Consider the following 72,089-nt stretch of genomic DNA (forward strand, 5'->3'; position numbering starts at 1 on the left):
TTTAAGAGATTTGATTTCAATCATGTCTATGGTTAGCTAAACCTCTTAGCCCTACTTGTAGCCTATTTAGATATTTATTTTGCTTTGATTCTTGTTCTTATTGAACTTCATTGATTTCTAGTTTGATATTAAGGGAATATTTTCAGTTTTGTATGATTTATTGTGACTCAAATTACAATAGATGTTGTGATAGCTTTGGATATCTTCTTTTCCTATTTTGAGATAGTGAGATTGATAAATGTCGTTGTTCATCATCGTCTCCTGGGCATGGTAGGGTGATGGAATCTCTTCCAATCATCACAATTCTCTTCCATTGAGAATTACGTCAATGAAAAGTTCAAATTTGATTTAATTGTTTTATCTTCCAATTGGATAGGATAGAACTCCAATTCCAATTGTGTTCCTTGAATCAAGTAAGGTAACATCTTGATAGCTACAAGTGGATCATTGTCACCCTAGTTCCCACCTTTAATTAATAGTTTAAACATTATTCACAATTACTCTCTTTTATTCCAGAATTCAGATTTAGATCTTCTTCTAGTTCTAGTTCTTTGCAGCATACATACAAGTTTAGTCCCTGTGAATTCAACCTTGTTCTCACGAGTTATTACTACATTGCGACCCTACACTTGGGGTTGTGAACAGCATTTCAAATTTATCTGACTCTAAAAGAGTTCACAGAAGATATGCTTATGGAGTCAGAAGATCTGTATGACATTTGTTTAAATGTTCTAGATGCTTTAAAATGGCATAAGGAACGTATTACTGGGGCTTATAACCTGAAAGTAATGGGGTAAAGCTTTTGCTGAATGAGAACTAGTGTGGAAAGTAATTTTTTCAATTAGTGTGAGAGATGAAGAACTTTGCAAATGGAGGACTAATTGAGAGGACGTGTACACTATGCACAAAGTACTAAAAGGTGGAGCTTACATCCTGCATGATGCATTGGGAAAAATCGTGAAATCGGTGATCAATGGCTGATATTTGAATAAGTTTGTTCCCTACATATGGGAAACTTATAAGTTTGAGGAATAAAAAGAATATACAAGGGAGGTTTCGGTCAAGGAGTTCGGCCAAACCACACACATATGTAGAATTAAAACATTTAGACCCAGAAGTCAAAAGGTCGAATAAGACTTTGTGTTATCATGTCATTCAAATTTTTTATAATCACAACGTATAATTAATTAAAAAAATTCAAAATAGCTGATAGTGGAGCCATTGATACTAATAGACACAGTCATCTATAGTTTGCTTTGATTAGTAATCAATCTTCCCAAATAGTTGACTCCAAGGAACGTGAGTCGTGAAAGGCTGTGACGTTGGCGAGATTAACGACCAATGCTGCATCCCTTGAGGATATCTAGTGTCTGGTTGCTTGAAGTTGGGTCTCAATGGCAACGAGTTCTGCCTCCAACTCTATTATAGGACCTTCATACTTCAAGAGTTATTGTTCAAAGAGTTGTTCAGAGAGCTAGTGAACAGAGGACTGCCTAAGCTTCATGAACTTCTACATGGAGAGCTTACACAACATTAAGTTCAATAACCTGGGTTTGCTGGATTCTGAGAAGCTGCCTTCCAGTAACTTGATGCCTTTTTAGGTATCTATTTGAAGCACGACGGATATGTCGAGTTTCACGGTAATTGTGTATGATGATTTGCACTCTGTGGAGGGCTTTCCCATGCTCTCATGCATTTTAATGAGTTGATTTAAAGGATTAAAGCTCTTCGATGATAGGAGGAATGTCGTTCACTATGTCTGCTCTACGTAAATTTTGCATACTAAGATCAAAGATTTCTTCTAGAAGGTCTCCAGCCAAGGAAATCAGTTCAGAAGCCATCTGCGGAGGAGTTTGGAATGATGGAGTTTGAAATTTGAAGGAAGTTATTTATAAACCCATCGTTGTAAGCGGAAACCCCGCATTTAATACGATAAGTCCATATACAGTGAGCAAACGGCAGTGTTTGGTTATTCAAGGAGGAAACCTCTTCGAGTGCTCACAGAAAACGAAGAGATGCAATTAGTATGAACATTTAATGTAGGGTGATGATTAATTCGTAAAAGTTATGAAAAATTTTTGGCTCAGAGGCATAGCCAAGAACATAAAAAGACAAAACATTTAGGCATAAAAAGCTTGAAAGAACGACTTTATACATTTAGGAATGAAGAATGTACAAACAAGATAAACAGAGCAAAGAAAAGTTGAAGTAGTTAGTTTGGCTGGTCGCGAAGCTCCTCATATTGAGAAATGCATTTGGCCAAAGCGCCTTCCATTTCCAGCTTACGGTCCGTCCATCGAGGTAGCTTAGTCTCTTGTGCAAACCAGGTAAGCTCACATGTCCCTTAGAAGTGGTTGTCCTTAGTAAAAGGCAAGCTTTGTCTTAGACCATCTTGTAAATGTAGTTTCTGACTCCATGCAAGCTTTATAGAGTCAAGATTTCACTTTGCGGTATCGATCCTCAAGATCATCGAAAGGATCTTCTTTATTCTGGATCTTGAACCTTAATTTCCTCCTTAATTGTTGAAGTTTTTGAACATAGAATTTGGCGTTTAGATAGACAGACTTAACTATGAAAGTGAGTCTTTTAAGATGTCATGTTGGAACTCTATCCGTCTGAGGAAATTTTCGGTAGATTGAACATCTTCGATCCAATGATCTATCACATCATGGAAATTTTGGACACATCCAAACTCGACAAGAATTTCCTGAAGTCTCGTAATATAAATGTATATACTCGAGCATATTCCTCAGTGGCCAGTATTGGTTCCAGTTATGGTGGGCGGAGATCAATCTCCTCATCTTGTTTAGCCTAAAACAAAGATGACAGGTTGGAATAAAAGAGAACTACAATGAAAAGGCCAAAATTTGTAGAATTTAAAGCTACATAAATTGTTGTAGCTTTGTTTCGCAACCAATATCATTCAGTCATTTACCACGCGCTTCTCTCCCTCAAACCATAGGATCTGTTGCTTTGCCAACCCAATATCTTATGAAGAATCATTTATCTTAGCATAAGAAGATCAATATGTTACCACAAGAGATGACAGGTCTTCTTCCTTCTTCTTCTTAGCTTTCTTAGTTACAACCAATTTGTGGGAAAGAGCAACTAGCTACCTCTGTAACTCCTCGGCTTAGTCCTAGATCAAATCTATTTTGGAAGCTAGAGAATTTCTTTCTAAGGCCAGGGCATCAATTTGTGGACTTGGCCACCCATATTTTGAATCTAGGCAGTTATCCCAGAAATCAACTGTCGTTGAGGTTGCAGAGCTTCTTCTATTCGATCAACATCATCTTTAGTTCTTTTGTAGTTATAGACGGGTGAAGAGATTTGCTACAACGAGACGAGTTGAGATTCATCAAGAGTCTCGAGAGCCTCTAGACATTTAACATGGACAATTAGAGATTCCAATCGGCCATATGCAAGAAGATCATGTAGCTCAGATGCCAACAAGATCCCAACCTCCTTCTTCAAGAGATCAATTTCAGACAACTAGTCAAAAGACGTAAGAAGAGCTGGAGTAGAATCGATTGATTGTTCGCATGGCTCAAGAAGCTGAAGAAGTTGGCTTTGCAATGTTTTTACATTTGCTAAAGCCTGAAGAGTAAAATCTTAGAGCACCCCTCTAAAAGGTCATGCTGACTCTCCAACACGCGGTGAATCAACCGAAACTGGTGGCAAGTTTCCAGAAGACAGAATCTGAGGGTCTGACATATGAAAATCTATCGTAGCTGGAGTGAAAACCATTGTTGGTCCATCAAAAGAAGCAGTAGGTTTGGCAATTACATGCTCTTGTGTTAGTCTCTCAGCAGAATTGGTTAAATTGGCGGTCTCATAGATCAAAGGACCTAAAGCATTGGGGTTCACAATCGGATTATCAGCATCGACAACAGGATTAGTATGTTCTACATTATATCGAGATAGGATAAATCTATTAACTGAAAAAAAAAAAAAAAAAGATGCAACAAGGTTCAAATTGTGCAGATTCAGGGCAAACCCAATGTTGGCATCTGACAAGTGCATCATCTTCAATTTCTCCTTTTTCTTTTTCTTCTTCTTTTACTTCCCTATTAGCTTTAGGAGGACTATCTATCTCTACTACAGGTGTCAATGAGCCAATAGCTTCCTTTGACATCCTAACTAATCTACTTGTCATAGCCATTAGCATAGGTGAAGCTGGGATGGTAGTTGTTGCTTCTACACATCGCTTCTGAACATTGTACCGGATTGAATATCAAAGAAGGAGGTGGTGAAAAATGTCTACATAAGGATAAATGCAAAGAAATACAGTCAAAGTAGACATGCCATTACATACGCAGGGATTGACCTATCATTGTTAAATGGTTAGGCAACTAGTGACCAGCGACAGTCACTCTAGATCTAATAAGCTCGGATAATACAAGAGGAGCTCCCAGGAATGGTAGCAGATCTTTATAGAACTCAAATAAATTGATTTGGTCTTGTTCCCATAATCATACCAAGAGTTTCTCATGACACCTTAAAGCCTCTTGCATGCGCAATTTATATGCCTCAAATAATATCATAGGATTGTACTTCAAATGATAAAATCGTTCAAATCATTGAATGGCCGAAATTTAGCTAGGAATACATGCTTTGGTCAGTACACAAATAGTACACTTCTATTTCTTTTGATGCTCTTCACCTTGTTGAAGTTGAAATGAATATTCGTTGGTTGAAAGAATAAAGCCTCTTGTCGAAGGAGTTGTTCATTTGCGAGAGATAGTCGGATTGTCATGCTTATCTGGGACTGTAAGCAATTTGAACGATGAAAGAACTTGGTTGTAACATGTGAGGGCATGAGTTATTACACAAAGTGATGTAATGTGGTGACGCTTATAAGAAGGTTAATTGAGAGAAAGTGGCAACAAGGGAAACGGGATGGATTTGTTGAAACCAAATTGTCAAGCAAAAAGATTAGGAGAGTAAAACTCTACGCCATTCTTTGTATTTCTCACTCTGTTAGTTTTGGCACCATCGGCTAGTATTGGCTATACAATAGCTAGCCCAAATTTGATGACAGCTAGCGACCATATATGAATCGGTCACGTCAAAATATTTACCATAAACAATTTTGGGCCAATATGTTTTCCCTTAAAAGGACAGAACGTTTGGTCGTGACGATCAACAGGAAAAGTGTAGAAGAATTTGAAACTTTCATCAAAAGAAATGGGTTTCATGGATGTAGAAATCCAATGCATGCCATAAGAAGAGAATTGACACATTAGTTTGGTGATCTCTTCGCTGAGCTGTGAAAAATAGTCAAACAATCACAATTGAAGTAACCAAAAGGGGCCTCTAATCGAATGAGGACCTTTAGAAGAAATTTTGTGAAAACACATATGCATATATGGCAGTAAGAAAGGAGCCAGAGTTACTCTACGACCAAAAACTAAAGCTTCGACTAAACCAGTGTACTCTTTTGTTACAGAGTCTGTTGAGACACAGCAAAGGAAATGGCTTATCCTCATCAGAAGGAAACAATAGTGTTCCTAGTGAGAGACCTCACCTTTAGTTTTTACTTCTGCAATCATGAAGGGACCATATGACTTGCGAAGGTTTTTATGGCTAAAAGTGTTTTCTGGAGGATTTCTGGGATTATATCCTGGATAGAATTCAAAACCGATGGGAGGAAGATTGGTTAGTGTTCAAACATTCATAATGGCCAGACTTATGGGATTACAATTAAAATGGAAAGAGTTGGTCGTATGAATCTAAAAACACGTTGCAGCGATAAGAAGAGAATGATTGAGATCTATATTACAAACAAAAAGATAAATACATTCAATTATGTTAAGGTTGTCCCGAAAAACCTTTTATCCATCCTTGACATGCTTATTCCACTCTACCAATCTCTTATGATACATTGGCCATGACCTAGGGGTTTTATCAGGTTCCCAATAAGTCCAATCAAGATATTCCCGATTGGTGAGGAAGGTTTCGTCCCTATCAGCAGGGAAAGAAGAGTTAATAGTTTCAAAAATGGGAGTATGAGAAGGGGGGAAACAAACTATAAATAAAAGGCAAAATCAGAAGATTCATACTAAAAAAAATTACCTTTAAGCATGCAGATTTGTGGAGCGACTCCAAAAATGGAAGAAGAGGAGAATGCGGAACTGCTGGAACACCGGGAGGTTTTGATTTCTTTGGAGTCATAACAACTATTGCAGGAAGGAGTTGAGGTTCTTAAAGAATACAAGCATAAAAAAGGAAAAATGAGAAAAGTAAAATAAATCAGTCTATATAGGTATGGTCACATGCGTTGCATTAATTACCGTATGATGATACATGCAAATTTCAATATGAAAGCTGTCACAGGGATATGTCAATATCTTCGTCATTCGACGCATGACAATATTCTGCAAAAAGACAGAGAAGTCGTTTAGAGATTTGACAAATGAAGCACCCAACATGTGAACAACCATTAATATCATATCATGTTTCTCACAATCCTTTGTCGAATGATAAGAAACATGAAGGGGCAATGTTTATACCAAAAGCTAGCAGATCAAATCGACAGCACAGATTGTGCCATGTGGCATACACAGTATATCTAGCTGGCATGCCACATATAATATATATATAGGGAAAAAGTACTATGTGCTCGACCTCACGATAAGCTCCCGTGAGGTCGAGCTGTGTGGGCCCCATCGTGATGCGTGTCGACCATCAACACGGTGCATTTGATGGGTCCCCTCTAAATTATGGGATACCCAAAAATCAACTGTATACGGAACTCAGGTGGGCCATACCATCTAAAATCATGTGAAGACACCATTAAAACATATAAAAGCACTTAGTGGGGCCCACCTGAGTTTTTAATGCTGCTGAAACTTGGTCTAAACCCTCATCCAAGTGGGATACACATAATGGATAGGCTAGATTTGCAAACCACATCTTGGTGGGCCCAAAAAACTGATTATGAATGTTTTAATGGTGCACAGCCCCTCCCCACTTCTGTATGTGGTGTGGCCCACACAAGTCATGGATTGACTTGATTTTTGAGACCTAAGCCCACGATGGAATGGTGCATCTGACTGATGGATTAGATTTTCGAAATGCATCATGCTAGGGCCCACATAGCTCGATCTCATGGGACGGACTCGTGAGGTCGAGCGCATAGTACCTTTTCCCATATATATATATATATGTATATATATGATGCAGGGGAGGACGTGAGGTCGAGCACCGTCTTTCTCAAGAGGATAACTATTCTGAATCCACGTAACTTCTCTGGACTCCTCACAGAGACTTCTTGAATCCACAAGGAAAGAAAGCAGGAAATAGAAATAAATTTTAATAAATTCGAATTTGATTAATGAATACATAAAAATGAGTTCACAACTCTTTAAATAGGGGTACCAAGCAATGGGAAAGAAATCAGAATCAAACTACAACTAAAAATCCTAGAATTCGCGACTTACTATAAATAGTAAACTTACTATTTATAGAAGGTTTTCGACCAAAAATAGTAAGTATCCTATTTGGCTTCACCAAACAGTTCTCCTAATTATTCTAAGCTCTTTTCACGTTGGGCGCAACTCCTAAAGCCCGACGGATGAAGAGTTATAATCAAACTAAAACTTACTATTTATAGTAAAAACGAAATTAAAACAGGGAAACGACCGTCAATCTAGGGATTTTTTGCAATTATGGGCTGCGCAACACAGCGTAACAAGATTGGTTGGCTAAAGTAGCTCGTTCTACCCCAAAATCATATATTTTACGTCAGATAACTCATTCCGGATTGCGAGATACGCCCGATCTAAGGTCTGACGGCCCGGATCACTTCTGTCGTCAACTGGGCCTTTTCTGATCCATCTTGGCCATGAAACTTTCTGCGACCCACTCTACATCAGTCCCCTCCACTTCAAAAGAACTCGTCCTCGAGTTCTCATCCTGCGTTGGTTCATGATACTCGGTCAGGTCCGCGACGTTGAAAGCTCGTGAAATTGCCATGTCATCTGGAAGATTAACAACATAAGCGTTGTCATTGATCTTTTGGATGATTGGTACCGGTTCAATTTTTTTTATTCTTCAACTTTTTATACGTTCCAGTCGAGAATTGTTCTTTAAGCAGATGGACCATTACTTGGTCGCCCACCTCGAACACTTTTTGTTGCTGATGCTTGTCCGCTTGCTCCTTGTACTTTTCGTTCGAGGCATATAGTTTGGTTTATACCTTCGCATGAATGCCCATGATCTTGTTAGCCATATGTTCTGCTACAATGCTCATGCCTAGGAGCTTGGGTAGAGGGACCAAGTCTAGTGTGTAGCGAGGTACTCGTTCGTAAATAACCTAGAATGGAGATTTTCCTGTCGAGCGGTTCACCATGTTATTGAATGCAAACTCCACTTGAGACAAAATCAAATCCCACTGCCTCAGTTTTTCTCCTGAAATACATCGAAGGAGGTTTCCCAACGTGCGATTCACAACCTCAGTTTGACCGTCAGTCTGTGGGTGGTATGCACTGCTGAACTGAAATCGTGTATCAAATCGAGTCCACAAAGTCCGCCAAAACTGGCTTATGAACTTCGTGTCATGATCAGAAGTAATAGTCTTGGGAACCCCATGTAGCCGCACAATTTCTCTGAAGAATAGATTCGCCACGTGTGTTGCATCGAGAGTCTTCTTGCATGGAATAAAGTGCGACATCTTAGAGAAACGATCTACTACCACGAACACCGAATCCATGCTGCATTGTGTTTGTGGGAGACCAAGTACAAAGTCCATAGATAAATCCTTTCAAGGACCGTCAGGCATAAGTAACGGGATGTAGAGGCCCGTATTATGAGATTACCCCTTGGAAGTCTGACAAATATAACAACGTTGGACTGCCTTTCCTACATCACATACCAATTGCGGCCAGTAATACCGTTCTTCCACAAGAGCTCGCGTCTTGTCTCGCCCAAGGTGTCCACTGAGGCCACCTCCATGTAGCTCTTGGATTATCTGTTCCCTTAGCGAACTATTCGGGATGCACAGTCGATTTTTCCTGAAGAGGAACCCATCTTGCATATGTAAGTCGCCAGGGTGACCTTCTTGGCATCTAACCCATGCGTCTTTGAAGTCGTTGTCATCAGCAATTTGTCTTTGAGGCGCTCGAACTTGACAACCTCATTGCTCATAGTGACTAACAAAGTTGCACGGCGACTCAATGCATCAGCTACTTTGTTCTGTTGCCCTGACTTGTGTTTTAGTACGAACGTGAATTCCTGCAAAAACGAGATCCATCTAGCATGCACACGATTAATGTTAGCTTGACTATTAATGAATTTGAGAGCTTGATGGTCTGTGTAAAGTATGAATTCCCTTTAAATCAAATAATGTCACCAGTGTTGCAGTGCCTGGACCATTGCGTATAACTCGATCTCATATGTAAACCACTTCTTACGTGCATCGCTAAGTTTTTCACTGTAGAAGGCTACCAGCCTACCTTCTTGAGACAAAGCTCCCCCAATTCCGACATATGAGTGATTGCTTGCCTCCAAGTGTAGAGGTTCGTAAGTAGTATCCCGTGAATACAGGGTCGATCCCACAGGGAGATGAATTGTGAGAAGAAAAAAAATCAAATGCAAAACAAACTAAGTAATAAAAATTAATCTGATGATTTAATTTTGAGATTTTTGAATGGATGTAATTCAACTGAATAAAATAATACCCAAGCTTCAAAGTTCCACACATAGGTTAATGTTCCAAAATCATGATGACTTGGATAACACAACTAGGATCTAAGCACTATGGTCAGCCTAATCGGAAAATAAAACAGTTTAAATATTTTAATAAATGATATAAAAGATTAGAAAATAATGAATTTGTACCATTGACATATATTCTCAAGCACCAGTGATTTTAAGTATTCAATATCTATAGGATAATGAATATCAAAGAAATATAACAGGTTGAGAACATCTCCTATCTAGGAAATCTGATTGATCTAGGGTAAGCCTATCCATCAATGTGGATCTCATATGATGGAAACATATGGATCTCACAAGAGGATAAAAAATATAACGTAAATAATAGATAACATGCATACACCATTCTTCTCATCATTAAAACAATCAATCATCATAATCTTAAAGAAATATTAAACCCATGTGCTTTCCTTCTAGCTTGGGCTAGAGGGAACTTAGAAAAACATAATTAAATTGCAGAAATAAAAAGCAACAAGAAATAAAGAAAAAATTGTAAATAGAAAAGATCTTTATAAAAAACAACTTACAAAGCTTAAATAAAACTAAAAACTCTTTAAAAACCCTAAATTTTACTTTGGGATGCCTTGAATAATGTCTTGGAATGCCCTAGGAAGCCCTATTTATAAGTAACGAACTCCAATTTTCGTACAAAGTTGAAAAACCTTAGAAACCGCCTCAAATATACGTGTTTTTCTAAAATAGACTTCTCGCTACATAGTTCGTTTAAAACAGACTTCCTGCTGCGCAGTTTCTCAAAATAAACTTCACAGCTTCAGAATACACTTTTTCAGGACGATTTCAGGATTTTTCACTTCAAATCTTCGATTCTTTTCATTCCTCACTTAGTTTTCTTGGATCTTTGGCATGTGAATTCTTCAATCTTGGTCTTCTAAAATCCATCCCTTGCCTTGGTAATTCTTGAACATCAAATCCATACTTTTTAACACCCCTTTTCAATCCAAGCTCTTAAATTCACCTTGCAACACATACATGAGTAAAATAGAATATTAAGATGATTTATGTTCATAAAACCAAGATATAAATGGGGAAAATTATGCAATATTTGTGTCTCAACAATGAGGCATCACATTCGACTTCAAACAGTTTGTCGAAGTTGGGAAGTACAAGAACCGGGGTCGTGGATAATCTGCGCTTGATTTCAGCAAAGCTCCTGTCGGCTTCGTCAGTCCACTGAAACTGTCATTTCTTCATGCAATCTGTGATTGGTGACACAATGGTACTGAAATTTTTCACGAACTGACGATAGAATGTTGTCAGTCCATGAAAACTTCGCATTTCATGAATATTTGTGGGAACCGGCCATTCTTTGATTACCTTCACCTTTTCCTCATCCACTCGAATGCCCATGGATGTTACGACAAAACCCAGAAACAATAGGCTATCAGTCATGAAGCTGCACTTTTTTAAATTGAGATACAATTTATTTTTAGTGAGCACTTGAAGGACCTTCTTGAGGTGTTCCATATGGGTGGTTTCGTCTTGACTGTATATCAAAATATCATCAAAATAAACTACAACAAACCGCCCAATGAAAGGTTTCAGAACTTGGTTCATCAATCTCATAATGTGCTAGGTGCATTCGAAAGACCGAAGGGCATGACCATCCATTCGTATAATCCTTCCTTGGTCTTAAAGGTCGTTTTTCACTCATCACCCGGCCGTATTTGAATCTGATGATAGCCGCTCCTTAGGTCCAATTTAGAGAATATTTTTGCACCCTCTAGCATGTCCAGCATATCGTTAAACCGCGGTATAGGAAACCTGTATTTTATGGTGATTTTGTTGATGGCTCGGCTGTCAACACACATGCGCCAACTCCCATCTTTCTTTAGAGTTAATAGAGCTGGTACAACACATGGACTCATGCTTTCTCGAATAAGACCCTTACGGATCAACTCCTCTACTTGTCCCTGCAGAATCTCGCACTCATTCGGACTCATTCGATAATGGGGACGATTAGGTAAATTGGACCCAGGGACAAAGTTGATATGGTGTTGGATATTCCGCATGGGGGGTAACCCATCAGGAAGGTCATTGGGCCAGATTTCTTTGAATTCATGTAGCAGGGGCCTTTGTCTTTCAAGGATGTTAGTAGGCTCGAGTTCTTCCCCTTTTACAATTAATGCATAAGTCTGTCCTATTTCCTTAGATTCTTCGACGAAGTCCCGTATGGTTAAGAGAAAATGACCCTCCACTTTAGAAGTTTTAGGTGGTCCCTCTGGATCCATATGGGCCAACATGGTCTTCCGGCCGTCCTTAGCGAAGATATATATATTATCTCGCCCTTTATAAGTGGCGTCACGGTCAAATTTTCACGATCGACCGAGGAGTATGTGACATGCTTCCATGTCAACCACATCGCATACTACTTCATTCTTATAATATTTGCCAATTGAAAAGGATATGGTGCACCGTTCAGTTACCTTTGTTTCGCTGACTTTCTTGATCCAACCGATTGTATATGGATAGGGATGAAGCTCCGTTTTCAATTGTAATTTTTCCACCATGACCTTGGAGATGATGTTCTCACTGCTCCCACTGTCAATGATCACGTCACAAACCTTTCGATTCACTGTACACCTAGTGCGGAAAATGTTATGCCGCTGTGGATGCACTTCTTTTCTTGACGTATATAATAGTTGCCTCACGACGAGCGACTCGCTGTGATCTTGCTGAACCCAACCTGAATCATCTTCCTCGTCCTCGGTGGTATGTTCCTATTCTTCAATATCTGGATCTTCATAAGCGTTATCAACACCACCATCATTAATGACGAGGTTTGCCACTTTTCACTGGGGATAAGTATTTGATAGGTGGCCCGGTTGGCCACAACGATAGTAGTTATCGGGCCTTGGCCGAGCATAGGGGTTCAAGATTCTACTTGGACCAGCAGCAATGGATACGCCCCTTTGGGGTCTAGCTTGCCCGCTTCCCTGATCTCGGTTCTCAAACTTAGGAGGTTGAGTACGTGCTCCTACGGGCTCCTTCCCCTTGGGCTGTGCAGTTCCCTAGGACAGACCTGCCATAGGGATCCTTGCAGTAGGATAGGTCCGTGTGTTAGGACGTTCAAGTTGCACTTCTGCCCGAGTAGCCAACTTGATCGAATCATTCATTGTCCAGACGGACTACATCTAGACCTGATCCTGGATAGTCATACACAATCCACCGTTGAATCAGACGACTTACTGCGATTCAGTCTCGACCAAATCGTTACGCGCTGTCAGGCAGTAAAATTCTTCTGCGTATTCTCTCACCGACCGACTACCCTGTCGACAATTTTGATATTATTGGAATAATACCTGATCGTAATCGCTAGAGAGGAATCGGGCACATAATAGCTGCTTCTTCCGATGCCAGGTGCGGATTGGTGCTTTCGTCTACCTGGTTCGCGCGAGTTGCAATTGTTCCTACTAAGCTGAAGCTCCTCCTTTCAACTTGTAAGCCACAAGCTTAACCTTCTTTGCTTCAGGGATGTCCATATAGTCAAAAAATTACTCAACTTCAGAAAGCTAATCGAGGAAATCCTCAATGTGTAGTTGGCCATTGAAGCTAGGAATATCAACCCGCATCTTGAATTCTCGATCCGTTCGATCTACTCAATCGCCTCAATGTCTGGGGTGTTGGAAGATTATGTCATCGATTTCCTCCTCACTAGAGCCCCCTTCCTCAGGAATGACCCTTGGATGCATGCCGGTACTATCCTGCGATCAGGGCGATTACAAGTTTCAACAATTGGTGGTGGAGGATTACCACCAGGAACACAAAGTTGCCTTAGATTTTCCGCCAAGAGATTCGTTATGCGGTCGATGGAAGCCTGCAGCCCTTGCATAGCTTGCTGATTCTCTCGTTGCGCTACTTCGAAAGCTGTCGCTGTTAAAGGTAACCCTGGAGCACCGCCCATGGGATTGTTACCCGACCCGTCGTTAGAAGCCATCGATCCGAGGAGAAACCTCGCTCTGATACCAAACTGACGCAGGGGAGGATGTGAGGTTGAGCACCATCTTCTTCAAGAGGATAACTATTCCGAATCCACGGAACTTCTCTGGACTCCTTATAGAGACTTCTCGAATCCACGAGGAAAGAAAGCAGGAAATAGAAATAAATTCTAATAAATTCGAATTTGATTAATGAATGCATGAAAATGAGTTCACAACCCTTTAAATAAGGGTACCAAGCAATGGGAAAGAAATTAGAATCAAACTACAACTAAAACTCCTAGAATTCGCAACTTACTATAAATAGTAAACTTACTATCTATAGAAGGTCGTGATGTCTACTAGTGCACAAGGTTTTCGGCCAAAAATAGTAAGTGTCCTATTTGGCTTCACCAAACCGTTCTCCTAATTATTCTAAGCTCTTTTCACGTTGGGCGCAACTCCTAAAGCCCGACGGATGAAGAGTTATAATCAAACTAAAACTTACTATTTATAATAAAAACGAAATTAAAACAGGGAAACAACCGTCAATCCAGGGGTTTTTCACAATTTCGGGCTGCGCAACCTGGCATAGTAGGGTTGGTTGGATAAAGTAGCTCGTTCTATCCCAAAATCATATATTTTACGTTAGATAACTCATTCTGGATTGCGAGATATGCACGATCTAAGTTCCGACGGCCCGGATCACTTCTGTCATCGACTGGGCCTTTTCTGATCCATCTTGGCCATGAAACTGTCTGCGACCCGCTCTACATCAATATATATATATATATATATATATATATATATATATGTAACGTCCCGTCCAATCGGTGCATTGTCCTGAGGCGTCCACGTAGGATCTTCCGCAAGACCGAGCGGTTAAAACATTCAGGGCTGGGATGCCATGAACTAATTAACCTAGAATTGGCCGTTTGAATAAACCAGACAGGCCTGGCCAAGGCCAAGTGCGGGCCGTCAAGCTGGATAACCATGTACACTGAACAACAGCCCATATGGGCTATACCGCGACGCCGAAGGATCAGAAAAATCTAATAATTTAGGGAACCCTTGAGCTCACTGGGCTTGTGGTCCATCGCGGATCACGGACCCGGCAGACACCTAGAAGCGGGATCTGGCATTGACTAAATGCACCCCACCCATGCCAGGACCAAATCTGGCGCTTGCAAATGGAACCAAGATTCCAGGTTATCCGACCGTCGGATCTTTTCCATATTTACCAGGGAGGTCAAGTGGATTTTCCTACACCTGTCCACCAACTCTGGGACCCGATCGTGGGCCGATCACCGTCGATCACAAATCGGACCTGTGCAGTCAAACCCTTGGCCCGATCGTCCCCAAACTTTGCGTGGCTCTTCATCGGGCCATGAAGCACCCATCCCAAAAAACTTCATAGCCTGAGGACCACCAGAATTACTCAAATCACTAAAACGGACCCCACAGGGCCGTTTAAAGGTCAAAGCCTTTGACCCAAACCCCACTTTCGTCTATCCGTTTATTCCCAAATTTTACGCGGGCCCTAGACGGGCCATAAGGCACCTACCCACTGAATTTGGTGGCCAAAGGAGCATTAGGACCACTCCAATCCCGAAAATGTCCCTTAGTAGGCTAATATGGGAATTTAAGGGAACTTAAGGCTATAAGACCCAAGTCTAGGGAATAAACCCTATCCCTCATAGAGCTCTCTCCTATTTGCTACAACTACCAAGAGAGAAAGAGAGTAAGGGAGAGTAAAGAGGAGAAGAGAGAGAGAAGGAGGAGATCAAGGTGGACCCTAGATCAAGGTGGGCCCCAAGAAAGCCAACCCTTCCAACTCTTTGCCACTCTTGCAAGGAGAAAACCCTTTTTCTTAACCTCAACAACTATCCGGGGGTTGCCTAGGTGAGTTTTTCACCATCCTTCTTGAAATTCGAGTAGTATTGTGGATTTGAGTTGGGATTCTAACATGCAATAACTTGATTTAGGGATTCCGATCGTTCTACCCAAAAGCCCTCATTCCTAGGGCGTTTTTCGAGCCTCCATCGAGCCATATGTCACGCCCCAAACCCGGGGACTGACAGCTTCCGTGATGCCCCGAATCCGGCACTCGACTTCCATACAACAAGTCCCGAGTTCGGCACACCACAAGGAAGATTTTTGACTGAATTTTTTTTTGTATATACATGTAATAATACCTGAGCATGAAGATCCATGATCAAAATACCAAGCAAAACTCTCCATTATAAATCCTGATAGTTACAAGTACCATACTTTCCAAGGGTACACGACGTTAACATTACCAAATAAAAAAAAATAGATACAATGCATCGAGAAAGCTAAATCTTCCAAGCTACTCCTGCCCTGAAAAAAAATGGAAAATAGGAGGCTTAGACAAAAAGCCTAGTGAGTACACACGTATGTGCAGTGTATCCTACATGTAGGCAAGATAAATATGCTACAGGGAAATCATACCACAGCCATAACCATAGTACATGCATCCGTAATCACATCATCATCATCATATTGTCATGCCATAATTATACAATATCGAAAATAATGAAAAGTCCATGAGTCATACAATATTAGAGTACGCAATATAAATCAGCATGTAAATAATGAGTGATAAAGAGCTAAATATCAGATGTCGAGGATGCAATGCAATATACAGTTCCCGATGAGTTCACGAATACCATCAGCCGTATCTAAATACTGAAACATAGTAACCTGAAATGCTAAATGTTACTAATGCAATGCAACATGTGATGCGAATGAAATGACTATGCTGGAGTGAAGTCGGGATGGTAGTACGTAGTATCGCAGACTATGGGGTCTATCACAAAGGACTTCTATCCAAACTAGTCCCATACCTAATTCGGATAGTCAGACTCAATGTGGTAAACTCCTGATCTCAGGTTAGTCGCGCGCCCCAACCGAAATCCTGGCCATTGCGAAGGTACACGTAACAAATAGTTGCGCACCACCAGCCCGAGTGGATGGTGAATGAATGAATGAATGAGTATGCAACTCCTGCTCAATAAGTCCACATATCAGTACAGTTTATCTCTGGGATCATCACCGGGGTTTAGTACACTCCAAATGACACTGTCTCTCTCCCAGCAGCACAGTCCAAGTGAGCGTAAGAAACCTCACTATCCGCCTGGCCAATAGTCTGCCAATACCTATCCGGCACGTCGATAGCGGACCCATTTACGAGCTGGTCAAACTCAGCCTAGTAATGCCCCCTACCCTCGAGCGGGTAAGGCTACACCCCCTCCCAACCGACCACGACACAGTGGGAGACGCGGCCTCCTGGTATTCGGCACTCGGGCGCTCATGTATCCACTCGGTCTCGACGTTGGGGCGTCTCCTGGCCTCGGAGGTTTAGGGATTTTCACCCAAGGACATCTATGGCGCCCGTATGCTAGAACCAAATATTTCCGGTGTCCCATCTGGCCATCCACGATATGTCTGTGGAGGCTACGGCCCTGATGTCGCTAGGGCACATAATGCAAGATGCATGAGTCATATAATACAGTCATGCATCAATCCTGCGCATACCGTGCACTCATGTGAGATAACCTCTGCCTATCAGGGAGTCTCATAACAATCTGCCCAACGACATATGCAATGGTCAACCACATCTCATAACAAGCATGCAGATGATGCGTATGGGCATGTATAATGATGCTGTGTTCTCACATACTCATAATCGATATCGATAACCGGCATAAAAAATTGCTCCGACAATGTGGACATTTAACCAACATTGCCTCCAAGGAATGACCCACATAAACATCAATACATACATCATGGTGAAATCACAAATCACATCAGTCCTCAGATACATTGCTTTCGGTCTCACACAAGGGTCGCACATTCATCACGTTGGGCCGTATCATATGGGCCTTACACATCGCAATGGACCTCGTCACATGGGCCATGAATACACCACATCAGGCTTCACGACCCATGGGCTTCAAACACACAAGAGGTGAGCACTACACATGGGCCTCAAATACATCACAATGAGCCACAACCCATGGGCCTAAAATACATCTCAATGAGCCACGCCCATGGGTCTCAAATACATTGCAAGTGGCCTTAAATCTAATTCACAAGTAGGCCACATACCTGGGCCTAATTCACATCACCATGGGCCACATCACATGGGCAGGAAATACATCACAATGAGCCTCATTATATGGGCCTAAAATATATCTCAATGGGCCTATGATCAATCTGTCACAAGTCCTAAGTTCATGTACCCAGGAAGTTACACCATCGGCATAGTCCATGAGTGTGAGTAATCACACAATTTTTCATATGCCCACATGGTCTTATGGTCATTCCATTATCAGAAGTCCGTATGGTTGAGTGGCCACACAAATGTCATTCTACTTGTCATAATAAGGGACTTAAGGTGAGATAGTTACTTATTATTATTATTATTATACCATATTTCGCATAATGGGGCAACCGCTTTAGTAAATTTTCACGTAGCCGGGCGGCCAGTACCACAATTTCAAATAGTTTAGTAGTCACCGAAGCACTACTTGATCATATGGTTGGGCTACACATTCCCCACATACCCACATGATTTACGGCTATCCGTCACACATGATCACAAGATTTATGAGCTACATATTTAGCACCATTTTATCAAATCTAGTCATCACTCATCCCGTCAGTGATCATATGGTTAATGGCCACAACAATCATAAATCTGCTTAAACAAGTAGTCACACGATTACCCCAATTTTCATACAGTTAGGTGGGCTATAAAAGATCAAGCACTCATATGTGGTGGTCCACATAACTTCCACCAATCCACACTATTAGTTGGGCCACCCAAGATCCCAAATTCCTATAATGTAGTGATCGACATGATTCCTAGCAACTGGCGGACTAAATGAGAAATAACTATTACAATAGGCACCATGAAAACGACTTAGATTGCCGCAAATATATAGGAAGCCCCGCTCTCTAAAAGGATCTCATCAAAATAGATGAATGGCTGGTAAAACATGTATATTAGATGGTCCATGATCGATTAAAAGGAATAGATGGATAGATTTCTCACAAACATTACTGTAACTCTAGCAAATATTTAACGGAGGATAAGTGATCAATATTGCTCTCGTGGCATGAGATTTGGATCTGACTAGTCTATGGAACCATACCCTAAAATGATGAGGATAAACTGATGAAAGGCATACATCTACATCATACTACAAAGTGGAGTCCATGGCCAAGGAAGCATCCCAGCATATAAGGGCATACCAGAGCCTAAGAATTTCTAATGGTTATTACACTTTCTACTTGTAGCATGGCCTGGCCCACCTAAAATTGAGTCCTACTTCATCTTGTGTCTACGGGCAAGAGGTGGGCTCGCTTCCTAAGTGACTGGAAAATACATAGGCAGTGTCAGGTATATAACACATGCACCTACGTGGGCTTCACATGCTTCACATTATGTCCAGGAAAGCTTTCATTGGTAAGCATACAATTCCCTTTCCTTATTATTGTTATTATTATTATATTATTATTATTATTATTTTGTATAATTGTTGGTCTCATTGACATGGTGGGGTTCACCCCATGAACAGTTCATATAACAAACAACATCATAGCTGATACCACCCACTAGATGAATGACATGGATATAAGGTACATACGTCGAGTGGGATTTATGACACATGGATGGTCTAAATGATGAACGACTAGGATGTAAAATACATGTAATGAGTTGGCTCCATGATCTAATGGCTAACTCAACTTTAGTGGCAGTCACACGTCACAGTAGAACTCAAATGATTTAATAGTAGGGAATTTTATTCCTACTGTTTCTTATAGTGTGGTCCACCTAAGTTGTGGATCTGCCTCATTCTTTTACTCATGACTTAAAATGGTCTAAAGGAGTGAATGAATGGCCCAGATATACCATTCATCACCAAGGTGGGCCCCAAAAAAAATCTAAGCATTTTGTGTACAATTTTCACTGTCCAAGTGGCATGGCCTACATGAACTTCTAATCGGCCTGATTTTTGGGACCATACAATAAATGGTACTAGTAAGATGAATGAATGGTATGGATTTAGCACATACATTGTGGTGTGGCCATGATCGGCCTACAAAATTTTACCCCAAATGTGGACGTCACTTCCTGGCACCATTATTTTATTTTGATATTATTGTTATTATTGTTTGTATATTTTCTCATCAAGGTGGGTCACTTGAGAGATCCAGTCCATCCATTGTGTGTGTCTCACTTGGTGGAGGGGTGAGTCCAAGTTTCAGATGCATCAAAGTTTCAGGTGGGCCCCATTAAGTACTTTTGTATATTTTAGCATGTCTTTACATGATTTTTGATGGTGTGGGCCACCTGAGTTCCGTGTATGGCTAAAATTTGGGGGTGGCCCATTGTTAAACGGGACTCATCAAGTGCATGCGACTGATGTTCGACACACATCATGGTGGGGCCTGTGGTGGGGGCCACCTCTTTCCAGCGTCAGACGCTGACGCTGCAGCATGCAGCGTCAGTGTTGTTTTGCTCTTCTTTTTTTTTCTTTTTTTATTTTTTATTTTTCATATTTAGGGCCCACAACGGGACGATCCAGTCCGTCTATTGCGTGTGTACCACTAAGTTAAGGGGTCATTCCAAGTTTTAGATACATCAAAATTTCAGGTGGGCCCCCAGAAAGTACTTTTATATGTTTTAGCATGTTTTCACATGAGTTATGATGGTGTGGCCTACCAGAGAACTAGATTGGCTTCATTTTTTTGGCTCAACGCCTAAAATGATATGAAGAATTGAATGGACGGCGTGGATTTGATACATACATTATGGGTAAGGCCCGTTGTGGACCCACAGCCCCTGCCCCTTTACAATGCAGCTGGGATGCTGCTGTTGCAAACGTCCGCTGGACGCTGGCAGTAGCGTCTCAGTCCCTCTGTATATTTTTCTTTTTAAATTTATTTATTTATTTATTTTCTTATATATATATATATATATATTTGTGCACATGTGTGCATGGGGGTGTGTGTGTGAGAGTGTGTGGCTAGCCTAATGGGCCACACTTGGATGATTTGAATGTCATACAAACATTTTTGTGGGGCCCACTATTAATGGGTCCCACATGAACTCTATAATAAATTTATTTTATTTTATTTTTATATGTTTTCTCCTATCTATCCACACCATCAATAACATCTTATCATTATTACAATTTTCTTTACCATCAATCATACTATTTTCATCATCCACACCATTCATAACATTTATTGCAATTATCATCACCATCAATCATACTATCTTCATCATCCACACCATTAATCACATCATTATGATCAACATCATCTCCACCATACAAAAACACAACAAAAACAAAATAAGAATGAGTAGGGTGGGTGTACTCACCTTGATGAATTAGATGGATGGTTGAGATGTATGGAAAGGATGGAATTGATGGTTGAGATTAATGAAAGGTATGGGATTGATGGAGTTGATGGCCCACCAAGATCACTCCTCTCTCTCTTTCTCTCTCTCTCTCTCTCTTATGGAAAAATGGTGAAATGCTAAGAGATGGAAGGGTATTTATAAAGAAATGGATAAAATTTGGTTAAGTTAAGCTAATGTGATTAATATTATCTTAGGCTAGGATTATGGTACTTAATTCATGCTTTGTAATTAATGGTGGATTAAAGGAGCATGGGATGGCATGGTGTGGTGATGTCATGCATAGTGTATGGCATGGAGAAAGGTTGACTTTCATGCACATGAGAGAGAAGAGGTATGGGTATGTGACATCACACACATGGGTAGAGATTCTCTCACCCATGTGTGGCATGTACATGTGTGCATGACATGTGTTGTACACATGTGTGAAATGAAATACATGGTGCCATGCGCACATGATACACTTATTATCCTTCACGGCGTATCTCACTAACGGAGTATCATACCGACGCACGGGTGGTACCGCCACGATCGCGGCGATGGGGCGGTTGATATGAGATAGGTTTCAAGGTCTAGAGGTCCCGGTCAGTTGAGTGTGTACTATGAACGGCTAATCTAGGTCTAGCTAAGGGTGTCGATTATCGTACATATATGCATAGAAACTAGTACGGAATGGACTGGGTATTACACCATAGGTGCGGACTATTACTCCTAGGTGGCCTAGCGCCAATTTCAACATGAGTTTAATGATTATGATTGTTTGGTTGATGCGTCTAGAGAGTGTAGAGAAAACTTAGGAAATTATGCCTATTTTAAATGGTTTGGAATTGTATGTTTTATATGATTTTTCCTCACATGATGCTATTCTTGTTTCTCGTATATTTGTTGAAATCTTGATTATTGCCTATGGATGACTTGTTGGATTGCTCATATCATTATGCCCTATAGTATGCTTGCCTCATTAACTCTTTATGTAATTGTTTCCATGAGTTGTAGGAAGTGAGCAACTTCCTCACCAACACACACAACACACTTGCACCATTGCTCATTAATCGTGGTAGCTCGCATGTTAGACAAATTTGAATTGTATGATTGAGGGGTGAGAATATGATTATGATTATTGTTAATTGATATCTCTGTCCGTTGACGTGTTGTGAACCACCATCCAAATGCCAGGGTTGGTCCAGAAAATAAGGAGAGTTAAGGCGGTCTTATTGGTAGGATCGCCTTGAGGCTAAACCCACAGATTTGTGCAAGTGTGCGTGGGCGACTGTAGTTAGACTACGTGGGTTGCTTGCACCCGATGTCGTACCGCCATGCGCTTGCCTGGACTCGTGCGATCCAGCCTACAGTCTGGCCAACCACGACTGTTAACCCTGTCTGCTCACATTTGTATGGAACCTGGGACTCCCCACAACCATTGTAGCCCAACAACAACCCACTTGAAATCGGTCCACAGCCTCGTGAGCCGGGCATGGTGGAATGGGACACCGTGTCCGAGCTGTCGGCCTACGCTGGGGTACCACGCCTCCCCGTAGTGACCGCGAGCGATCCCTTTCTCTTGGCACTCCTCATGTGCTTGAAGTCGGGGATGAGGAACCCGACAGGATCACGGACCGCGGGGCCTCGGCCTCACGCATTGAGAGGTCTTGGCCTCGCACTCAGATCAGGGCATTAATAGGTGGGGTGTACCAGTTTTCCCAATCTACTGGATGAATAAACCTAACTAAGAACTCGGTTAACACGACCGCATCGCATCGCATTAGTTAGGTTGGCGACTCAGCAGTCGAGGTCGCACTGAGGGAGTGTTGGCATTGGCGATCGTTAGATGTTGTCGCTCGAGGGAGCGTCGTGGTGAGGGCATGCATCATGTCATGCTGCATACATGCGCATTAACAAGAGTACTTAGGCTTATGTGATTGTCTGCTTTTCATTAAAATCATGTAAAAAAATTGTTGCCTGTGATAACTTGAGATTAATAGCACCTACTGAGTTGATCACTCACTCCCACTCTGGGACGGTGTTTAAAACACCAACCAGACCCTTTTTTAGATGCAGGTGACTCGGGACAGGAGGAGCCTGGAGAGCCGAGCCTAGACGAGGAGGTCGAGCTATTATATTTTCAGCTGATGGAGGGTTCGCCGCCTGCTTGAGGGGCGGGATTGGATGGATGAGCAATGGGCTCAGTCTCATTCTTTTGGGTAATATATTCTTTTTGTGGTTTTTTTGTTTGGGCAACGCCTTGGTGCGACCCATTTATTTTTGGACTTGTATATATATACCGGCCTCTTTCATCTTAGCAGACTTGTGCGATCATGTTCCATGTTCAGAGTATTCCCGACTGTGCAACTTAAACAACTCAAATGCATAATAATGTAAAATCGATAATAGTGACTCTCGGGAACCCGGGAGTTGAGCGGATGCGCGACCCCCGAATTCCAGGGTGTTACAATATATATATATATATATATATATATATATATATATATATATATATATATATATATATATATATATATATATATATATATATATATATATAATGTCTTTGGATACCACATCAAAAAAGTAATTTCCAGATAAGGATGAATAGTTGTTATGGACGCATCAACGCTGAAGCAAGTTCAACCGAGGCAATCCACGATTGAGAGAATGATAACTGCTTTTCCTACTTGGATACACACAGAGGCGCCACGTGGGCTACCAAAGTCATCTTCAACCTTCAGCAAGAGAGGCTATAAATAGGAGGAACAAACATGAAATTGGGATCGATCTAATCCATCAATCAAAACATAAACCCTTTACCAACGTAAAGTTGATGATTATCTTAACATAACATCTTAGCTTAGTTTACCCACCGCATATCAACCATGGACCATTAGGATAAAAGTAACATTAGTTGGTCCCTTTGTCCAAGCTGGACCAACTTATAGTTTTTAATCCGGTAGTTATAATTCCCTTCCCTATATGCCCGCGTGCCGGATCTGAAGGAAGATTGTTAGCTTTAGGACCTGTTCGCCTACTCATACAATAGGCCGACATTAGCTCTTTTGTAACCTCTGGAATTGACAATGCCCTGCTCACCAGTATGTTACTACTGTTGCTGCTCTTAACCAAGGTCGATGATCCCATCTTAGTGGTATAAAATCGTGATTGATTACATTCAAAATTTGCATTCATTTTTATTTACTTTTGCTTATTCAATCATATAACTAATGCATCTTCAAAAGTCCTTGATTGACAAGGCAAAAGGAACTCATTAAAGGGAGAGCCCCGGCCTCCGCAAATCGTCTGGTTTAACACGAGTGCAAATTTGTTAATTGAATAAATGGTGGTCGATCGACCCAGCATTGCTAAATCTCTACACTAGGGGTCAATGTTGATTACGGTTTGTACTGGACACATCGCTCCTAGCATGTTTGCGCACAGCAAGATAAGCACACACACGTGGCCGTCGGAGAAAACCACGCCAACATAGGTTTACCAAAGAGATGGTGAGTGACATTTCCAAGCGTCGTGAAGTGTACGATAGAAGAATTTTGTGACATAGAATCATAATAATTCTTTATTTTGATTAAATTTATATATTAAGGTTTCGTGTTAGACTACGGGTCTTTGGTTTTATTCCTAGCTAGTTTATTTATTGTTTGGAATAACGTAAAGCAGTTATAATTTATAATTATAATCTTAAAACATTATTGCTTATCTTTCACTCATATGAGTAGTTACTTTGCAACTAACCACATAAATTTTATAGGAAGTTGTTTATACTTATTGCTTTCATGTTCTTCTTCGTCAACCTACAACAATGAGTTTCATGCAACTCTTGTACCCATGTGCGGCTGGGCAGACTTAATAGTGTTGTATGACATGATGCATGGCAAATGACATAAGGATTCCTTCCACTCACATGAGTTTAGCCATTATGATGACTTTATGCATGACAGTGACATATGCCAAACAACATTCATTTTGAATTCATTAAGAAGACGGAATTTTATTAATTATATTATATAGTCAACTAAGTAGGCATTAATTAAACTTGACTTTTTAATATACCTATGCTAATATTCTTTATTATTATTTTTTTATTGGATCATTTCTTATACTCTTTCCAAAACAGGTATGCTAATTCATTCCATGTAGTCATAAACATTTGCAAGCGGGCACATGTGCAAATATGAAACATGTGTGAGAGATCTGAGCCTTTCATAATGTTAGAAATAATGCATAGATATCTGCTTTTAAAAATCAAACAACCTGGCTTTTATTTCAATGGTAGAATTTTTTTTCTTTTTAGTCATTGATTTGTTTTGGTATGTTGGGGCTGTCATGACGTGTGAAATGGCCTGATTTTTATTATAGAAGATATAAATAATGTATTCCACCTGATGGAAAGCTCAGATCTAACACATTTGTAACATTGTGACACACGCCCGGCGTGTGGATGTGTAGCGCGCGTGTGGAATTAGCAAACCTCTAGCTCTGTTTATGCTTCTAGATGTCAGAGGATATGATTCCTAATATATTTTAATGCGAATCCAAGATGTGATTTGGGGAATACGTGGTATGGCACGGTTGTAAGGAATTCGGGCCATTCATCAGGTGGGGCCCATGAGAAATACGCCCTTCGTCAACTCATCAGGTGGATCACATTGAAAATCAGAGAAAACGGGATATAAAAAATTTAAAAAGAAAAAAAAAAATGGACCAACGGTCCCCTGCCTAACGTACACAAACGGCCACAAATGACTCGACCGACCTGACTTTCCGTCCAGGGATGTTCACAAGTTTGAATGAACAGGGTCTCTCACACGTGCGCCACATGTGGGGTTGTGCCAATGGCCACACGTTGATTTGGGGACGCGGTTTCGGTGGATCGTGGGACCCCTGACTGTGGGGCCGACCGTGATGTATCTGATTACATCCACACCGTTGATTCCTTTTGAAAGCTTATTTCAGGGCATGATCCAAAAATTGAAGCAGGTCCAAATCTCAAACGGACCATAGTCCAGGAAACAGTGGTAATTGACCATTAAAAACTTCTTGTGGCCTACAAAAGGTCTGGATCAAGATGATATTTATGAGGTCTCTTCATCTAGGTCTTTGTGACCTTATCAAATAGGTTGGATGGGGAATAAACATTCCGGTGGAATCCATGAAGTTTTTAATGGTGAGGATTCAATCAAGACTGTTTCGTGTTGTGTAGTCCATCTAAGATTTTGGGCAGCTTCATTTTTTGGTGTCATGCCTTAAAATAACCTTTCAAAATGATTGGACGGTGTGGATTTAAGGAACATACATCACTGTGAGCCCCAGAGTCGGGGGTCCCACCCGCCGCGCCCTTGATTTGGGTAGTTAACATCTCTGACTATGGTTGGAGGAGGAAACCACGTGTCCTGGCAACTCGTCACAGAAAGATAGAAAATTTGGCGGGAATTTTGCATGGGGATTCCCTCCCACGATCTGGAGGCCGATCCTCAGACGAGGAGCTCATCACGCTACAGCATGGTGTGGATAATATGTGGGGCCACCGTCATGTATGAGTTTTATCCCGTCCATCCAATTTTCCAATTCATTTTAGGTTATCATATCAAAATTACAGTATATTCAGGGCTCAAGCAGACTATATCAAACCTTTCTACGGCCTACAAAAATGTTTATTTGTCCTCTAATCTGTTCTTGTCATCTAACCTGTTCATAAGGTCAATTGGACAAATGAAAAACACAAATACTAGCTTGATCTAAAACTTCCATGTCCAAAGAGAAGTTTTCAATTGTAGGCATTCAATTCCCATTATTTCTCGTGGTGTGGCCCACTTAAGCTTTAGATATGCTTCAATCAAGGCTCATTCCTAAAGTGATCTGAGAAAACAGATGGACAGCGTGGATAAAACATATACATCTCGGTGGGTCCCACGGATTATCCAGTGAAGTGACCTACTGACTGCATAATCCGCATCTTTGGATCTACGGTGGGAGATGTATTCGGCAAAATGTCATGTGGGCCAATCAAGCAAGATCTAATACTTGAGTTTTTAGTTTGTTCAGTGGGACCCATGGTCTAGTGATCCAGAACATTGGTCTTTTGGGTCCAATAATGGATGGACCATTATGTAAAAATAATCTAGGTAGGGCAATCCCAGCCTTTCAATCTACGAACTGCAAATAGACGGTTAGAAATAGAGATACTGCAACGGACCATCCCCACCAGAGAAAAGACCCATGTTTCGTAGCTAGGATATTCTCATCTGGGAGATTTTTGGGCATAGCCTATCCACGGTGGGTCCCACTGGACCAATCGTCTGGTTGGCTGAACATGGACCCCATTCTACCTATTTTATCAGGTGTTTCTAACCATTCTACCTGGGCTTTTTTACACCGTTCTCCTGACTTGTTCGATGGTCCAAAAGCAATGAAGAATATGATAGTTATGATTTTTATTTTTAGTTTTTCACCGTCCGTACAATTGATGGATTTGACTCATCCTCGGCATGGGCTGCAGATTCGATGGTACAGATCCATTCCCACGTGCACCAAGACATGCACCAAGCAACTGATATTTATACCCAGGGTAATTGAGTTTTATCCATGCCATCCACCCAGGGAAACGGATTGGCTGCCCCCTGCCAATCCATGCCGGGCTGGTGGTCGGTGCTCCGTGGGCCCCACCATGATGTATGTGTTTCATCCATTTTTACATATCGTTTTAGAGCTTGATCCCAAAAATGAGAAGGATATAAATATCAGGTGGACCACACCACGGGAAAACAATAGTGGTTGGATATCCACCATTAAAATCCCCCTGAGGCCCACTGTACTGTTTATTCGACATCCAATTTGTTGATTAGGTCATACAGACCCAGATGAAGGGAAAAAACAAAGATCAACTTCATCCAAAATTTTTATGGACCTAAAAAGTTTTTAATGGGCAACATTCATTCAAAACTGTTTCCTGTAATGTGGTCCACTTGAGATTGGTATATACCTTATTTTTGGTCTCATATTATAAAATAATCTAGCAAAATAGATGGACGGCATGGATGAAACACATACATCATGGTGGGGCCCACAAAGAACCGAAAATCAGCCATTGGCCAGTGGCTGGGGAGTAGCCAATCCGTTTCCAAAACAAAAAAAAAAAAACAAAAAACAGGCAGTTCTAAATCTGAGGTGGACCACACCATGAGAAACAACGGTGATTGGATGCCCCTATTAAAATCTTCTCGGGTCTACAAAAGTTCTGAATTAAGTTAGATATTTGTGTTTTCCCTTCATCAGGTTTGCCTGACCGAATCAACAAGTTGGATATAGTGAACCTTAGGAGGTTTTTAATGGATAACGTTCAATTACCATCATTTCCTATAGTGCGGTCCACCTTTATATCTACCTCATTTTCTAAGCTCATGTCCAAAAAGATGTCAAAATGTGAATAGAGAGTAAGGATAAAACACACACACCCAATGGTGGGGCTGATAGAGCTTTTCTGAGACAAGTTACTGTTAAGGCGGACTCCCTGGCACACACGGAAGGGCACATGATGACCTGACATGATGTGATTTTATTGAGCCACATGTTACCATCAGATTGACACATATTGCATGGTGATCCAACATCATGGCCCCGATTCATAACAATGGCATATCATCCAATCAAAACTTGTCAAAATGCTAACAATAGGGAGCCGAATGACTTTAGAATTACTATGCAAGTCCATGTACATTAAGGAAAGAAGAGTTATACAAAGTAGGTTTGAAAGTTGTTCTATTGTATATTAGAAAAGATGATTTGAAAATTTTATAAAAAATGATTTATGTCTTTGTTAACCTATTTATCTTAATTGTGTTTAATTAGTTTTGTTTTACCTTGGAAAGTAGTTAAGAAAATTAAGTTTTAATATTTAAATACTTCACTAATAATTTGTATTAGACCAAAAAGATATGTGATGGGATCAACCTCGCACGTGAGCTATGCGGCCATGGCAAGGCGAGGTGTAGCGGGGTATGTCTTTTAATAGGGCACCGGCATGTAATGACATGCATTTATTATGCCTCGAGCCCCAATAACTACCTATTTTTCATCGCTAAGATTATAAGCGCACTTGATTAATAAAGTTGTTGTCCAGATTTCATCTCATTTTGGTCAAAAAGTAAATTTTAAAAAAATAAATAAATAAATAGTTGTGCAATTTACAAATTAAATGTTTTGAAAATATTTCAAAATAAATAAAATTTTGAATTTTTCTCTAAATTTTTCTTTTTCTTTTTTTAAAGACATTTTTAGATAATTCATTTGTCCCATATTACTTAGGATGAGGAAATAAAATAAGGATATAATTATTTAATAGAAGAGTATCTTTACTTAGAAAAGAAAGAGCTAGGGAGCGTTATCTACTCTCGTAGATCACTCATTTTCTCCAATTTTAAGAAAACCTCTTATAATATCAATCGGACATTTACATATAGGCTCTATTTGAATTTCAACCAATGATAAATATACAGAAAATTGGTAATAATGATTTCCTCCTGTAATTACAGTAGCGGTACCGAGCTTGATTCGATGCTTGCTTTCTTCAGCACTAAAACCGTTGATGCTGTGAAATATATGTGGAGCCCAAGGTGATATATGTGACTTATTCATACCATTCATCCATTATCCCAATTGAAATTAGGGCATCATCCAAAAAGATGAGGAAGATCCAAAGCTCAAGTGGGCCACACCACAGGATTTAAGAAATCAAACATCTACCTTTAAAACTTTTTGGGGCTACTGTTTCCTTTGATGTGGATCACTTGAGTGTTGTATCGGGCTCATTTTTTGGCTCATGCCTCAAAATATTATGCTAGAATGGATAGACGGCACAAATATCATATATATATATATATAATAGTACGGCCTACAAATTTAAATAAATATAGTATATATCATATATATATATATATAATAGTACGGCCTACAAATTTAAACCAGTCCATTTGAACTGATTTTCCAAGCAAACATACATACGAATTTTCAAACAAGACGTAAGGGTAACCATTACTTAGTTATTGTGTATTTACATTGGATTTGAAAATTCAAACATGCTCATAAAGTCTGTCGTCAGAACAATGACTATGTTAACTAAATTTCTAAGGTGGTTTTTCCCTTAAATTTTAAAATATTTTAATTTAATTTAATTTTTTCAACGACAGCTCATGCTAGAGGAGAGTTGTTGTATTCCATAAACAAATTCGGTGGAACCTAATGTATTAGGAATTATCTTCCTCTGGGAGCAATTTTATCTTTAAAATAATAATTACAATGTATATCAACTCTTCACCTTTTTATTTTATAAATTTTGATTTAATATATATTTTTATTATTATTATATCTCTATATTTTAGAACCAACAGTCCTACCACACTCAAAATGAGCCGATCTCTACCACCGAATGTGGCTAACTCAAATTCCATCATGTCCGGAGACGTGTAATCAAACAATTCTCTTCCAGCACGGAGGGGTTCATATTGCGTGAGTGGCAAATCCATGGTGACCCAAAACGGTGGGATTTAACTGGGCCACGTGCACTCAATCTGAGATGGAGCCCACACCCTGTATCATTCTTCAAAGTTGTTAAGTGTACTCAAACATGCTTCATGTGGAGCATCTCGCACGTGCCCGATTCAAATCCCACCATGTCCGGGAGCAGGGTCACCGTGCAATCTGCGTCTGCCACGTAGGCCTCCAAATTCCTAATCTAGAGAAGAGGAGGGAATTGATACTCTTGCAGCTTGATGCTTGATACACAGCCACTCAGAGAAATTGTGCATCTGGCATAAATTAGCTAAACTGACTAAATTTTGAAACCCACTGTCGATTTAAGTCTCAAAATCAGATTGTTTCAATACACGGACTTAGTTGTTGAAATAGAATCATTAGATTATTTTTATTTTTAACCGTCCACTAAATGTCCAAAAAACCAATAGCTAAATAATTAAATAATCTTAATTTTTTAGTTCATGATACATTTGAGTTGCCATCCATGATGTGGACAGTTTAGTTTAACCAAGTTGTATGCGATGAACGCAATTTCCATAGGTGCCTGTGTATCATCGATCACATACTGCCACAGTATCGAACTTCTTGTCTTGATAGATACCCACCTGTTTTTGCTCTGGGATTAAGAATAGTGCAAGATTGTACTACTGTATTAAAAAAGTGGTTGTAAATATCAATTCTCTTCCTTTTTCCTTCCTTCCTGTTTAAATAAATAAATAAATAAAGGTCTCAAGTTCAACCAGGTGGACCACAAGGTAAGGTCCAACAAGCTATTAAATTCCAAATCATTAAGTTCATGTAGAATCTAACCCTTCCAAAGGTTGGCCCTACCTTCAGAATTATTAATTTAAAAATCATCTCTATCAAATCATCATTTATTTCTATACGATGAAGACAATTTGTAACCGTTGATAAATGAAAAATAAAAATTGGACATATCGATTATTAGATGTGGTATGCTCTGGATTATTTGATTCAAATGATAGGGAAAATTTATTGAAAGGATTGGATTTTCAGTTACATAAGTAGTTGTAAGTTATCTAGTGGATGTATAGTAATCCTAGTACAACCGTTGGACCTGAGCGTTCTCATTTTAAAAAAATAAAGACATAATTAAATAAAAGAAGAGGAATATTATCTGTAAAAAAGTCAAAGTGAGGGAAGACCGATGTCGTGCGTACTTTCTTTTCTTCCTTTTTTTTACTCCTCCAATGCGGGTTGCGTGTAACGGCTTTTTTACGGAGCCCGTGTAATCAAACACTCTGTGGGGCCCACATCCATGTCCGTGTGAAATCCATTCCGTCCATCTGTTTGGAAAGATCATTTTATTGTGTGATCCAAAAAATGAGGTGGACCCAAAACTCAAGTGAGTTGCACTAAAGAAAAAAGTGGAGATGGAAACGACAACCATTGAAACATTCCTAAGGTACACCGTGATATTTATACGCTATCCAACCAGGTAAGGGCGTGGTTTCGGTGGATCCCAGGATCCACCAAGGTGGGTGGGATATCTGACCGTAGGGCCCACTGGGATGTATGTGCCTTATATCCACCCCGTCCATCCGTTTTTAAAACTCATTTTAGTGTTCGATCTCAAAAATTAAGCAGATTCAAATCTCAGGTGGACCGTAATATAGGAAACAGTTGTACTGGACCATTAAAAACTTTTCGTGGGACCAAAAAGTTTTGGATGCAGCTGATATTTGTGTGGCCTCATCATCAAGGTCTTTGTGACCTTATCAACGGATTAGATGGTAAATAAACATTTCGGTGGCCCCTATGAAGTTTTTAATGATGAGGATTTAATCACTACTGTTTTTTGTGGTATAGTTCACCTAAGATTTGGATCTGCTTCGCTTTTGAGATCATGCACTAAAATGATCTTTCAAAATATATGGACGGTGTGGATGTAAGGAACATATATCAAAGTGGGCCCCACAGTCAAGGATTTACTAACCAACCAAACCACACCCAGGAAGCAGGGAAAAATACAATATATCATCAAAACTTCTGTGAGCCCATTAATGGTTCAATGGTTGATGGGCGGAGTGGATGTCACATGAACATGGCGGTGGATCCCACATTCTAAAATGATCTAGCAAAACTGGTGGATGGAGCAGATGTCACTAAGGACATTATGGTGGGCCCATAGAGCTTTGGTTTAAACGGACTCCACAAAACAGGGGTTACACTAGGGCTGTACATCGAGCCGAGTCGAGTTGAGGTGGGCCAAGCTTGGCTTAACTCATCCATGCTATACTTGAGTTCGAGCTCGCCATCGAGCTCAACATTGAAGCTTGGCTTGTTTGTCAAAGCTTTCGAGTCGAGCTAATGGTTCGTGTCGAGTCGAGTTTACCTTGATAGGGTAAGCGAAAGAAAAAGAGGGTATGGGGACGGGTAGGGTTAGATAGAGTTTTTTAATAAAAAAATTTTAGTTTTAACTTCTTTTTTTTAAAAAAAAACTTATATATATATATATATATTATATTTAATATTAATATAATATACATAATATATATTATTAAAATATATTATTCTAGCCGAGTCGAGCTCGAGCTCGAGCTTGGAGTCGAGCCGAGTTGAAATACACCATGACCAAACTTGGCTTGAACTCAACTCAAACTTTAGTAAATAAGCTTGACTCACCTTGAGTCAGCCTTTCAAGCCGAGTCAATATCAGCTGAGTCGAGCGAGCTAGACTCGTGTGCAGCCCTAGGTTACACTCAGCCCGCATCCCTCTAATGCCTCCAAGCGGTAGCTGCTGCCTACTCTTTTGTACACGACACGTGGCACACGTGTACGTTGATCAAGACCGTCCATATCTTGGGCACTATCGTGTTTATTACTCAGCCCCAAATTCACACTCTCTTGTTTATCTTAACCATTTGATTTTGCCGTTGAATTTCAACAGCTGACAGTTCTCTTATCTCATCACTTGGACGGTTACGATAGATCCAATTGGCAACGTCGTTTGGCCTACATGTCGCATAGTCGGTCCCACAATTTGGATTGTCTGGATTGCTGTACGGTTTCTGCATGGACATGTGGCTTACATGCATGTGATCCAGATGTAAAAAAGGTCCGAATATCTTAACCATTTTAAGCTTGTCCTTGGAACTTGTAATTGAACCGTTAGCTGTTTTGTTTTTCCCACAGATTGGACGGTTAGGATAGATCCGATCAATGTTGGGACCTACAATCTAGGTCATTCCTGCGAAAGGCTTTCGCAGGAAGCTCCTGCGCTGGGAACCTACGTGGGGCCCACCATGATGGTTTTGATTAATCCACAACGTCCATCCGTTTTTTGAGTTCATTTCAGGACAACGTCTACAATTTTAAGTGCATGTATATGAACCAGGCATTCTGCCAGAGTAATAAAATAAATAAATAAAGCCCCCCAGTTCAACATTATCGGTCCACGTCAGCTACCGGGCATGCTACTTTATCTCACTTTTTCGGCGATCCATTTTCTCGTGTACCTCCGGTGCACCTGACCTCAAGCGAGGTGCCTATTTTTGGGCCACCGCCAATACATGGTGGGCCCCACCATCTGATGGCCCAGGTCCCACAGCAGCTGGGTGTAGGGAGAGCAGGATTTGAGATTGGTGACCCCCACCAGTTGGATTGGGCATGGCCGCATGGGGCAAAAGTCGTACCCATCTGAGACAATGAAAGAAAGCTTGGAGCAACGGTCCATATAAAAATAATAAAATAAAAAAGCCTACAGCTTGAAAGGTTATAGACAACGAATTTGTGAAAATTTCTAACATTTGAACGGTCCTGATTGATGGATACATTTCTCTAATCCTAACGGTCATAGGATTAATAAAATTGTAGTGAATGTGTATAGTACACGCTTTAGATGCGTGAATTGAATTTCAATCATTTTTGTTTTATCAAAAGAGGACTGACAAAAGTCAAAAGGATGTTTGAACTTAGGAGAAGGGTTCCCTGCAACTGTTGTAGCAGATGAGAATTTAGCAGTGGGGCCCACCCACCATGGTGTGTATGTGTGTATGGAGCAAAAACACGTCTTGCCAGCTCTCACTTACCATGAAAGTGGGATAATCCAAAAATCAGGCTCATCCGATCATCAGGGAATCCATACTATTAAAAAACTATGTATAAGCGCATCCAAATTCACATGGTGGACCACCTGGAGATAAGATCAGATTGACCTGATTTTTGGGGGCGTCCCCTCCTCATTATAAAGGGGTTGATCCTGATGGATGATGCCATAGACAACTATGGTGGGGCCCAGACATAGATTTTTAATTTCTCCTCTACAGCAGTTGTACATAAACCAACCTCTGAATACGTTATTGCCTGTGTGGGGAGTACCAACAAGCTGTGTGAATTACATCCAAACAGTTTATTAAATGAGTCCCACCATGATGATAAGATGCCTAAAGAAATCGAGTTTACAAATTCAAGGTGGACCACACCATAGAAAATAGTGACAACCACCTCAAAACCTCTAAATTCACGTGGTGGGGCCGGCTTGATTTACGGTGGGGTGACCATGCTGGACTTATTAGACTCGAATGTGGGCCCCAACTGCAATCCTCCTCTGTTCAACTTAAAACGTAATTGCAATTTGAAGCACAAGCTAACCCACAACATAAATGCCAAGGAAATTGCAATTTGGTTATTTTCGCTTTATTAGATATTGTACATCCAAACGCTCCAGTTACTTTGAAGGGCTTCAGAGATGCGAAAAGAAGCTTCCCCGTTACGTTGGAATATTGATTGTTCTTTATCATTCCTTTATCCAAACGCGGCCTTAAAAATTTCTTTTTCCAATTATTAGGGAATATGAGGTGGTAATCAGGTGCACAAAAGCAAGGATTAGTCTTTTGAGGCATTATAAAATCCTCAGCCGACAGAAGGGCACATGGTTCATTAATCCAAACGGTTCGTATGATGGGCCTCATCTGAATTGCCCCAAGTACAAATTGGAATAAATCCCATCCGTAGAATATTTGACCGTTAACCTGTTGAATGTCAACCGTAGATATATTGCCGTTCTTAACCGCCTGTTTCTTTGACCGGCCGCCACATACTTCGGATTTCCCATCTTTAGTGCATGGACCATCCACATCGAGGATCATCATAGCAATAATTTGGGCAGACGCGGATTGCCTGCAGCAGAGTGTTGCAGGAAGTTCCTGCCCTCCCAAGCTAGGTGGGGTCCACCGTGATATTTCTGAGAAATCCAATCCATCCGTTTTACCAGATCATGTTAGGACATGAGCCCAAAAATGAGATGGAGATTGGACTTCCGCTGTTGAAACATTCACTGTTTTTGTGTTTTCAGTTCATCCCAGTAGAAATGACTTTATCAACGGTTTCAACAGCATATAAACATCATGGTGGACCACAGGGAGGTTTCGACGGTAGGCATTTCCCTACCCACCTTTTTCTGGTTTTGAAGGCCACTTGAGTTTTGGATCTGCCTCATTTTTGGGCCGTCCTAATATGATCTCACGAAATAGATGGACGGGGTGGATTTCTCACCAACATCACAGTGGCCCCCACCTAGCTTCTGAGGGCCGGAACTTCCTGCAACACTGTCAGTGTAGAGCCGGATTTGGACAATCAAACCAATGGTCCCACCTGTAGCATATGAAAACCCAAATGGTGCCGTACAAATTCCTCCAGATTTAGCAGATGCTCAGTCAATTCAAAACCAAGTACCAACCAAAAACGAACAAAATATAATGTCAGGAGCAGAAAAGCAATCACCTGAAATAACTTGGATTTTCAAACACTTTACCTTATTTTAATGGCTTCACCTAAAATAATTCCTGAATCAATCCAGCACCGAAAAGGTGTTCGATGAGGCCATTGTTTAATAAGTGATCCTGACAGTTGATCTGATGGCCCCATCATAGGCTGTGGATGATCCAAAACACTTTGATCACCAGCCTACTAATAGGCCATGATCTTCCAAACTGGAAGATTTTTTGGGCCATCTCCCATTCATGGCAATGCTGACTCACCACATCAATGGTCGGTTGCCAACAAGCAGTATGGGCCCACCGGTAAGGACTGGAGAGAATCAGTATGCTCAGGATCCAAAAATTCCTGTTCAGCTGGGGTACAATCAATAGGTGTAAAGGCCCGGTAATCATGGCAGCACGACTGCCGATGTTTCGATATCCATGAAAGTAGCTTTCGCACTGGTATCAAAAACCCCCACCGAAAGCCCCCGTCAGCTGCAAATTGGTCCAAAAGAACTTTTGATCTTTGTTTATATGAAAATTCCTTTCATTAAACTAAGCTAAAAAGGACAGCGAGTAACCAACAAAAAACCAATAACCATCTCTCCAATCCTTTCATTAACCGACACAAAAACCAAAATAATTCCGGTATCCGAAGTGTTACTGTCTCCTCCCCCTCCCTTTTTTTGATGGCTGGGGCTCTGCCTGTTCCTTCCCTGATACTTCCGTAACATCGGCTGCACAAACATTCGGTCACAGTTTCAAATTCAAAAGCGAACAGATGCTGATGAACAGAGAAAATATCCAAAGATCTGGTTGAGATTTACATACACCTAATAAAGAGGACATGCAATGCTTGATTGAGCTTTTGTACACCCAACAAACTGCACATGAGGGGGGCCCGCCTTGTATGCCAGGCTTGATGGTGGATGCATGATACCCAGAAATCTCCAACCCAAAGTAAATCCCAACTGTCCAATTTGCACACAACGTCAAATGGCAAGTATCGATGGCTAGGATTGTCTAGCAAGAGAGATTTAGGGCATGGCACATCCCATGATGGACCTCACCATCCCAATAGACTAGGGTTCTGAAAGGTAGGCCCCACATGTACCATTGATCGGTTGAACAAAATAGTTATCCCGATCGAGCATCACACATACATCCTCAATAAAAGGTGTTGAAAGAGAACGGTACCATCAGGACCCCGAGTCATGAGGGTGAAGAAGATGTTATTGAGCTTCTCCATCTTCTTCGCATCCTGTGCCTGGTCTGTTTTAAACTTAAGGCACTGCAACAAAACAAAGAAATTGATAAACCATCCAGCAAGCAAAAAGAGATAAATGGAGTATGGACTGAATATTTTATTGAAAGGATGACCAATATGGTAAGTTTGCAACAATTAGATTCATCCAATTCGCATCAACGCACATGAGGTTATCATGCTTCAACAGGGACCTCTAAAGAATGCATGAGAAGAATTCTATTCTAATTTCTGAGAACAACAGAGGTGCAGATAATAGCAGCCCCTGCTGATCATTTATTGCTGCTGTTATGGCCTGGCTTTAGTTGGGTTTTGGACCAAGAGGAGTTGCCTCATGGATTAGAGCTTTCCAATTGAAGTTCCTTACAGATGGATAGTTTGGATCATTCTTGCATGCAGCCATGTGGGCCCCATCAAGCAACACTTGGTGGATGCACATGAGTCATGACTCGCATGGTATGTGCTCATGACAATACACCGCCAACTATTTTGCCCTCAGATCACAGTCCATGCATGTGCATATTTGCTTGTGCACATGTGGGTGTACCTGTCCATAGGGGTACAAATGGGTCAGATCAGGTCAGTTCAAGTCAGAATTTTGGCAGCAAATCCCACCCATAAAAATTTGGTCTGGTCTGGATCAGGTCCAAGTCAAAGAAAGCTGACCCATTCATTCGGGTACACAAGTTACAAGTGGGTTTTCACACAAATAATGTTCCAATATAATTCCTCGAAAACCCAAAATGCCTATTTGGATCATTGAACCATGGGCCGGACATCAGACATGTACAAACTGAAAACCCAAACGGTACAGCACAACCTTTTGGCCTGAGTAGTGTATTATATTAAAACCTCCAATCTGAAACAGAAAACCTTGAAAGTAAGCTCATGCTGGTGGTCAGGGTGTAAGGATAGCATTGTGGAAGTCATTGTCCAATCTCAGCTTACATACCTAATAAAATTACACATGGAATAAGCAACAAAGGATGAATATGTGGGGTCTTTACAGCCAACACTGTAGGTCTGTCATGTTTGTAGGGCACAGTACCTCAACGGTTATGCATGCATGAGGGTGGTCAGGTTTGGAAACAAATTGCAATGTTATAGATGAGTGCAGGTGCTAGAAATGTGTGTTCTCTTCAGCAAGTCGGTAGACATTACGTGCACTCATTTTCAACAGAATCGCCCCAACAAAGAGGGGAAAAAGACGAATTCCCATATTATCAAATGGAAGTTGTTGAAATACGAAATTACGTCTGATCTGGATAATATTATCAGTTCAAGCAAGACCAAAATCAGTACATCATCATGGCTTGATACCAAGTCTCCCTTGTACTAGGGGCGTGCACTAACCAGCTCGCATAACAAGCTGTTTGCCTGGAAAATGCATTTCCATGACCCTACTTTCGTTGCTCACCTTTGAGGCATGCATGTCATAGTTGGCCTGGATAAATTCCAGGTGGGACTGTGCTTACATGTGAGTTGTGTCATTGCGAGCCTCTGCTATGACAGCTTCTAAGAGCCCAAGTAAAAGAGGAAGGTTGATGTCTAGTGGACTCCGGGTCATAAATAATTTGCCAATCTACCATTTAAAAGTGAACTCCAAATTATTGGGAGAAAGACGAAGATGATAATATTTCTCCACTAACACCCCTAGTAGTGAAGCAACAACCAGTCTCCAGTCCTAGTAAAGGAGGGTTGATGCTAGGTAAGGAACTAGTCATCTTTTTACTTTTCTTTTTCTTTTTTTCTTTTTCATTTCTTTTCTTCTTCGTTTTTTTTTCCTTTTTGTTTTGAGAGGTAATGATTACTTTATTGAAAGAAGGCAAAGATGATGAATCAATGCCACAAGACAACAAAAAGCAAGACCAACAAGAATCCAAAGATACAACCGAGCAAGAAGTAACCAGCTTAAGGATCATAGCCCCACGCAATCACATCCAACTTGGCCTTACCGAACACCTTGTCAGGAGAACGAAGACAATTTTGAAAGCATTTATTGTTTGCTATGAGTCTGTGACTGAGTTGCCCAGAAACCCACCAAGAGGAGAGGCCACAATATACTCCCTATAAGACCAACTATACCACCATGCCATGCTAAGTAACAAGCCAATCAAATAAGGCATCACCCAACAGCAATGGAAAAGATTTAAAAAAAAACTTTCCCAGACAGTTCTAGCAATAGAGCAATGCATAAATAAATGATCAACCAACTCCACATCCCGCATGCACATCATGCACACATGTAGGACCACCAAATGCCTTTTTTGGAGATTATCAATAGTGAGCACCCTATTCTTGCCCACTAGCCAGATGAACTTATTAATCCTCAGCAGACCCCTACACAGCCAAGTGAACTATGTCTGGTCGCAAGAAACCCACGGGCATGGAAAAAGAATCACCACATAGAAACATCAGATGGATAATATGCTGACCTCTCTAACCTCCATACCCAACCATCCCAAGAAGGCGTGGAAGGAACCAACCATGCAAAAGATCCGAAAGTCTCACCACGTATCCTAGAGATAAGAAGCATCAGAGGAATGACTCACCCTTTGTAACAACGTATTCCAACCTAGGGAAGATCAAATGGACTGGAGATGCATATCTAAATACCACACATCCTCCCAAAATCAAATACAAGTTCCATCCCAACCACAAAGCCACTTCTTTCAAAAATGTCAACAATTTTACAAATAGCATGCATCTGAAGCTCAATATGAAGAGGATCCCTTCGTGAACCAACCTTCCTCCAGCATGCCATATTTGTAAGCAAACCCGTTTACAAAAGCCATCTTCTTCCACCAAATCTCCACAACCATTTCCCTAGAAGAGCCAAGTTCATGGCTTTTAGATCCCTTATACCAGCTCCATGTTCACCAATGGGTTTGCACACCTTGCTCCCTTGCATGAGATGAAACTTATGCTCCTCTTCCGTGCCTTTTGAAAGCAAGTGCCACCGAATCCTTTCCAATCTTCTGAGGACAATAGCTGAGCACTGACAGAAGGGACATGAAATATTAAGGTATGTTGGACATATATGTGATCCCTCCTCCAAGCAATGAATACCTACTTTTGCAACAAGAGAACTTTCTTTTGATCCTCTCAACCTTGTCCCATAGGTGTTTAGCAGGTTTTAATGCAAAGCGGGAGATAAATACAAGGAAAGGAAATTGCCTGCCTCATAACTGAAGACCCCCACAAAATACTCAACTTCCTCACTTTAAATTTGATGCCCAAGACCCCACTTTATCTACTGGGCCCGATACAGCATCAAAGCTTCAGATGCTTTTCCAAAGGTTATCGACTTAAGAAGCCTCTGTATCACAAAACAAGAGTACGTCATTTACAAAATGGATGTGAAAATCAGGAATGAAGCATTTTCAGCCGGAGAACCCATTAATTGAGCCTATCTAATTTGCTTCTCTGCCACCCAACTAAAAGCCTCTGCCATGACCTCAAATAGAAACAGGGAAAGTGAGGTCCCCTAGCAAAGACCTCTAAAGATCTTTTTTTTGAAAAAGGCCTTTGGCGAGCATCATTATCATCTTCTAAGCCTTATCCCAATTAATTGGGGTTGGCTACATGAATCTTGTTCCACCATTCCACTCTAACAAGGGCCATAACTTCAATTAGACCATAGGTCATCAAGTCTTTTCTTACTACCTCCACCCACGTCCTTTTAGTCCATCCCCTTGCCATTTTAGAGCCTTCAACTTGCACCAAGTCCTAACCAGCATATTTCTTGGTCTTGGTTGCATATGACAAAAGCATCCAAGTCTACTTTTCCTAGAATGCATTCATTCTAATTCTATCCTTCCTCAACTTGCTATTCATCCATCTCAGTGATCCATTCACCAAAACAGAATATCTAGTAGAACCAACTCATTCCTTGGTCCATTCTCTCCATCTCACACCCAACTTAAACAGCCCAGCATATAATCAAGGAACTTCTAATCAACATGATCATAGGTCTTATGTGTGTGTGTGTGTGTGTGTGTGTGTGTGTGTGTGTAAACATGATCATAGGTCTTCTCCAAGTTACGCTTGAAAATAATACACTTTTGACCTACCCTATACCTCAAATCAATACACTCATGAATGATCGAGACTCCATCCAGGATATGCTTGCATCAAATGAAGGCCCCTTGAGCTTTAGATATTACAATTCCAAACACTACAAAATATGGTGGCCAAAATTTTTGCAAGGATTTTACATGGACCCCAATCAGACTAATGGGTCTGAAATCTTTCAAGCTTCTGATTCCTTCTTTCTTGGAAGTGACAGCTATAAAATATGCTCCCGTTTCAACTGATAAATGGCCTCCATCGAGGAACTCCGAAATGACACCATCAAATCACCTCTTACCTCCTAGACAATGTGATAAAAGACCATGGGAAATCGATCCGGACCACGCACCTTATCCCTCCTTGGATAAACTATCAGCAGTTTGACTTCTTCCTCAAACAGCTTTTCAAAGCTATCTGATTTCTCACTCGAAATACGATAAAAAGGTAGGTCATGTAAGTTAAGTTGATGCCAACCCTCCTAAAGCTAAAGAAGATGTAACAGAAATCAACAATAGAGTTGCACGTTGTGCAACACATCCTTTTCCCCGATTCTGACTCAGTTAACCAATAAGCCGTGAATACCATTGAACTTGCATCCCACACTAGCAATCCCATGAAAGAACTTTGTAGGGGTTCCAGTCCTTGCCTGAGTGGTAGACTCTGAGGAGTTTCAAAACGAGGTCTTGGGTTCGAAACCCATCGTTGGTGAAGTCCCACTACGGCGTGTGTGGGTGTGTAAAAATAAATAAATAAATAAAATGAAAGAAATTTGTATTTTATCCGCCTCCATGAGCTAGACTGCTCTAGAACGCTATCTCCACTTGATTTCTTCTTCCACTAGCTTGTTTTACAATCAAGAATAAGTCACAATCGCAAATTCTCGTCCTCTAACAAACGCTCCACTACCTCCTTAACATCAGTTCTTGAATATCTTGACATCCTATCTTTTACTCCATCAAGATTCACAAATGGTCTTGCATCTGTTCCTTAATCCTTTCCTTCAGAAGTTTGAGTTTATGCATAAGCTAGTCGTTTGTTGCAAAAATAATTAGAATTCCTGTTTCAACAAAATAAGTTTTGTGAAGCTGTTTAAAGGATGATACAATTTAAGGCGTCTTGACAACAACTGGTTCCTAATCCACTCACATTCAACAACCTAGTCATAAAGAGTATCACACAAGTAAATATGAATGCATAAACAAATGCATCACCAACATGGAAAAGGCTGAAGAAACATGCCCACATGACTCTAGCAAAAACACAATGCATAAACAAATGGGCTCTGGACTCTGCATCCCACAAATACATTATTATACAAACATTGGGGATGATCATATTTCTTCTCTGACAGTGTTCACAGAACCCTCTCCCAACCAGCCATGCAAGCGCTGCGACCTTGGGGAGGCCCCGTAACGCCGAATATGTTCAATTAGGGGCATCATTGATCTCAGCTAGGGAACCCAAATGGCTGAGTAGGAGCGAACCTACCAGTTCTCTACCATTTCCACACCCAAGAGTCCCTCTTCGAACTTAAAAGGACTCCGGCTCTGAAGCAGTAAAAGCCAGCAGCTCATTTCTTCCAGTAAAAGGACTCCACACCCAAGAGCTCCTCTTCAAACATAAAGGACTCCAGATTTCCTTTGACAAGGCAAAACCCAAACGGTGAGATTCACTAAGTGTAAGTAGCATCGAGAGTCAAGACACGGGAATATTCTGTTCGGTTATAAGATGGCCAGCCTAGGAAAGACCTCACACAATGATCTATCACCACACCACACATTCACCCAATTTCTAGTGGATACCTCCATCATTAACAGTTAAAAATAAAACTAAAGATAACGCAGTAATATTCTTAAGAAAGGAAAATATCAAACGAACTTGCTTAGATCAAAAGAAAAAGGGTTAGAACTCTAATAATCGAGTAAAAATGTTTCCCGACAAGACACTTCATCTGCATCCAAGAATATCCAGAATGTCAAACATTTGAAGACTTTTAATTTCCCTTTTTCTTCAATTCATAGAACCTTACAGAGAACCAAACCTACTCCTAAAGACTAATAAGCTTAGCTCCTCAAGACTTCTAGCCGAAGAAACTTTCCAATAACCAATTCTAATCCAATATGAAATCATGATGTGCCTTGCAACTCGTTGTCATCATAATCTTTTTCTTGGTAGGTCAGACTGGATCAAACCCAGAACCTCAAATGATAAAACGCAGTTGTCATCGTCATCTACTTGGGGACCAGCTATTGAATGCTGGATTGGCAGAAGTTGTACAATCAGCTCCACCAAATATCAACTTTCTTTCTTTATTCACAATCTATAACTAACCTATGGTTGAGGCTCAAGTTGACAAACTCATGTACCAACAAGGTCTTATCCGGCACTAACCCCCAACTCATCAATTACACACATGACACACACTCTAAATGGCAAGCAATCAAAGAAAATCATGCGCTGGAAGTTGCTCGCATACAGCTTAGCGTGAAGCAAACATGGACATGGAAGGTCATGCTCGAGTGATTGGACGCACATAGCAGGGAGCCCATCGAAACATGTATAGCAACACCACCCACCTACCAAAGTAATCACAACTTATGCTACACCTTAGGCTCAACTATTGTACGCTACCCATAAACGGTAACATGCATATAGTTAAGTTTTATGGCTTGTCGTACTAAACAAGCCTGCCAAGCACACCAAATTAAATTGTAAATATCACCTGCTATTTTTAGGTTTTGGCCATATACCCCCTCTTTTAGGCCATTTTCATAGAATTCCCTCCCTTACAACTATTTCTAAATAACCCCCTACCTTTTTGGCCGTCAGTAGCAAAAAAAATAATAATAATAAAATTTGCCATCACTTTTTTACACAAACCATCATTGTATTTTAAAAATGACAATAATGTCCACCCAACCACACCTAAACCTTTAATGAGAAAGCCTCAACCCTTTACAGTCAACCTAGCAGATAGCTTCCAACCTTTCATGTGCTTGAAAGACCCAATCCGTCCAATAGGCTGGACCCGTCATGAGGATCTCCTTATGCAAAAATCAGCCACATTCACTAATTGAGTAGGTGACCCTTCCATTTTGCCATTTATCAATAGATAGAGGTTTTCTAGGTGTGACCCCACCTGATGAGTAGATGGTGCTATTTATCAATGGATAGACGTTGCAGCTCAATCTTTCAATTTGTTAGCAAAAAAGATTGGATGCACACCAGGTCAATTCAAAATGTTTTTCTACGATCCAAAGTGTTAAGAAATCAACAAATAATTCCATTGGTCCAAAGCGTCCAATTGATCAATCTGTTTGCATGTGGTGCCATGGATTGATGCAAACCATCCACATGTTGTTTTAGTATGTGGGGGCCATGTTCAGTGGTCGAAACCATAGATATTGCTGAGTAGGGCCTTGTTCATGATCCAAACCATTCAAATGTTGGCTTGGCATGTGAGACTCATGTTTAGTGATCCACTGTATAGAATTATCATCATCATCATCTAAACCTCATACCAACTAATTGAGATCAACTATACAAGCCATATTACAAGTCACACTCCTCCATTCCATTCTATCATGAACAATATCCCCACATAAACCATAGCCATAGGTAATCAAGTCTACTCTTATTACCTCCATCTGTGTCTTTTTGGGCCTTCTCCTTACCCTTTAGAGCCTTTGCCCTTTGGAGCCTTTAACTTGAACCAACTCACTCTTAACCGGCACGGTTCTTGGTGACCGAACTACGTCTAGTTTCCCTCATCTTATTATATATTAGTGCTATTAATAAGTTTCCTTGAATTCATTCTCTTCTAATTTTATCTTTCGTTGTCTTGCCACTCATCCATCTCAACAGCCTCATTTCAACTAAGCTCATTCTATGAACATGTTGCTCCTTAACTACCCAACATTGTGTCTCATAAAGCATGGTTGATCTTAAAGCTATCCTATATAATTTCCCCTTCGGTTTGGTTGGTATGCAATGATCATATAAAATTCCATAGGCACATCTCCATTTCTTCCACCTACCTTGAATTCTTAGAGTTGTTCCTTCTCAATCTCACTGTTCTCATGAAGTTTAGAAACATTGTATTTTAGGTGGTCCTACAGACTACCATATCCTATTAGTCTATTAACATAAATTAGAAAGAGCGGTGTAGGTTCCTCTATCTCTCCATTAACCCTAACTCACATGGTACCAAACCTGTACATGGGAGTTGGCCAATTTGCCTGCTGGAAAAAGGGTTGTAGACTGTCGATGCGTTAACACCATCTAGTACCACCCAGATGGATCTGTTGAGTAGTTGAAAGCCCATTTGGTGGCCAAGGGATACACACAGACCTAAGGAATTGATTATGAAGAGATGTTTTTGCCTGTAGCAAAACTCAACTCAGTTCGGGTATTAATTTCTATTGCGGGTACCAGGAAATGGCTTCTTTATTAGCTGGATGTTAAGAATGTATTCCTTCATGGCGACTTACCTGAGGAAGTCTACATAGAGCAACCACCTAATTTTGTTGCTCAAGAGGAGACTAGGAGAGTATGTAAACTTCGAGAAATGATTTATGGCTTAAAACAATCGCCAAGGGTGTGGTTTTGACAAGTTTAGTAAGGCGATGCTGACTTATGGCTTCTATCAGAGTAAGGTTGATCACTCAGTCTTCATGAAGCATAGTAATAAGGGTATGATAGCATTAGTTGTATATGTCAATGATATCGTCATTATAGGGAGTGACATCCGGCATCTTTAGAGCTCGAGAAGCATTTTCAGACTAAGGATCTGAGACTACTTTGCTATATCTTAGGTATTGAGGTCGCTAGATCAAAGTTGGGGATCAATCTTTCTCAAAGAAAGTATACTCTTGATTTGTTAGAGGAGACCGGCATGCTTGGGTGTAATCCAGTTGACACGCCTATGGAGACTAGTGAGAAGTTATTGGATGAAAGGTGAGTTGTATGATGACTCAAGTAGATATAAAAGATAGGACCGATGCATGAACCAAATATCATGTGAGATCAAGTAGTAGAATTAAAACAATTAATATATATATATAATATATATATATATATATATATATATATATATATATATATATATATATATATATATATATATATATAATACAAGCATTGCCATAATCATCACGAATTCCATAAAAACCAAAAGAACATTATGCATAATCCTAGCCTAAGTTACCAACATCGTCACACAAGATCATTAAATAAAAAGAAACTAAGATCTAATGGAAGTAGAGACATCCAATTAACATAGGGTATAGTCTATTTCAAAGTAGAAAACCTAATACAACCTAAGGTAAAAATTAGGGTTTAGGTAATTTGGAAAAGTATAAAAGTTAGGGATTTTAAATGTAGGGTTAAGATTTCGGGAATGGAAGAAAGGGCTTTTGATATAAAGATGATGGAAAACCGAAAGGGACAAGGTGTGACTGTATGGCTAACTCGAAGGATTCACACGTGTGGTCGTACGGTCACACGTGTGGCATGGGATGGATGGGTTTAGGTCGATTAGGGTTTGGGATTGTAGGTAGATAAAGAAAAGATGGGTTTAGGAGAAGACGAAGGCTTAGGTTGGGAGAATCGAATAACTTGAAGAAAATACCTTGATGGAGGGAAAAATAGATGATGGCGTGGGGATAGATGGAGACCCCATACCTCCGTTGATGAAGATTAGCCTCGCACCAATCTCCCTTCCAAATCGCATGGAAGTATCTTGAAATCGCATGAAGATGGAAGAAGAAGAAAGCAAGAGTTTTTTCTCTTCTTTTTTTTAATCACAAAATCCAATGAGGGAGAGGGTCACATGCCCACCCTCTTTTATAGCTCTAAGAAAGTTCGAAAATTACAATAAATATCATGTTTTGTGAATTTTGACGAAAATAGCCATAGTCTAACTAAAATCAACTAAAGACACTCATAATAGTGTTCAAACATAACATAAACAAAACTAAATCCTATAAGCTAATAAAATCTAAGAAGAACTAGTATGGACGCTTCACAATCAATGGCCCGATCATGTGATCCAACGATCTGGATCACTCTATAAAGCAGCCCATCTGCATCTTCCTAGTATGAGGTCTTCCAGATGCTCGCACATACACATGAGGTCTTCAGCACGATCACGGATATTTCCCTAGCGACGGGGAAATTGGTGCGGCCCGCCTCCTCCTCTAATATGTACGCAAGAGTGTATGTGAAGTGATGTTCTCATCAGGATGATAGGCAAGTTGATATATCTTACCATTACTCGACCAGATATTGCTCTCGCCGTCAGCATTGTGGGTAGATACATGCACTAACCGAGAGTTCTACATTGGGAGGTAGTTCTCAAGATTCTCAGATATATGAATAAAGCACCTAGCTAGAGAATCTTATATCGGGCTAACAGTCATCTTCAGATAGAGGCATTTGTTGATGTTGACAGGGCAAGTTCTATAACGGATAAGTGATCTACTTCAAAATATTGTACTTTTGTTGGATGAAATTTAGTCACTTGGAATAGCAATAAGCGGAATGTGGTAGCCTATTCCAGTGCAAAGGCAGAGTACAGAGCCATGGGTCATGCAGTTTGTGAATTGTTATGGCTCAAGTCCTTATTGCAAGAGCTTCAATGTTTCCAGGTGATCTTTTGGTGCTTTATTGTGATAATCAAGCAGCATCCCACATTACAAATAATTCAGTCTTCCATGAGAGGACCAAGCACATAGAGATTGACTATCATTTCATCCGTGAGAAGATCACTTCCAAGTATATTACCACAACCTATATTCAGTCCAAATCATAGGCTGCAGATATCTTCAATAAGGCATTATCATGTGCAAAATTTTCTTTATTATGTTCCAAGCTAGTCATGACAAATATCTATGCTCCAGTTTAAGGGGGATTGTTAAAGTAGAAACATTGTATTTTAGGTGGTCCTGTGGACTACCACATCATATTAGTCTATTAATATAAATTAGAAAGAGGGGTGTGGGTTCCCCTATCTCTCAGTTAACCCGACCCAAGAAAAATTATTGATTTCTTGACCGTTTTCCATCAAATCAAAATATTGAGTTGTGATGGGCCAAAAATAATGGAAACTAAGTGTCTGATAGATTGAAACCTGGATCCAATTCTAAGATAGGATGGGGGGGAGAGGGAGCAAGGGAGGGAAAGGGTGAGACCGTGTGTGTGTGTGTGTGTGTGTGTGTGTGTGTGTGAGAGAGAGAGAGAGAGAGAGAGAGAGAGGCTAAGAGAGAGAGTTTGTTGTCGCTACCTGAGGTGGAGAACAGAGACATAGTCACCACCAAAGGTGGGCAAATGAGATGCATGAAGCTAGAGAAAGGGTTTAGAGTTAAAGAGTGGGCAGGGGCATAGATGTGTAACAGAGGAAGAGAGAGAGAGAGAGAGATTAAAGGGGTTAGGATTTCATGGAAATTAGTAAATATGATATTGAAGGGTTGGAGAATAGAGGGTAGAGTAAATAGGTTATTAAAGGATTAGGATTTGGTGGGTAGATTAAATAGGTTATTAAAGGGTTAGGCGTGTTGAGGTGTGGGGTAGTATTGTCATTTTTAAAATACGATGATAGTTCATATAGGAAAGTGGTGCCAAGAGTTTTTTCGACTAAAGGTTGAAAGGAAGGTGTTATTTAAAAATAGTGATAAGGAAGGAAGTTCTATGAAAGTGGCCTAAAAAAGAGGGAGCTATATGTCAAACCCTCTTTCTTGAGAATTTTGAGTATGTGAATGGTGTTGATAGGCATGTATCAATGAACTCATGCTAGTTCGCGCAAGCAACTACTCAAGCATGACCTCCATATATGTGTGCATGCACACGCGCTCCGTGGTATGTCTGGAAACTCTCCCATCCAGGACCCTCCTTTTCTTGCTTGCCCTTTTGAAGTGTGCATGTAATTGTCAGGTTCAGGGTTATAGGCATGTGAGTGTTGTCAATGTGAGCCTCTGTCACGGCCAGTTCCATAGCATGGGCAAAATATAAAGATTGATATCTAGCTAATAGATGACCATAAACCTTGTTCTAGAGCCTTAAAAGAGGGAGGTTGGCGTCGAGCTGATAGTCAATCATAAAATGTTCACCAATCTACCAAATAAAATATTATTCTAATTACAAGGAGAAAGGATAGATGATGACGATTGCTACTTGCGTAACCTTTTTTATTATTATTTTTTTTTTCAAAAAAAAGGAAAACTTGAGTTGCATTTTCCATTATAATCCCAATTCCTCCATTCATCACAAAGATCCTTGACCTTGCAAGGAGCCTCACACAACCCATGTCAGTGCATAGTGGCTTAATAATCCTACTTAGGTCCCTTCCTATATCGGTCCCTCTCTAATTTTTTTTTTTTTTTTTCTATTGGCAGAGCTAAATCTGACTCTCTAACATAGATATCATGTCCTAGGTAAATATTTCTTTCTTTCTTTCTTTTTTATTTGTTGTATCATATATGCTATTTGTGTTATCCTACAAATTCTACTATTCATTTTATTATTTTTGTGCACTAATACAGCATATCAATCATCATCTAAGCCTTATCCCAATTAAATGGGGTCGGCTACATGAATCCTTTTCTGTCATTCTTCTTATTCATGTTGGAAGTTATGGCATAAGTTTGTCGTTGGCTGCCAACTTGACGCAACCATCCATAACAATAACGGCGGACGTAACGGTCTACCACTGTTACCTTTACAATACGAGTTGTAACGGCCATTACAGTCTCTTTTTTTTTTATTGAAAAAAAAAAAAAAACCAAAAACCCTATATTAGTCCGTAATGGACCGTTATGGCCGTTACGGTTGCTGTAACAGCCGTAACATGTCATTTTTCCGTAACGTTTAATGGTTGCTACCGTTACTTTTACATAATGGCCTTTATTTCCTTGTAACGCCATTACGACACACCATGGGGACTGGCAATGAGAGCATAAAACTCCCATGGGCACTGTAATAGATTATTACATAGCTTGGTTTTAATCAAGTACTATCTACTGGTCTATTACATTGTTTGATTATGATAAACGTGTTTCCTAGTCATATCAATCGCTAATCTTAATTTGGTTCAATCAAAGCTATACCAAAGGCCTTGACCAGTTGCCCCAACAAGTAGATTTTCAACCCAACTTTACCTAAACCACCAACGCCCTTGCATCTTCAATTCCGAATCACATAATCCAGATTATGGGTCACTTGTTATTCAGATAGCTATTTTTAACAACCCCAAACTATTGGTCCTATACTCTTGCCATTAATTAAGTTGTAATGCAAACCAAAAAGCTTGCCACGAAACACACCATGTACCATAAAACTAAATATATAAAAAAAATTCCATATACAACCACACCCTATCTGTACATACATTCGAACTTAGAAGTAAATTTTCCTATCATCAGTCAGGTATTGTTCGACCCCTAAACCAAGAAAAGGAAATGCAGTCAAATCAAAGCAATCAAGCAATAATGCAGGCAGAGATTGGCCCAAGACAAAATCACCAAGGTGCTAATTCATAGAAACAAGAAAGTAATAGTTTGATGACCAGTCCAGTAGCCTGCAGGACCACACAAAATTGTACTCCGCAGACATCCACTGGACATGCGGCTCACTATCAGTGATCAGAACCGTTCAAAAAAATCACACCTAGCATCCTGACCATCAGTCCGTGGATCTCTTCTCACGGAATGTTAATTCATCCTGACTTTTTTAGTTTCAACTACCACTATGCATGACAAGGTGGAGCCCACTGGATGAGCAGCTCCGATCACAGAGCATAAGCTGCAAATGCAGTGGAGATCCTGTCAGGCTACAATTTCTAGAAGTCCCGCGTACTACATGTACAGATTACAAATTCAGGTAGTCCTGCGTACCTCTCGATTGTCAGTGACCTTCAGAACCAGCTTCCCGTCGCAATGCCTGTATTTCATCACATACCTCGTCTAAAACGAGAAAGAAAGAAAACAGAATCAAGGAAATTCGAGAATTTCGAAATTCAAGAAAAGGAAATCAGTAATTTTGGACTTTGAGAATGGGAAAGATTACCGATTGGGGATCCGAACGGAAAATCTGTACGGATCTCTCCACGAATTCGTCCCACGAATCGATGTAAACCATTCCGATGAATTTCTTATCTCGAATTCGATCGAACAGAGACTCGAGAATGAGATCGAAAGAAGATTTCTACCCTTTTTTTCCTTCTTGTTTTCTTCTTCTTTCAACGGCTTTTTTCTTGATGCGGACGGAGTAGGGTTTTACGAGTTCTTTTTGCCTCCGTCGCGACACAGGACACCGCGTGCGTCGCCACCCGCTTGGGCCCGAGACGCGCTTGGGTAGCCCGCGCAACACTGCATGAAATAGTAGTATACAACACACGTGGTGTTTATATACCGTCCAATCCATTCAGATGATGGGCCTCACAAGGATGAAAGAATTACCAAAAATCACAGATTTCTAAAACTCGTGTGAATGAAAGAACTACCAAAAATCACAGATTTCTAAAACTCTTGTGAGCCATGCGATGTTTTAGTTAGAAACTTTTGGGAATGGCCCACCTTGGGCGTTGAATCATCCTTATTTTGGGATCAAAGCCCAGTAGAGGGTGGTGTACGTGATGGACGGCGTGGATTTTATGTGCTTCTCCCACGTTGGTAAAAGTAAACCAGTAAGTAAATGGTGGGGATGCCCAAGGATCCTTCCTAAGCCTACGTTCTGTAACGGTCCCTCAATTTGTTAATTAACGAGCTGTTATTCGATTATATTTATTCAAAGAAGGATGATCCTTTAAACCCTTTGATTTAGAATTTAATTCTAACCATTTATTTACACCCATTTTCAGGCAACAACGGGACCAGTGAGAAGTCATCATATGTTGTCATTACAGCTTAGGATTGGTGAAATTGTACTCATGCCCAAATATATATTTTATTGATTTTAATAGGAAATTTTAATATTAATGTGATGACAAGAACCATATGCATGCCTTTAAGAGAGTAAAACCTAATGTCATAATTAGTGGGCCAAATTAATGAGATAGTATGCACAGACATGTTTAAAAAAAGACCTATCAATGGAAACAATCCTATTACAAATATAGATATAATACACTTGGTAAAGTCATATTTTAAAGCCCTATAATGAGTAAAATGAGATATCTTCCCAAATACATTAGGAGCCCTTGCAATGGTCTCAAAGATTATGAATATCCGAGACTTAATATCTAAATAAATTGGTTGCAATAATGACCTGAATCAAATGAGGATGGACACCAGCAAATCAGGTCCCTATCCATATATCAATCAGAATTAAAAGAATGGGAGAACTTGATCTGATGGATTTGATCCCACTAGTTCTATGAACATAAAGGAGAAAGATTGTGGAAAAGAAAACAAAGCCGATCGAGGCTTTTAAATGTAACGATGACCTAATCAATTTAAGGTTCGAGATGAATGGTTGAAATTCCCAAATCTACATGTAGTAGGGTCCTGAAGGTTTCCAATGTAAGAGTATTTACGTAAAAGTGTAAAAGTGGAGATCTAAAAACCAATTATTTCAAATTTACACATAATATCTACTTATTTGGAATGCATACTATAAATGCAAAGGATCCTAATTGGGAAGGAAACCTAACGACGGTTTTCGTGCCTCAACAACTTATAAAACGAGCATGCGATGAAAAGAACATACGGTGAAGAGCTCAAGGCCTACGCCAAACACAATCTATCCCTTTTACATTTATCTTTACGTTTAACTTTAGCATAGTCTAGTCTTAAAATAGATCATTACTATCTAGCACTATCCGTAAAGCACCTTAGGACTAGAATAAACATCAACAACCCCAAGTTGCTAGATCTCGATCAACCGGGTCCTTATTTGACTATTCGCCTCAATCATTTGTTCTTACAAATAAACCACGTATTTATCTCTCTTTTTGTTTATTTCTCTAGTTTATTCAACACTTTATCAATTTTAATGAGGTTAATTTGAATATTAATAAAATCAGTATTAGTTTAGCTTTCTTTTTTGTTCTTTTTTCTTTTTTTGTCAATCTTCATTCTTTATATATATATATATATTGGTCGCAATTACTAGTGAAAAAATAAGTTCTTAAATGCAAGGTAAAAAGAGTCCATTAGAAAGAATTCACCCCTACCATTTTGTAAATTGCTTGATCGCTCATTACAATCGATGGCTTGCTTACCTGACAGCTAGATTTCTAAATCCACTTTTACTCAAGAATTTCAGCATGGGGTCACCAACGTTCAATCAAGTATTGGGTTGGTTACAACTCTGACACACCCACACTTCTTACTCACACACGAAAACTGAATATAAGCCCTCAATCACACATGTGGCCTTGTGTTTGATTGAATTGTGCGAGCACCATTGATATCTCTTTTTCATTGTTGTATATTAATCTATGGATAGTGATGGTAACAATTATCTATTTGTTTGTTCCCGTTATCGTCATTACCTGCAAGAACCAGTCAAAGAGAGTTACGTATGATTTGTACGGATCTGCATGGCGTACTTGAGGATCTATAGACATGTATGGGAGGATTTCTTGATTATAGCAACTAGAGCATATCAGATGATACCGTGTCATTATTTGAGCGAGCGATAAAGAAGCAATCGTGTGAAACGGTTACCGGACAGGTGGCTAAGAGATGGATAAAGGAAGGCAAGTAATGGTGAACGGTTATGGTAGCCATCGAAACGTAAGAAGAATCTAGATGATCTTATTGAAGTTATAAATAGAAGAAGAATACAGTAAGAAAAATCCTCTCATACCAACCCAAACAAACCAATCTATATTATAAATTATATTTTCAAATTTCAGCTGATTTACATTCCATAGTGAAATCATTGACTTTTCTTATCCGGTAAATTACATTTCCTAGTGTAATCTCTTACATTCCGATCGTTGTTTACATTCCATAGTGTCATTGTAGCATTAGCTGGTAACTTAGCTGTAATTTAAGTCTACGCTTACATGTTAGATTCAATTTTTCATTTGGAAAGACGTTCTACAACTATTCTCCACGATTGACGGTAAAAATCTTTTTTCTCATTCCCATTTATCTGTATCGAAAAGTTAGTTCATATGGAAGGTAAATGTGCAACCAATCATCAATGGACGAACTTATCCTCTAAATATTGTATGATATTATTTTACACATTGAGCGAGTGGCTGAACAGATGATCAATCTCCTTAGATCCTAGTCATAAACCACGTGTCTCTAACTATCTTGGCGCTTGGGGTCATCGTTGTTTGGTTTGAATTGAAGCCACTTCATCAACGAAAACATCAATAACACTATTCAACTTTATTTTTCGTATATTGGCCCGTATTACTATATATTCCACGATATGGACGGTTTGGATCATAGGATCACCCAACATGTGTGCACCTGTGAGTAGTAATCTAAATCACGTGTTAAATGGAATCGATGCGATTTGGAATCTTCGTGTTTGAATGCCAGTAATCTTAGACATAAAATCCAAACCATGTATCTAAAGGGCTTCCTCACGTTCACCATGTATCCCAAGAATCATCTAGAATGAGATCGAGACCATACAATCATCATCGTGAACAATAAATGGGCCATGGATGAGAAATCAAGACCATAAATAAGAAATCACATTGATTGATCACATAAATCACATTTTAACAAGAAGTTCATTGACTAGACGGTTAGGATTGTCTTATTATAGACACTCCACCCAGGCTAACAACTTGATAAGGCATGGATGATCCTTAGGAATTGAACCTGAATCCCACACCCTACCTAAAACCATAACCATTCCCCAAACCTGTTCTAAACCCAAACCGAACCCGAGCCCTTCCGTTACCATAAACCTAACTTAACTCGAGCCATCACCGAAGCCAGAGCATGCCCAAAATCGATCCATTTCTTAGGCTATTTTTGGGTCATAGTCGAGCCAATTTCAAGCCATTTTGAGCCAAATATCCAAAAAAAGGCTTTGGGCCACTATCTGGCCCCAAAATAGGCCCACCAGTCAAATTGTGGGAGCAACCGTACCCGAGTGATAGTCTAACTACTGCGGGCGGTAATCGAACTACCACCTGCTCTCAAAAAATGTACGCGGGGTCAGCTAACTGAGTTTCAGACCAACACAATCAAGGGCGGTAGTCGGACTACCGCGGGTGGTAATCTGATTACGCCCTCTCTCGACAGGTGTCTCCTCTGAGTACACAGCTCTCTTCCCTCCAAAAGTCAACTCTCTTACAGAATTAACCCTATGTTTTTACCCTATTTACCGTCCTACCAAAGTTCAGGAGCCTATGAAAGTATGTCATGTGGCATTACCCTTCCCTCAACCAATCACAAGCTATCACAACAGCATTTACCCTCCAAAAACCCTAGAATTACTAAAATATCATCCCAAAAGGCTATAAATAGCCTTCTCCTCTCTTCATTTCAGACAATAACAACACAATACACTAACAACAAGATAGAGAGAAAGTGAGTGAGAGTAAGAGGGAGTGCTTGAGTTCTCAAGCTCTCATCTTTTTAGCCTCCCTCTAGCCTCCTCCAACCATTTCTTGGCCTCTCAATTCTACTTAGGTTAATCTTTCCAACCATGATGCACCTAAACATTCAAGCCATGTGAAGTGTAAGTCGAAGATCATGTAATCATCACTAGCATTCGTATTTTATCACATCGCATCATTACTTCCCTTCTCAACCCCCCTGCTCCTCTAGATTGCCATCGAACGTATGCTCTGTGACTTGCCGGAACTCCGGATCCTGTCACATCAGAAATTCGTGGTAGCCTAGTCCTCTCATGTAACGTTCGAGCATCATCTCATTCATTCTCAACCTCCTTGCTCCTCTAGACATTCTTCGAACGTATACTCTATAGCTTGCCGGAATTCTAGATCCTGTCATATCAAAAATTCGGGTATGCCTAGTCCTATTTCATTATTATCATCATATCCCTTAAGACTTTCTACCACATGAAGTAGAGACCGTATATCTGTACGGGCAGAGAGGGTGCATAACATCTTCCCTCTCTGTAATTGAGGTTCCTTACTCAGAATCCTAAACCATAGATCAGGAGTCAACTTAAAGCAAGAAAGTTTTCAGATTTTCTAGCTTTACATATTTTGCAAGTTCTAGCCAACTGCGGGATTTTGAGTTAAGTGGCTAGTGGCGACTGCAAGTCTACTTCATCATCAATCCAAATCAGCCTAATCACCCACCATAAAACATAAATCAACATGGGCGCCGATTTCTAGCGTTCACAGAATGACGACTCCACTGGGGATTTGCTAGCTCGCACTAGCTGAGACCCAACTCGAAAGGATGTGGTAATACAATCTTAAGGGATATTTTACATACAAACATTTTCATTCATACTTTGTTTTTTTTTTTTTTTTTTTTTTTTAAGATGAGCATAGATTTTTGGCTTGCACCGGTTCAAGGCTTCCGCTCACCCCATGCTTACCTGATCCTGAGTTGTTGTGGCAAACTAAGAAGAAGAAACTATTGTGCCTAAAAGACACCCCCGGATGACTTGAACTCATGGCTGGTAATACTGCAACCACCTTATTCATGGATGAAATGGCTCAAAATCTCAAGGCTTTGCAAGACCTTTCCCAATGTATTCAAAGAGAGACTGTCCAAACTATACAAGTGTCATCACCTAGTGCCCCAGTCATCTCAACTTTCCAGCATCCTCCCCATAACAAGAGTCACCTTCAAGGCCAATTTTCTTCGGCTGAGAATCCTTTCCAACAGTCTCTCACTAATGAGAACCACTATCAAAATCAACCTCCCACAGCTACAAATCCCATCCAATTCCAACATCCTCTTCCTAGTAGGAGATCTAGTCAATTCCATGAGGCAAAACCCTCCTCATATGATCCCTCTGAAATTGAAGAACTCTGCGAGCGATTGCGAGAGATACAGAGGAAGTTACGGAAACAACAAGGGGTGGATCTCCCACCCACCAAGTTCAGGGATCTTTGTCCCTTTCCTAATGCAAAGGTACCTCAAGACTTTGAGGTACCAAAATTCAAATGATATGATGGTACGGGGTGTCCTATGGACCACTTAAGAGCATTTTGTGAGGATATTAACATTGTGGTTGGTCATGACGGAGCGTTGATCCGTCTGTTTCAAAAATCTTTGAAAGGCAATGCATTAGATTGGTACACATCTTTAAACTACCATCAAATTAAAACTTAGGAACAACTTTCCCAAGCTTTCATTGATCGTTTTGTGTATAATTTTAATGTAACACCCAGAAGGGTGGATTTTGCTGCCTTAAGGTAGAGGAATAATGAGTCATTGTCAACTTTCATTGGATGGTGACGGGCTATGACTGCCAAAATGAAAACACCCATTGATGACAAGGAGCAAATCTACATGATCACCCACTTGACAAACCCGAGTATTTCTGGATATCTTGTCTCGTATCCATATACCAACTTTACCCAACTCATCCATGCTGGGGAACAAGTCGAAGATAGAATAAGGGCTAGGACGATCTCCCCTTGGTGGCCTCATCAGGCCTCCCCATTACAATGGATAGTAGAAGGAAGGCCTATTGGATACAAGAATGGAGACAAAAGTGTTCTTGACCTCCATCAAATAGAGGAAGACAATCTTGTTGCCTCTACCCAAGGTGCTCAATTTAGCCCTCAAGAGGGACAATGGCAACAACAACAGCAAAGGGAGAATCCTCAGTACCCCAATCATGGTTAGCAGATGGGGATGACCTAGAAACTTAGGCACTTCACACCGATAGCCCAAACTTACAGTGAGATACTAGTCATGCTAGTCCAAAGGCAAATACTTACCCCACTACTGCCTAGGCCCCCACCAAACCCTCTGCCACCAAACTATAACAAAAATGAGTATTGTGCATACCATCAATCTCAAGGCCACACAACAGATCGTTGTTTCAAATTTCAGGATGGGGTCACCAACGTTCAATCAAGTATTGAGTTGGTTACAACTCTGACACACCCACACTTCTTAATCACACACAAAAACTGAATATAAGCCCTCAATCACACACGTGGCCTTGTGTTTGATTGAATTGTGCGAGCACCATTGATATCTCTTTTTCATTGTTGTATATTAATCTATGGATAGTGATGGTAACAATTATCTATTTGTTTGTTCCCGCTATCGTCATTACCTGCAAGAATCAGTCAGAGAGAGTTACGTATGATTTGTACGGATCTGCATGGCGTACTTGAGGATCTATAGACATGTACGGGAGGATTTCTTGATTATAGCAACTGGAGCGTATCAGATGATACCATGTCATTATTTGAGCGAGCGATAAAGAAGCAATTGTGTGAAACGGTTACAAGACAGGTGTCTAAGAGATGGATAAAGGAAGGCAAGTAATGGAGAACGGTTATGGTAGCCATCGAAATGTGGGAAGAATCTAGATGATCTTATTGAAGTTATAAATAGAAGAAAAATACAATAAGAAAAATCCTCTCATACCAACCCAAACAAACCAAATCTATATTATAAATTATATTTTCAAATTTTAGCTGATTTACATTCCATAGTGAAATCATTTACTTTTCTTATCCGGTAAATTACATTTCCTAGTATAATCTCTTACTTTTAGATCGTTGTTTATATTCCATAGTGTCATCATAGCATTAGCTGGTAACTTTAGCTGTAAATTGAGTCTATGCTTACATGCTATATTCAATTTTTCATTTGGAAAGACGTTCTACAACTATTCTCCACGATCAACGGTAAAAATATTTTTTCTCATTCCCATTTATCTGTATCGAAAAGTCAGTTCATATGAAAGGCAAATGTGCAACCAATCATCAAAGGACGAACTTATCCTCTAAATATTGTATGATATTATTTTACACGTTGAGCGAGTGGCTGAACAGATGATCAATTTCCTTAGATCCTAGTCATAAACCACGTGTCTCTAACTATCTTGGCACTTGGGGTCATCGTTGTTCAGTTTGAATTGAAGCCACTTCCTCAACGAAAACAACAATAACACTATTCAACTTTATTTTTCGTATATTGGCCCTTATTAGTATATATTTCACGATATGGACGGTTTGGATCATAGGATCACCCAACATGTGTGCACCTGTGAGTAGTAATCTAAATCACGTGCTAAATGGAATCGATGTGATTTGGAATCTTCGTGTTTGAATGCCAGTAATCTTGGACGTAAAATCCAAACCATGTATCTAACGGGCTTCCTCACGTTCACCATGTATCCCAAGAATCATCTAGAATGAGATCGAGACCATACAATCATCATCGTGAGTAATAAATGGGCCATGGATGAGAAATCAAGACCATGAATAAGAAATCACATTGATTGATCACATGGATCACATTTTAACAAGAAGTTCATTGACTGGACGGTTATGATTGTCTTATTGTAGACACCCCACCCAGGCTAACAACTTGATAAGGCATGGATGATCCTTAGGAATTAAACCTGAATCCCACACCCTACCTAAAACCATAACCTTTCCCCAAACCTGGTCCAAACCCTAGTCGAACCCAAGTCCTTCCGTTACCATAAACCTAACTTAACTTGAGCCATCATCGAAGCCAGAGCATGCCCAAAATCGATCCATTTCTCGGGCTATTTTTGGGTCATAGTCGAGCCAATTTCAAGCCATTTTGAGCCAAATATCCAAAAACAGGCTTTGGGCCACTCTCTAGCCCCCAAATAGGCCCATCAGTCAAACTGCGGGAGCAACCGTACCCGGGCAGTAGTTTGACTACCGCGGGCGGTAATCGGACTACTGCTTGCTCTCAAAAAATGTGCATGGGGCCAGCTAAGTAAGTTTTAGACCAAAACAATCAAGGGCGGTAGTCGGACTACCGCGGGCGGTAATCTGATTACCGCCCTCTCTCGACAGGTGTCTCCTCTGAGTACATAGCTGTCTTCCCTCCAAAAGTCAACTATCTTATAGAATTACCCCTAAGTTTTCACCCTATTTACCATCCAACCAAAGTCCAGGAGCCTATGAAAGTATATCATGTGGCATTACCCTTCCCTCAACCAATCACAAGCTGTCACATCAGCATGTACCCTCCAAAAACTCTGGAATTACTAAAATGTCATCCTAAAAGGCTATAAATAGCCTTCCCCTCTCTTCATTTCAGACAACAACAACATAACATACCAACACCAAGAGAGAGAAAGTGAGTGAGAGTTAGAGAGAGTGCTTGAGTTCTCAAGCTCCCATCTTTTTAGCCTCCCTCTAGCCTCTTCCAACTATTTCTTAGCCTCTCAATTCTACTTAGATCAATCTTTCCAACCATGATGCACCTAAACATCCAAGCTATGTCAAGTGTAAGCTAAAGATCATGCAATCATCACTAGCATTCGTATTTTATCACATCGCATCATTACTTCCCTTCTCAACCCCCCTGCTTCTCTAGATTACCATCGAACGTATGCTCTGTGACTTGCCAGAACTCCGTATCGTATCACATTAGAAATTCGTGGTAGCCTAGTCGTCTCATATAACATTCTAGCATCATCTCATTCATTCTCAACCTCCTTGCTCCTCTAGACATTTTTCGGACGTATGCTCTGTGGCTTGCTGGAATTCTGAATCCTGTCATATCAGAAATTCGGGTCTGCCTAGTCCTATTTCATTATTATCATCATATCCCTTAAGACTTTCTACAACACGAAGTAAAGACCGTACATCTATATGGGCAGAGAGGGTGCCTAACATCTTCCCTCTCTGTAACCGAAGTTCCTTACTTAGAATCCCAAACCGCAGATCAGGAGTCAACTTAAAGCAAGAGAGTCTCCGGATTCTCTAGCTTTACATATTTTGTAGGTTCTAGCCAACTGCGGAATTTTGAGTAAAGTGGTTAGTGGTGACTCCAAGTCTACTTCATCATCAATCCAAATCAGCCTAATCACCCACCGCAAAACATAAATCAGCATGGGCGCCGATTTCTAACGTTCACAGAATGGCGACTCCACTGGGGATTTGCTAGCTCGCACTAGCTAAGACCCGACTCGAAAGAATGTGGTAATACAATCTTAGGGGATATTTTACATACAAACATTTGCATTCATACTTTGTTTTTTTTTTTTTTAAAAGATGAGCATAGATCTTTGGCTTGCACCGGTTCAAGGCTTCCTCTCACCCCATGCTTACCTGATCCTGAGTTGTTATGGCAAACTAAGAAGAAGAAACTATTGCGCCTAAAAGACACCCCCGGATGACCTGAACTCATGGCTGGTAATACTACAACCACCTTATCCATGGATGAAATGGCTCAAAATCTCAAGGCTTTGCAAGACCTTGCCCAATGTATTCAAAGAGAGACTGTCCAAACTATACAAGTGTCATCACCTAGTGCCCTAGTCATCTCAACTTTCCAGCATCCTCCCCATAATGGGAGTCACCTTCAAGGCCAATTTTCTTCGGCTGAGAATCTTTTCCAACAGCCTCTCATTAATGAGAACCGCTATCAAAATTAACCTCCCACAACTAGGAATCCCATCCAATTCCAACATCCTCTTCTTAGTAGGAGATCTAGTCAATTCCATGGGGCAAAACCCCCTTCATATGATCCCTCTGAAATTGAAGAACTCTGCGAGCAATTACAAGAGATACAGAGGAAGTTACGGAAGCAGCAAGGCGTGGATCTCCCACCCACCAAGTTTAAGGATCTTTGTCCCTTTCCTGATGCAAAGGTACCTCAAGACTTTGAGGCACCAAAATTCAAATGATATGATGGTACGGGGTGTCTTATGGACCACTTAAGAGCATTTTGTGGGGAGCTTAACATTGTGGTTGGTAATGACGGAGCGTTGATCCGTCTATTTCAAAAATCTTTGAAAGGCGATGCATTAGATTGGTACACATTTTTAAACCACCATCCAATTAAAACTCGGGAACAACTTTCTCAAGCTTTCATTGATCGTTTTGTGTATAATTTTAATGTAACACCCAGAAGGGTGGATCTTGCTGCCTTAAGGCAAAGGAATGATAAATCATTGTCAACTTACATTGGACGGTGGCGGGCCATGGCTTCCAAATGAAAACACTCATTGATGACCAGGTGCAAATCTACATGATCATCCACTCGGCAAACCCGAGTATTTCTAGATACTTTGTCTCATATCCATATACCAACTTTATCCAACTCATCCGCGCTGGGGAACAAGTCGAAGCCGGAAAAAGGGCTGGGACGATCTCCCCTTGGTGGCCTCATCAGGCCTCTCCATTACAACAAATAGTAGAAGGAAGGCCTACTGGATACGAGAATGGAGACAAAAGTGTTCTTGACCTCCATCCAACAGAAGAAGACAATCATGTCGCCTCTACCCAAGGTGCTCAATTTAGCCCTCAAGAGGGACAATGGCAACAACAACAACAACAAAGGGAGAATCCTTAGTACCCCAATCATGGTTAGCAGATGGGGATGACCTATGAACTTAGGCAGTTCACACCAATAGCCTAAACTTACAATGAGATACTAGTCATGCTAGTTCAAAGGCAAATACTTACCCCGCTACTGCCTAGGCCGCTACCAAACCCTTTGCCACTAAACTATAATGAGAATGAGTACTGTGCATACCATTAATCCCGAGGCCACACAACAGATCGTTGTTTCACCCTGAAGCATGCATTCCAAGATCTAATTGACAACCAAAGGATTGTGGTTACCTCTCTTGTTGTTGCTACCACAAACTACATCCTCCAGAGTCCCCTGCCACTGCATCAAGTATACCCCATCTCATTAGGAACCCCTACCAACAATATCATTCAGGGAGAATTGCCTTGTCATATTGTCCAATGCATTCATTTAATCACCGCCAGCTCAACATCAATACTCCCGATTTTGCAAGCGGCACACCCATCCAGTCCAATCTCTGTGCCCTTAAATATGCAAGGGGCATCTTCAACCAGTCCAATCTCCATGGCCCCAAGTCTACAAGAGGTACGCCCAGTCAGTTCAATTCATACATCTTCCATATTGCAAGGGGCACTATTTGCCTATCCGACCCCTACTCCAATTATCATGCTCCAAAGAAATGCCCCTTTCCCGATCAACATACAGCATACCCTAACAAAATCAAGGCCCAGCTTCAATCATGCGGTAACTTTCCAGGAAGGACATTCTGCTACTCAAAAGGATTTGCCTAGCTCTACTCAGTCTTCAATCCTTTAAGAAAAGAGTCTAGGATGAGTGATAAATGCCTCTAGGAGAGAGGTCGAGGAAGAGATTAACGTCGAGAACTTGATTAGTCCCAAAGCATCAACCATCACTTTTCAGGTCTTCGACGTCATAGCTTCATTTCATCTCCTCCCTGATCCATCTTGGATCCACAGAGTTGAGGCTATCTCTTTGACTCTTTACCAAAAGGTCAAGTACATTTTCAAAGACAAGGCGCTGCCCATTCTGGGCGATCTCAAACAAACTTTCCTTATAGAAGCAACTGACCATCAAGAGCTACATATCCCGGTTATAGACATACAATGCTCCGGTGAGGACATCCCATACCATACTCTCAAGATTGCGACTAGAGTTGGGCAACGGTCCTGAATGGATCGGATTAGGTTCAACTCGACCTGATCCGAAATTCTACAGGCTTGACCCGAATCCGATCCGATCCGTGCCCGGATCTGGGTCACATGATTCGGACAGATCCGATGCATGGTTTTCGTGACTCGAACAGTGTCCGACTCGGTTAGGAAAATCGAGTCGGATCGGGTTGGGTAGAATTCGGATATATAAATTTAATTAAATTGTTTCATGTGGTGTGGTCTACTTTAACCTTTAATATACCTACTTTTAGTACTCAATGGCTAAAATAATATGTAAAAATTGATGAACGGCTTAGATAAAACATACACATCAAGGTGGGCCCCACATGGGTATGAAAGAACTTCCAATCTAACATACAGAGCGTTTTTATTGAATCTTTGACGTGCAATGCACGAAAATCAAACTACTCGCCTTTCATGCAAGCAGAGCTGTACAGGGTCAGTAGATCTAATCATAGGGTATGTCTTATATCAAAACCGTTCATCCATCTTCCAAGCTCGGCTTAAGGCTTGAGACGAAAAATAAGACGGATCTAACTATCGAGTGGACCACACGAATGGTTTAACAGTGAAAATCATTCTCTACTGCTATTTGTGGTGTGGGCGACATGATCTTTGGATATTATTTATTTTTTGCATAATACTCTATAATTATCTCTAAAAGTATATGAACGGTGTAGATATGATAAACACATCATTGTGGGGCCCATAACTTTGATCTCCTTTGAACCGTCTGTACAGCATGGAGCTCGAGGAGCGCCTACAACTCAAGGAGGCCAGACTTATTACAGTTGTACACTGGAAACGGACTGGCTACTCCCCTAGTGTAACACCCTGAAAATCGGGAGTCGTGCATACGCTCGACTCCCGAGTTCCCAGGGTCACTTATAATCGGTTTTCATTAATATGCGATTAATCCAGGTTTAAAGGCGTAGCATGGAATTACTTGAAACATGAAGCACGATCACAACTAGTCTGCTGAAATGAAAATAGATCATTATATACAGTCCAAAAGGATATAAAAAGGGTCGCATCGTTGCCCAACAAAATCACGAAAGGAATATCATGTCCAAAAGAATAAAAGAGGCGCACATGGCGCCACCCAACTGACGGGGAACCATCCATCAGCTGAAAGTAAGAGAACTCGTCCTCCTCCTCGAGGCTTGCATCGCCAGGCTCTACGAAATCTGTATCACCTGCATTTATGAACGGGTCTGGTTGGTGTTTTAAAACACCGTCCCAGAGTAGGAGTGAGTGATCAACTTAGTGGGTGCTATTAACCTTAAGTTGCAACAAGCATCAATTATAATAAGAATTTAATGAAAAACAATCAATCATAAACATCTATCTAGTCTTGTTAATGTGCATGCATGCAGGATGATATGATGTATGCCCTCACCACAACGCTCCCTCGTACGACAACATCTAACGATCGCCAATGCCAACACTCCCTTAGTGTGACCTCGACTGCCGAGTCGCCAACCTAGCTGATGCCATGCAATGATGTTGTTAACCGAATTTTTAGTTAAGTCCATTCATCCAGTAGATTTGGGAATCTGATACACCCCACGTATCAAATGCCCTGAACTAGTTGCGAGGCCAAAGCCCCCCAATGTGTGAGGCCGAGACCCCGCGATCCTTGCCCCGTCGGGTTTTCCCCATCCCCGACTTCAAGCACATGGGGAGTGTTGAATGTGGGGTCGCTCGCGGTCACTACGGGGAGGCGCGTCACCCCAGCATAGGCCAACAGCTCGGACACCGTGTCCTATTCCACCATGCCCAGCTCACGAGACTGTGGATCAATATTCCATCCGATATCGATGGGCTACAACGGTGGTAGGGTGTTCTAGTTTCCATACATATGTGAGCAAACAAGGTCAACAACCAGGTGGGTCAGCCTGTGGACTAAACCGCACGAGCCCAGGCAAGTATGTGGCGGAACGACATCGGGTACAAGTGACCATGTAGCCTAACTACTGCCGCCCACACGTACTCACCCAAACCCATGGGTTTAGCCTCAAGGTGGTCCTACCAACGGAACCACCTTTGCTCTCCTCATGTTCCTGACCAACCCAAGGGTAGGAATAGTGACTCATAGCATGCCAACTACCATTGTAACATTAAGCACATTCAACACCATGTTCTCATGTTGCTCAACATACAATTCAAATTTTCTCTAACAAGCAACTATTAATATCATGAATAAAGTGTAGGTGTGTGGTGTGGGTTGGTGAGGAAGTTAACACTTCCTCCATATTGAGAAATCATATGTACAAGAGCAATTAATCATACACAAGATGAAGCAACACATATGAGAAGAAGAAATCAACCATACATGAGCATGTAATCATCCATACACTAGATTATGAGAGAGGCAAGATTAACATCAAAGAGAAATAAACATGCAATTCATATAATTCCAACAATATGTCATTCCTAGGTTTTTCTAGATTCTTCCATACAACACACCAAGCAAACAAAATCATTAAACTCCAACTATAATTGGTGCTAGGCCACCTAAGGATAATAGTTCGCACCTATGGATCGTTGGAGGCTTGGAAAAATGACCTAGGAATGAGGGCTTTTGGGGTCGGACGGCCGGAATCCCTAAAGCAACATTTGCATGTTAGAGTTTGAAGCAAATCCTTCCTCAACTCAAGGTTTTCAAGAAAAGGGATGAGGGTTTTTACCTAGATGATCAACGGAGCGAAAGTGTGGTTGTGGTGGAGGGTTCTTCCTTGAAGAAGAGGTAGGGTGGTGTAAGATTGAACTCCCTTGGATCCCACATTGCCTATGGTCCACCTTCACTCTCACCTTCACTCTCTTCTTCCTCTCTTCCTTCTCCTTTTTCTCTCCTCTCTCCCCTTGTTCCTTAAGGCAAATTCGTATGAGGGAGTGGGGTGCCCCAAATGAGGCCCTTTTATAATGCCAGATTTGGTGACAATGGCCCCAAGTGTTGGGTTTTTACTATACTAGACCTATGAGAGGGTCTTTCTAAGCTCTAGGGCTCACTATGGGGTGTACAAGTCAATATACACCGTAGGATAGTTAGCCCTAATGATGATCTACGTATGGATATGATCGGCCCACCATTTGGATGCGCCGATCGACAGATATGATGAGAAGTCTGTTCAACGGTCACCGATGGTCGATCGGGGCTGCGGCTATACAGATATGAGCAGAGAAATATCATTACTCTATGTGTGAAGTTTGGTTATAAACCAACGGTCCGAAATCCTCAACTTTGCATAAGAGTGGATGACCCAATTCACTTAAGTTCCAACTCCTTCCTTTAGGGTATTTGCATTTCTCATGCACTGGTCCTTCGGCTCAAGTTGAGCGGTTCTGGACAGTACCCAGGTCCGACTCTCGCGATGGACGTCAAGCCCAGAGAGACGGACATTATTCTATAGTTTTGGAACTAGTGGTCCACCAACGAGCGGTCTAGAGCTTGTTTGGATAACCGGGGTAGTTCTAGTAGCCCTCTGACCATGAAACTTACAGGATAGGTGCTCCATGGCCTGATGGAGGACCATGTAAAATTTGGGAATGATCAGATATGGGGTTTGGTCGCACGGGTCTGATTCGCGATCAACGGTCACCGTGCCACGATCGGGACCTAGATTTTTGTGGACGGATGTAGAAAAATATATTAGACCCTCATCGTAAAATATGAAGAAATCTGACGGCTGAAATGTCTTACATCTCAGTTTTATTTACCCATGCCAGATTCCAATTTTGGCATTGGTAGGGCGTATCTGGCAAGTGCCAGATTCCACTTCTAGGTGTCCACTGGGTCCGTGGTCCGCGATGGTCCCCAAGCCCAGTGAGATCTATGCTCCCTTGAATTTTTATAATTTTCTGACCTTCCCGTGTCGCGGTATAGCCCGCACGAGCTGTCGTTAAGTGTAAACGGCTATCTGGCTTGGAGGCCCACACCAGGTTCTATCAAGGCCCGTCTGGTCTATTCAATTGGGCTAATCTTGGTCTAATTTATTTGTGATACCTCACTATGAGTGGCTTAAATGAACAGTCCTGTGGCAAATCTTATGTGGACGCCCCAGGACACTGTTCTGGTTGGGTGGGACGTTACACTACACCTGATGTTCAAGTGATTGGGAGGATTCATTGGCTTTCTACGACTGATTAATCGGACTAGTGCGGTTCTTTACTGGTACACTCTTGTATAAACTATCATTGAGTGCTAATGATCATTAAGTGATGTTATAAGTTAATTAAATAAAATAAAAAATAAAAATTGATGGATTTTTGAAAATCCAAAACAGTGAAAATCAAGGATGTTACACCTGGCCACCGGACGTCCGTGCTTTGTGGGCCCCACCATGATGTATGTGTTTCATCCATGCCCTCCATCTATTTTTATAGATCATTTTAAGTCATTAGAAAAAAAACGAGGTATTTATATTGAAATCTCAAGTGGACCACATTATAGAAAACATTGTTGAATGAATTTTGACCATTAAAAACGTTACGTAGGCCATAAATTTTTTCGATCAATCTGATATTTATTTTTTCCATTCATCTGGGTCCTCATGACTTGATCAACATATTTTATGCAATCTATATGTTTTATCCACATCGTCCATCCATTTTTGGGAAAATTAGGGTAAAAAATAAAAAATATATTTTATACTACCCGCTCGCCTATCGGTTCGGGTCTGTTCGGTGCGGTTTGGGTCCCATTGGTTCGGGTATCCAGGTCGAGTCGGTCCGGACAGAGGTCTATCCGGACCCGAGCCGAAAAAAAATCGGATCTAGAAACCACAACCTGATCAAGCCCGATCTTGGCCGTAGGTTCTGTTCAGAACGGGCCGAATCGGGTCGGATCGGGTCACAAATGCACACCTCTAATTGAGACTGTGAATTACATGCCTCTTGCATGTCCCATCGGATCAAACTATGTCATCCCTCTAGTTGAGCACCAACTTTTTTATCAGCTCAAATATAAAGAGAATGCAGATGTGAGAGGACTGGGATATCAACCTCTTATGGGTGAAGTACCAAAGCATATATGTATTGAAGGAGGGCAAAGTCGGCAAGGGGAGGGTGATCCCTTCATCCACACATTAATCAAATCCATCAAAAAAGGGATCATCCATCCAATTGGCAGGGCGAGATCCATCGTGGAGGATCAAATGAGCAAAACGAGCCTAACTAGGCTATTTGAAAATTACCCAGGCAAAGGGCAAGAATTGCCCCTAATTGACTGGACCACAGTCTGTGTCCCACCCGAGCTAGAAGAATCCAAAGAGTCGCAATGCATCAGGGATGAGTTAAGAAAAGTGACATCTAATACCAACTCAAAGCCTCATCCCAAATTCATCATAACATTTGGGCACGATGATAAAGGCCCACCCACTGATTCGTTTGGCCTTGCCTCCTGAGGGGAGGGAGTGCAAGGCAATAGTTCGTTCGCGATCCCCAAGATGGCATAATAAAAGAAAATAGTGTTTAGCTCCTTGAGCTGAATCAGGCAATCCCTGGTTTACACTGTTGTCTTTCTAAAAAAAAAATCAGAAAATTTTAAAAAACCAAAAAACATGAGATATTTCCAAAATGCCAAAAAATTCAGATACTTGTCAAAAAATAAAAATAAAAAAATTCTCAAAAGCCAAAAACACTAGATATTTTTGAAATGTCAAAAAATTCAGATACTTGTCAAAATCCAAAAATCAGAAATTTCTCAAAACACAAAAACAATAGAAAATATTTCAAAAATCACAAGAAATAATGTGCCAAATACGTCTGTTACAACATTTAAGTTTGAAGTTGACTAATATGATTTCGATCTGGAGTTAAACTTCAAACTCGTGGGTTTGGATGAAGCTAGAATGTGGAAAATGATGATCCAACTCTTGAGCTAAAGGTTCCCTCAAAAAGTTCGAAATAAAGGCCAATGTCATTGCGGATAATTTCAAAATTGTTAACATGGGATCCTTAGAGCTCCCTAGAATAGTATGCATCGAGAGATCCTCGCCTCTTGAATACAAGCAGATGATGACAGAATTCATAAGACTCGGGGCTATCCAACTTTGGGTTCTCCTATGAAGCCTTACCCAGATCGAATAAATAACTAATCATACACCATCTGCTATGAAGCCCGAAGTCAAACACATCAAGCAAAGCTATCAAGATCATATCTGATGTCCACAATGGAGTCCAAAACTTGTGCATAAATGAGCATGCGACGTCTAAGAAGAACTTGTGACTAAGTTGTTACTGATGAACAATTAAGACAAAAGTGGGTGGCGATAACATCCTACATCATAGGTACAAATGAAGAAAGAGGTCAAGGAAAATGAGTGGTGGTAAGCTCGATAACCAAATACATCTCGTAGACATAAAGCACACGACGATCGCTAAGACCAATGACAAGCAAGTCTGAAAGAAAGGTTAGCAACATGGTAATAATGCACATCTTATCATGGCGCCTACTAGATCCAGGGGGCAAGTCCAAGCCTTCTCGAGACAGTCCGTTAATCATCCGCGAGGTTCTTCCGGGAGGTGCCCTTCGTCTCACCATCATCAGGGGCAACGATCTTCCAGACCCCATCAGCACCAACAACGTGAATATCTACATGGGTAATCCTACCTGACTATGTCAACAACCACAATCGTAAAACTAAAGTCAAACATCAAGAGGTTAACATCTTGAGGTACATTCCATCATCATTCCTTTCATCGAATAAGTATTCCAAAAAAAAAGGGTTAAAAAAAATATTAAAAAAATGGACAAATAAAACACGCAGTCCAAAAACAAAGGAAGAAAAAAAAAAGAAAGAAAAAGAGTCGAAACCAATGAGTGAGAACACAAGTTACCAGCCCGTTTCCCCTCAGGATAGTTTATCCCAATATCAGCAACTTCACCATCGTGATTGAAGACAAAGTCAGGCATCTGACCAATCGGCCGACAATGAATGGAATCTAGCCTCCTACTTCTGTTACTTGAAAAGAAAAATAATATGTCTAAACGAAACGGGCGAGATGAAAACCTGAAAGGACGCCTCGAGTAAAAATAGTGGGCATGTAGCGGATTTGGTGAAAACCTGAAAAGGCACCAAGGGTAAAAAGAGTATAGCTATCAAGGGGTAGGCAAAAGCAAAGACCCGGGACGTGGTGAAAATTCAAAAGGACGGCACGGGTAAAAATGACGGGAAAGTCGATTGTGGTGAAAACTTAAAAGGTGCTACAGGCAAAAATGGCTAGAAAAGAAATAAAAAGTGCAGGTATAGAGGAAGCCAAGGCAATAAGTAAAGTGAAAAAGCACAAGGAAAAGATAAGTCCCGAATTAGAATTCTATCAGACTCTATCCAAATCCAAGAGGCATGATCCTAGTATGCGATACTCTCAGGGAACCGGCATCCCTAGTAAACAACTCAGAATACCAGATTCGACGTGAGCTAAGCTCAGTATTCTGATTCCACCATCCAGGTACAAGTTCAAACACAAGCACACATAGACATGTATGGCACAAAAAATTTCATTTCATTTTCATTTTTTCATATATAATTTCATCCCTTCAAAAAAAGAAGATTACAAAAAAAAACACACATCCCCAATGAATTCGATTTCGATAGCAAAGGATAGAATGCGAAATGACAGATCAGACCTTTTTCAAAAATCGCAAAAACATGTCTTTTGATAAATTAATCTTTCAATAAAAGCCAGATTAGTCAAATAGTCGCATGAAACCACCAGTGGAGGAAATAGAATTATCTAGACTTATTCCAAAAAAATGGCCACAATAAAAACCGAACGACTACGCCCTCCCGTGAGATCAGACGGA

The 72,089-nt window shown here is 40.7% G+C and overlaps 1 protein-coding gene across 1 annotated transcript; it reads right to left on the minus strand.

Moving 5' to 3' along the window:
- Nucleotides 1-36,864: 36,864 nt before the first annotated feature.
- Nucleotides 36,865-52,073, minus strand: LOC131233274 (signal recognition particle 9 kDa protein). Its single transcript, XM_058229920.1, has 4 exons — nucleotides 51,763-52,073; nucleotides 51,591-51,659; nucleotides 37,566-37,659; nucleotides 36,865-37,105 (listed from the first exon to the last, which is right to left on the minus strand). Exons 1-4 carry the CDS (start codon nucleotides 51,832-51,834, stop codon nucleotides 37,029-37,031), a joined length of 312 nt encoding a protein of 103 aa, XP_058085903.1. The 5' UTR covers nucleotides 51,835-52,073; the 3' UTR covers nucleotides 36,865-37,028.
- Nucleotides 52,074-72,089: the final 20,016 nt, after the last annotated feature.

Source organism: Magnolia sinica, chromosome 18 (assembly GCF_029962835.1).
Source record: "Magnolia sinica isolate HGM2019 chromosome 18, MsV1, whole genome shotgun sequence".
NCBI classification, from domain to species: Eukaryota; Viridiplantae; Streptophyta; class Magnoliopsida; order Magnoliales; family Magnoliaceae; genus Magnolia; species Magnolia sinica.

Excerpts from the sequence above, each read along its gene's own strand:
- LOC131233274 (XM_058229920.1), bottom strand. The coding sequence starts at position 51,834 with ATGGTTTACATCGATTCGTGGGACGAATTCGTGGAGAGATCCGTACAG. Across the intron at positions 51,660-51,762 it reads TCCGTTCGGATCCCCAATCG|ACGAGGTATGTGATGAAATA; the intron begins GTAATCTTTCCC and ends TTCTCGTTTTAG. Across the intron at positions 37,106-37,565 it reads CATGACTCGGGGTCCTGATG|CCGATGTTACGGAAGTATCA; the intron begins GTACCGTTCTCT and ends ATGTTTGTGCAG.